Below are 72,089 nucleotides of genomic sequence, written 5' to 3'. Positions count from 1 at the left end.
CTCTTACAAAATTCTTTCTAACTCTAAAATCTTTTCATCCTAAATTTCTGTCTACAAAATTTATTATTCTCTCACTAAAATTTTTATATTTTAAATATTTATTATTATTTCTCTTTCTCCAAAATTTTCATCTTTTTGTATCTTTATTTTTTCTAATAAATCACTCTCATTTCTCTCTCTAAAAAGTTAATATTTTCTCGACCTTTTTCTCTCTCTACCATTTCGTTTTTTAAAACTTGATTTTTTCTTCTTAATCTATTTTCCCTCTGAAAATTATATGTTATTTTCTCGTTCAATTATCTTTCACTATAACTTTTATTTATCTTTTTATTTATTTATTTTCTTTAAAAAGTATATTTCGAGTCTTGTTTTTATCTTTAAATTTTTTCTCACTATAATTTTTCTTTTTCTTTCTAATTTCTTTTTTCTTTAACGTCTCTCAATTCTAATTTTTTTCTTCAAAATTTGTCTCTTTTTGTCTTTAAATTTTATTTCACTAATTTTCTTTTTCTCTCCAAAATTTCTCTTTAAAAAGTTTATTTTCATCTGTCTAAACTTGTATTTCGTATATCTATGTTAGGGGATAAAAATTTCCTAGGGTCGAGTCCTGTTGCCCCAAACCCGTCCCGATTCTTTTTTTAATAATTAATATTTTTTTTATTAACATATTTACTAGACTGTGAATAAAATATTAAATATTTTTTAAAACTAACTCTTTATAATAATAAATAATAATTCTAAAAATAATTCATATATATTTATACACTTTTGATAAAATTCTAAAAATAATTAAAATTAATTACAAAACCGGTAATTTTTCCTGCGAATATTCCTATTCCGAAATAATGATTCTTTAATATGGTTATGGATTCTCGAATCGAAGGACGAGGTGGAGATTGGACTAAAAATTACAAGAATGGGGGAGCACATCTTCAATTCGCCCCACACTATTGTGGGAAAATTGATAAAATAAGCTTCCTGTGAGGTTCTCTTAAGTTTTTTAATCGCTATTCTCAAAACACAAGTTTTCTAGTCATTGCTGACATCACCTATTTTGGCAAATGACCTCCCATGCCTCTCCTTTTTTAGTTTTTCCTCTCTTATTTCTCTTTTTCTTTATTTCTTCTCTCTACGTCCATCTTCCTCCTTTTACAGATTTTTTTCTTCTCTCTCTCTTTTCCCTGTCTTCCGCAAGCATGAGTTTTTCCTTGTTTACTCTACCATAAAAAAAAACCCTAAATCTCTCACCATTTTTTAAATAGCAGCCTCCATAATTCCCTTGACCTTCAACAATCGCCGGCGACGGATGCATCAAAGCCGACGAGGGAGGTCGTTCGTCAAAGAAAGAGGCTCAGGAGAGGAAGAAAGTTACGATGGGATGGAGAAGGAGATAGAGAGAGAGAGTTGAATAAGAGAAAGTTTAGAGAGAGAGAATTGAGCGAGAGAGACAATTGAGCGAGAGAGAGAAAACGAGAGATGAGTGAGCGAGATTGAGCGAGAAACGATTTTAAAAATTGGAATGGAGAGAAACGAAATCTCAAATTTAAAATACTAAGCATTGAAGATTTTTTTAACTAAAATTTAAAATTATAATTGATTAATTTTACTATATTCAAATTTGAAATTTAATTTAGATTTATTTTCTTAATTGTTTTTTTCCTCTTTAATTATTTGAACGAATCATTTGAAAAATTAACATAAATCCCTCCTTTTAATATCTCCCCTCATTTTGATTAGGATTAGGATTCAAATTTATAATTTAATTAGGTAGTCCTCCTTTAATCGTGGAAGTATTAAAAATAAAATCCTGTTTTTTCCTTAATCTCTCCTTCATAAATCTGCTCCTTTCATCCTAAATTTAAAATTTAATTTAACTCAATTTGGTGGAGTAAGAAAAAAAAAAGAAAAAGAAAACAATCCATTTTTTTCCTAACCATCCCATTTTTTTCGTTATTATCACCACTTCTTCACCTCTCTCTCAATCTCGCTCTCTCGATCTCGCTCTCTCCTTCTCGATCTCGTCTTTCTCGATCTCGCTCTGTCCTTCTTGATCTCACTCTATCGATGACGTCGCTCACGTTCTCTCGTTCTCGCTTTGTCCCTCTCTCTTCTCTCCCCTCCCTCCTCGACGCATTTGGTTTCATGGAGAAGAAGATACTACGTAGGGACGTGCAAGAGATATAGAAGGAAAGTTTTTGAAATCTTGAAAGTTTGATTTTAGAAGAGAGGGTGAAAGAGTTGGGAAAAATAATAAGGAAATTTTTATCTTATTTCATATGCAAATTATTCTCTCTCTCTTTCTCGCCGCCGGCAATGTTGTCATCGTTCAACAATGTCGCCGGAGAGGCCACCAGGGAGGTGCAAGAGCTCGGGATGGAAGCAACGGACGACAACCGAACGGGACCTCCACTCGTTGAATTCCTAGCGGAGACGCCAAAAACTGGTGTGTAGTGTAGAAATCATAGAGAAGATCAAGCAAATCTAAGAAATGGAGGAGAGAGGAGGAGAGAGAGAAGAGAGATGGAGTCTCGAAGAGAAGAAAAAGTAAGGAGGGGCATGAAATGTCATTTGACAAAGTATGTGATGTAGCAGTGACTAGAAAACTTGGCTTTTTTTTATTAATATTATTGTAAATGAAACTTATTTTAAAAAAATTGTAGTTTAATTAAAAATATTAAAAGTATTGTAGGTTTTGAATTTTTTTTTAAAAATATTGTTATTTTAAAAAACTGAAAACAGAGACGACCATGCCACATGACGCCAACGTAAATTTTTTTAAAATTTTGAACGTGATCGTCTCTTCAAGAGACGACCACCTCTTCTTTTTTTTTTAATCCGTCAGTTGAGATACCACAAAACTCAAACCATTACTAACTTCATCTCCTTCTTCCTTTTCTTCTTCTTCACTGACCAAACCACTCAATTCCCCATAATTCACAACCATGCCAGGCCCGAAGCAGCTCTCAACCATCCCAAATACCTCCTCAAATTTCAACTTCATCTTCTCCCTGCTCCCATTCCCCGTTACAAATTTAGAAATCTCCTTCTCGATGCAGATTACACGCAACCCAGTAATCTCCGTCGGAAGCACGTCCGATTTGCATCCCTACATGCAATCGGTAAAGCTCCGGAGCGCATCGGCCGCGTAGACGCTGATTAGCAAAGAGTTTCTCGCAGTTTTCTTGGTTAAAACCTCGACGATTCGCCTGGAATTGGCGTCGTCGTTGTCGCCGCTGGAGAAGGGGAAAGTGAAATTGCGGTGAGAGGGGTCAGAATCGGCGAGGTTGTAGAGGAAAATCGGGGGGCAGCGGGAGCGAGAGAATCGTGAGGGCTGGTGGGAGAGAGGAGGGTGCATTATGGCCAATTTGATATGGCAGCTCCCAAATCCGGCCTCGACGAAAACCCTGCTGACAATCAGATCATCGAGAATGGAGATGATGAAATACTTGAGCTCGACTTTGAGAATGGAAGGGGTTTGGTGGTGGGTGTGAATATGGTGGAGGTGGAAGCTGTCGAGGTGGCGGCGCTAGTTGGCCTGGGAGCATTTGATGGATGTTTAAAATTAAAAAAAAAAAGAAGAGGTGGTCGTCTCTTGAAGAGACGATCATGTTCAAAATTAAAAAAAAATTTAGGGAGCCATGTGGCATGGTCGTCTCTCAAGACGACCATGTTTTCAGTTTTTTAAAACAATATTTTTAAAAAAAGTTTCAACACCTACAATAATTTTAATATTTTTAATTAAACTACAATATTTATAAAATAAGTTTCATTTACAATAATATTAATAAAAAGAGGGCGATTAGAAAACTTAAGAGGCACCTACAGAACGCTTATTTTGTCAATTTTCCCCACTATTGTTATCTCTACCTTAGATAAAATTTTCTCTCTAATATATATATTCAATTTTCTAACTTTTTTAAAAACGGAAAACCAAAATTGTTTAAACAAATTTGGTTTTCTGTTTTTTTAAAACAAAAAAAAAATCAGTTATCAAACATATATGGTTTTTTTTTTTTTTAAAAACGGAAAATTAAAAACCAAAAATAAGAAAACAAAAATCCAAAAACTAAATACAGAAATGATTATCAAACGGGGAAATTTTTTTTATTAATCTCAAGATTACCCTCAATTATTAGTGTTTTATTTAATTATATTTGTGTTTTTTATTTAAATGATTGGTTTTTATTTTTATCCATTTTCGACCAACAGAAAGGAAGGGGTCCATGTAGCTGCTGCGCCCCTCTTCTTAGTCAATGAGGCAGTAGGTTCGACATCCACTAGAAAAGAGAGAATCCACTTCAGATAACCACGCCTCTGCGTGGCAGCGTGTGGAATGGCCGAGAGCAGACCTTTTTGGATATATAATCCAAGTCGAGAGTGGAGTTACGGAAACAGCCGTTTGATGGAAAACGACTTTCACGTTCAGTAAAGAGAGCACTATCTATTCCATCTCTCAAGCCCCAAAGAAAACCACCCTCCCCTTCGGACTCCATATCTCTTTTGACTCTATATATGTGGGCACCTAATATCTATGAGGGTTCACCCACCCCGGTTACAGCATTCCTTTCTATTGCGCCTAAAATCTCTATTTTTGCTAATATTTCACGTGTTTCTATTTATGGTTCCTATGGAGCTACATTGCAACAAATCTTCTTTTTCTGCACCATTGCTTCTATGACCTAAAAAATCTCATATTTTTCTCCTATACCATAAATACTAAATGTTCACCCGCCTAGGCCAAGTGTTTGCCACTTCGGGAGTCTTTGCCTCTTAGTTAACAAAAAAAAGGTATCAGATCCTTAGGTCACCAAACTGCGAGAGAATTTCGCCTTTCAGCGTTGCCAGTCGCATAGGGTGACCAAACCTTTTTTTTTTTTCCGATCTTTTCTTTTTTGGGGTCTGTTTTTTTTTTCATTTTTTTTTGAAATAGTATGATAAACATATACCATTCCAAATATATAATATATACTTTTTATTGAAAATATACTATTAGGTTATATAATATATTCTAACTATTATAAGTATGATAAACATATACTACTCATAATATATTATTTTTAGTGGTATATATTCAAATATTAGGTTATATAATATATACCTTGGAGTATATGACATATATCTAAAATTTAATCCATATTAACTTCCTACCTTAATATATACTCCCAACACATAGGTATCCAACATATACTCCATAAATTTGGAATTTTTTTCATACTAAAACATTAGATTATATAATATATAATATATAATCTTGGTGACAAGATTTCTATTTCTTTTCTTTTTTTTTCTTCTTTTTTTTTTTGAAAAACAATGAGAACAGAAAAGAAAAAAATCGTAAAAACCTAGACTTTTCCTTCCTCTTTCTCCTCCAATCCGCCCAACTTGGACAGGCAAGATTTTAGGAATTTGTATCAAAACTGTCCACTATTTAATATTTTATTCCCATTTTTTTGATTTTGTGTTTATATTTTTACTAATTCTATATTTCATAGTAGAGATTTGTAATTTTCTAATAAATTCCATCTTCAAATCTTTAGACAATAGTGTAAATTTTTAATAGTTAACCATTTTTATAATTTGAAACTCCGAATAGGTTAGTTGTGTAGTTATCCTACAAACAATTAAAAGAAACTTTTTTGGGCTCTTATAAGAAAAGGCAATTATAAACAATATTTCTCCACATAGTGCTTGGTTTCTAAAAAGGATAACAATGATCCCCATATTTTAGTGACAATTATAAGTAAGTGGCTAAATCTGGTAACCCATATAAAAAAAATATCCATTTATTTATAATTTTATAAAAATGACTAAATGATATATTTGAAATTTTACATTTTTTAGTTTTCTCCCCGCAATACTTTTTTTGGAATTTCTTAACTATTTAACCACCCCAACAAACTTTCTTTTCAATTCAAATTTTGTTTCCATTTTAACTTAATCATTTTAATTCTTTTATTAGGAATTTCAGTTAATTTAAACGTATTATTAGTGTTCATTGTTCCCTTCTCATCCTTCTGCCATTCTACTGTATCTTATTCTTTTAAGCTCCTTCTAATTTCTTTGCAACAATGATGAATGTAGAAATCACAATTTTATATGGTGGTACATGGAATGAAGAAAATAGGTACACCGATTTCAACATCTCTCAGATATTAGAAGAATTATCAAAATTATATGGTCAGTAAATGTATATACTAGTTGATGAAAAACCAACATTAGAATACAATACACGTATAAATCACGATGCAACTCAATCATCAAAATTAAAATGTCTATATATGTACTAATTATAATTCAACAATTAACAAAACGTGAATGTACGTATCAATTCAGTAAACAACCAAATACAAAAGTGAATACATCTATGAGCAGTTGTACAACTAAAATATCATGAATATAAAGCTAGTACATGTATATCCTAATAATTATAACGTCTACATATGTATGTACCAATAATTCAACAATTAACAAAACATGAAAGTCAATAGATGTATATATCAAGTCAAGAAACAACCAAAACAAAAGTCAATACATATATGTACTACTCCACAACTAAAATATCATAAATGGAAAGCTAGTACATGTATATCCCAATAATTACCTCACTAACAACGCGCTCTTCCTCAATTATCCTTTTCTCTGAAACATAAAAGTAGGATTAACTTACTGAATCTAATTTGTAAATATTACTATACAACACAAATATCCTTGAGTTTTTACGTTTTTGGTAGATTCCTTATATGAACTCAAATTCCTTTTAGGGTCAACTTTAGTTTGTTTTGTCTTACCTCCGACTAAGTCTCCCCCAACCCTCTTTTTGCTGGTCTCCTTCAATTTCTTACTTTTCTTTCCCTAGACATCATCACATTCTCTAGTATTTATTGGCGTCTCTCCCTGGGTCCTTGATGATTCGATCTGTATATATAAAGATAAATCAACTATGTGAGGATTTTTTTAAAAACAAACAAGCCATATATAAACTATTGCATCTATACCTCTTCTTCACTCTCTAAGGTGATTGTGCATGTTTCTCTTCAACACCCTATTATTCCAACAGTCTTTAATCGTTCACTCGATCGTCAAGATATTCCTCCTCTAAGTTTTAGAGTAAGTTTGTTGAAGTTAAACATATATACTCCTCAAATTTGGTTATTAACAACACGCTCATGTGGTACATTTATATATTTTTTAAAATACACCTGAAATTTAGGAAGACAAAAAATATCTTTTTAAACTAAGTTTTCTACGCAAAATCAGAACAAAGATTTTACCTTCCTCGAACAGTCGGAGTGGTGGGCAATGGTGATCGGTTCTGGTCTATGGCATGATGATTGAATTTGGTTTAGACGATGCAGTGCGGCAGCGGGACGCCCAGATCTTGGCCAGTACAGATGGTGTAGTGGCAGGGAGGGTCGGATTTCTGTCAAAAAGAAAGACGCGGTGGCGAAACAGCCGGATCTAGATTGGGATGGAATGGTGCGGCGGTAGGAGGACTGGATTGTGTGACAGCGGGTTGGCGACGCGACGACGAGTTGGGCGACGCAACGGCAGAGCGGGAAACAGAGAGGGCGGTGGAGATGGATGGGGGCAGCCGCGTGAAGGGCGTGTGAAAGAAAGGGATGATTGGGGCGGCAAGGCGCGTGAAACAAAAGGATAATTGCGGCCAAACCCTAATTTATTTAAAATCCTAAGTTGATTCCCTAATTATATTCTCTCGACACAGTCTTATCAATTTTTTTAAAATCTAATTTCAAATTCTAATTACCGATTTTAAATTAGGTTTAAGATAATTATTTTAATTTCATTTATTAATAGATCAAGTTGATTTCCGATTGTTTTTGCTAATCGTAAAAATCTTAAATCGAGAACTATGTATATATATCTAATTGGTTACAACCGTATATTTGTCAAAACATTTTCTCAATATTTTTTAAGAAAAAGTCATTTAGCCATTATTGAATGAAGATAAATAATGGGCAGAAAGGCTTTACACAAGACCCTTACACAACAGGGCGAGAGAGAGAGCCTTCGCTTACCTGCTTAACCATGCCCTCCTATCGTATCTATATCCCCTTTCCTTCAGTCTCAGTTCTGCTTCCAACTACCGATGGGAGAAGGCTTGGACGTATAGCAAGAAACAATAAGAGTTATCATAGGTTTGACCCTTTTTTAAAACGTGTTATTAAATTTGGTCATTCCTGCCCATTTTTTGGTGGCCATAGAGAACCCAATTGATCCATATCTTATCAGGTCATTTCAACATCTAGCCCATCTTTAAATTATCAAATGGTTCGTTAATATAATAAAAATGGTTATTTGGTAAGATTCATATTCCTTGTTTCTCATTGTTTTAATAAATAAAAATTGAAATGCGTTGGATGACTGTTATTTGTTTCTTGTTTTTTCATTTTCTTATTGAAAAAAAAAAAACAGAAGTATGTTTGATTTTTGTTTCTCGGTATCTAAAATTTATTTATATAAAAACTAAATTAAATATTCAAATTTTATGTCAATAATAATAAAATAGTGCCTTTTATTTATGTTTTGGAAAAAATAAAATAAGAAATAAGAAATAAAAAACTTGATTGTTGTTGTTTTTAAAATTTCTACGTAATTTTATAAACATTTCTTAAAAATAAGAATTGAGAAACCATAACAGTTACCAAATGCTTAGATTCCTCAAATATTGGAAATGACAAATAAAAAACATTTAGTAGGAATGTCACCCAATAGACTCTAGACAATCACTTTTTATTATTTTTTTAGGTTGATATATGCCACTCTTGGAAAGGACAAAAAAGAAAAAAAAAACATCGAATATGAAAGTCAGTATATATTAATTTAATTTTTTAAATATATTTTCTTTATTTGACCTTTTTATGTGTTGATCACTTCGAGCAAATTTAGATTTTTAGATGGAAAATAATTCTTCCCCAATGGTTAATAAAAAAAATATTTAAAAAAGTGTTGATAAATAGTTCTTACTTTGGTCGAGGATTTCACAATTCATGGGCTGACACGTCATTGTTCTAACTACTACATCTCTAGGTCACACACACTTTTGTCCTAATCTATGTGCATGATTTTCTTTTAACTAGCCAGTAAACTCATCTCCTCCTTCACGCAAACCTTTAGTGGTTAGTTTTCCTTGAAGGATTTAGGACTAGTGCACTATTTTCTACGGATCCAAATATCTCGAACATCTGAAGGTCTTCTTCTCAATCAAGGAAAATATATATATGAATTACTGACCAGTTTGATATGTAGAACATTCAACCGAGTAATACTTTTGTCAATGTTAGCACATCTCTCTCCGCGTTTACTGGCGATCCACTATACTCTAGCCATATATAGGCACACCATTGGAGCCTTGCAGTATCTCATTCAAACCCGATCGGACATCTCCTTCATCGTTAATCGACCGAGTCAGTATCTTCAATGGCCCATCGATCAACATTGGCAGGCTATCAAGAAGGGTCCTGGCTTAAAAGACACTATCTTTCATAGTCTACACATAAAATTAAAGATGACCTTAGTATCACAACTTACTGTGATGCAGATTAGGCTTCAAATCTCGATGATCATTGATCGGTTTCATCCTACTGTGTCTTCCTCAATTCATCTCTAGTCTCTTGATGCTCAAAATGCCAATCCATTATTTCTTGCTTCAGCACTGGGGCGGAATATAGATCTTTGGCCTAGCTGAAGTATCTTGGCTTACATCGCTGCTCAAAGAACTTCAGCTCATGTCCCCCGCTTGGTTGCTTGGTGTGACAATCAAAGTGTATCTCTTTGGCCCATAATGTTATCTTCCACACCTGCTTCAAACATATTGAATTCGATGTTCACTTTATCAAAGACAAAATATCCAACAAATAGATGAAAGTTGCTATGTTCCCTCTCGAGATCAACTAATCGATCTTCTCACACAATTGGTCATTGCATCTCATTTCTACATGTCACGATCCAAACTCAGGGTGAAGCCCCTACATTTGAGGGGAGGTTAAAACATGAAGCTTGAAAACTAACATCATCCACCCATAGACACAGGTGACCAATTTCCATTTATGACATATAGTTTTTATCCTTATGTAGTGAGAATGTTTCCTCCTTTTATGACCTTGATTTTATATAATTTAAATTGATTGATTAGCAATATAGTGACCTTATTTGTCACAGATTCTGCCCCTTCCCTTGTTATAAAGATTTTGTAAATTGTATAAGTGATACCTTAAAAATCAATTTAGAGTGATTTTAAACTCCCTAAAATCAATTTTTTAATCTGCCAAACATGATTAATGGAAAGGAAAGTGATTTTGGCAATGCTAAAAGTGATTTTGGTCCAAGTCCTGTGCTCCTCAAGTATTATTAGGCCCGGCCTAATTACCAAGACCTGGACCATGGATAAAATCACTTTTGAAATATTGTCCATCAAATATTTGTTTTCATCGTTTTTCTAGGAATTCCTATTTCAATTCAATTATTTTGTTTTATTAATCAAATGCAGAAACGGGCTGCCCCCATACTTATGCTGCGGTAGAAGAAGCGCTCTGCGCTCTTGAGAGAGACCCAGAAAGGTCTTGCAGAAGGAGAAGCATAAGAAGAAGACAGAAGAATATTCAAATCTTGAGGGCTAATTTGGTGAATTTACTAGTTGGTCTCCACCACAAGCTTGAGCTTTCGCCCGAGATGTGTTCTACCTCACCATCAATATAATCAACCTTATTGGTGGAGCTCATTGCAAGGGAGATATTAAAATGGGTGGGTTTGTGTGTGATGCTCATTGCCTTCAAATACGAAGAAGTCTGTGTCCCACACATAAGACTCCCTCGAGATGTGACTAAAGTCGTCCTACCTTTGTTAGGAGTCAGTGTACTAATTTAGATCATTTCCTTTGCAGTAGATGAATTTGTTTACTTCTCAAATAGACAAGATAGAGCTTATCGTAAATAGTGATGGAGAAAAAGATTATTCGCAACCTGAAATGGGCCTTCATTGTACCTACACCATATGTATTCATCAATGCGTTGAAGGACTCCGATCATAATTTGCGTCCTACACCATATGTATTCATCAATGCGTTGAAGGACAACGATCATAATTTGCATCGAGGAAAGAAATTGTTACTACTTTTTAGGGTTAAAAAATAACAACTCATTTATTGTTTAGAATGCTAATTTTGCTTGCTAGATAGAAAATCGGGTGTATTTTTTGGCTGAACTTGGCATGATGCATTACATCACCAGAGTAATATATTGCCCGTAGATGGTTGCCGCCTCAGCAATCTGTGCCCGATGCACGATGAAAAAAACTCCAGCTTGGGATGAAACTCTCAAGTTGCACACTGGTTACTCAGAGCCTATATAATCTTTGTGAATCCAATAAATCAACCCTTGATTTGTTATTTTTTTTGACGTGCTCATTTTGCAACTTTGCAACTTAAAAACGAGGGATTATGCCAAGCTTTTGGTGGGCTACCATGAGGCTGTAGGCAAGAACACGGGTCAATTTATATATCTAAAGTACTCAAGTTCTGCGTGAGGAGCGATGACACTGCTTCAGCCGTCAAAAGCTTTATTGGCTCTTAATGGTTCTTCTTCCCAGGGAAACATTTTCTTGATGTGAACACTGCAATGACTTTCTTTCTTTTTATATTTTTTTATTTTTTTGAAGTAAACTGCAGTGACTTGTTGAGGATGTTTTAGGTGTTGGGTTTGCTTTTTGTCTCATAGTTTGGGTTTGTGTTTTGTTCATTGAAGATCTACAATGATGTGTTGTTATTTGTTAATATTTTGTGTTGTAATTAACAATTTTATGGCTGGACATTGCAATTACTTTTTTTTAAGTAAACTGCAGTGACTTGTTGATAATCTTTTAGGTGTTGGGTTTACTTTCTGTTCCCCAAAAAGTAGTTCAGGTTTGCATTTTTGTTCATTGAAAGATCTACAATGATTTGTTGCATTTTTATTTTTGTTGATATTTTGTGTTGTAATCAACAATTTGATGTCTCTCACTGTATTCTTTGTTAGGAGAAGAATGGCTAAATAGGTCACTCAGGAGAAAATAACTTAATTAATCAGAATACATTTCCAATGGGTTTTTCTCTATAATGTAAAATAAATTTTTAAAATTAATTCCCAAATAATTACCTAATTAAAAAAATATGTGGGATGAATTTTGTGGTCAGGATATATGTTCAAAATGAGTTGGAGGAATCTTTATGTAATTCAAATGTTCTGATGAATTGCTGGAAGCGGTCGTGGAAAGCAAATGTAGTGCCGAAAATAAAGATTGCATGCTGGAAGTTTGTGACCGATACTATTCCTACAAAAACTAATCTTTGCAAGAATGGACTTTCTACTAACTTGTGTTGTGTTTTTTGTAGGAAGGATGAAGAAACATTTGTTCTGGGATTGTAAGGTGTTGAACGAAAATGTGTTTCTCTTATGTGCAAGTATACACTCTCGTTGTAACAAGTAATAAAAAGTTCGAATCCATAAGGAATGTTTACTAAACACTTTAACAATTCCTCGACAAAGCTAAAACATACATGCAAAAAATAGTGGGCAACACAAGTGAAAAGAGTTTTGTAGAAACTAAAAAAAGACTATGATGCACAATGACTACTGTAACTCCACACCAAGATTGGGTTCAAATAGCCTTTAACAAAATGGTAAACAATAGATATGGTTAACTAACTTTTTTTTAACACGGTAAGGGGAAGGTTGATTGTGACTTTTTCTCGGTTGCTTAAACAATGTTATAGCATTAACAATGTGAGTACTGGCCAAACAGACATGGAGCCTTCTCGGGTTTCCCAGATTTTCTGCTGTTAGGGTTTATCGACAAACTTACACAGCATTTAAAAACAGTTTATAGCCATGCTAGGTGAGCCTTATTCCTATGTACACACTCTCTAACACAAGCAGAATCTAGCACAAGTTGAAGTTTATCACTCCTTATTACACTTTTCCAAGAGTTAACAAAGAGATATTCCAACAATGGTGATCAAGCATGCTGAAAATAAATTTAAGCACAACGACAACTCAATGTCGATTCACCATTAACACTAACAGCACAGTTAAAATCTTGCTTGTCCCCAAGCAAGAGCATGCATTGCAACCCTTAATCACTAATAAATACATTAGCAGCTTGGAAACCCAACATCTAGACTTATACCCAAACACTATTACTTTTATCAGAAAAACTAGAGCTTGCATAATCTAGCCATAAAAAGGAAAGCGGCTTTGACCTTGCTCTCATTCTAGAAGACACTTTTCCACCCAAATCTAACTTCTTTCTACTTCCCATTCACAAGCTTAACTTCCCCTAGCGATTCATTTCTCAAGCCATCTTTCGCTAGCTTAGACATTTAACCTTTGCACAACCAACTTAGGCTTCTTCAACTATGGGCTACTAGCCCTTCTTAATCCTACAGCCTCTTTATGCTCTGGATGCGGCCTACTAGCCCCTCCTTTTACGATTGGTTTTTTTTATGAGGGCTGAATTATAGGATTAGAAAGATTCATGGTTGTATACAAATTAGTTACCAAAAGCTTTAAGAAATAAATGCTCACCCCCCAAACTTAGAAGATTGCATTGTCCTCAATACAGCTGAGGACAACTAGAACATAATGCTTCAGCACGCCCCCAAACTTTGAGCAAAACTATGATAAGAAGTATAAGAGTGCTCACTAAGAGGATGAGTACATATGTAGGGAAGGCGAATGCTAAAATCTAACGAGATCTATAAAAGGTCCAAGCTAGCTATACAAAGATAAAGCTGGCTTTGGATAGATGGCTATTGAAAATACTCCCTAAGGTCAGCGCTACTTGGGGAAAGTACTATTAGAGAGATGCTAAGGCATGTGTAGACAAACATAAACTACAGGTTGAACAAAGTAAAGCCTACAAACATTTAAATGCTTCAGCATTGGCATAAAAGACTATGATAAGCAGGCTACAGCATTCAGACTACCCATAAAGTGAAGGGCATAAGAAAGACAAAGGGGACACAAGATTTGTGAATCATTTCTTTTTCTCATTTCATTTTTCTCGGGGAGGGGGGGGTGCAAAGACTTGCTGCATTCCCACAACTATGATGAATGCAAGTGCAAGTGTTCACTATACTCGTCGATTGTAGTACGAACGAGGTCGAATCCACAGGGACTAAGGATGTTACTTTAATCATGCGTTCAAGGATACAAAAAATGCAAATAAAATATAATAAGTGGTTGTATAACTAAACTAAGGAAAATGCTATAAAAATGCATAAATGAAATCCAAGAGATAAATACTATAATAACAGACGCTGGGGCAAAAAAAAGCTCTAGCACAGAAAGCGATAATGAAGGTTAACAGATATCGAAAAGGTGGGGGAGATTCAGCATACTTTCACAAGTTATCAACCTACCCTCTAGCTTACTGACATCTATTAATGTCCAGCTCAACTCGATTCCCTTCCGAGACACCTCAACCGTGAGTAAGTACAACTTCCTTTGCTAAATACCCAAGCAATAAACGCAAGCTCTAGGCAAGATTAGGGGACCCCATTCCTGAGTATCCCTAAAGCTATAGAAAAACACTAATCACAAATAAAGCAAATCAACACCTATAAGCCCTCCTGGGTCAATACAGAAGCTAGCAACACGATAGAATGGCCAACAATGTCACGCAAGATTGAAGAAATACAAAACAACTTTATTTAAAAATAAATGCAGCAGCTAGAGGTTCAGTATCAAGTTAGATACAACATATAAATCTCCTCAAAATGGAGTTTAGTTCATGGGGAAAAGGGAAAACGAAATGGGTAAAGGAAAGATACAACCCATTCTAGTGAAAGAGAGAAAAACGCAGATGGAGACCACTAGCACGCAATGGCAGAAGCAGCTCTTCCCTATCGTCAGCTCTTCCTGGAAATGGGTCTGCTCTCCTCAACTTCAGCACCAATTTTGAAGTATTTTCTCTCTTGGGATCGATTCCCCCTTGGGGAATGATGGTGAGGCAACACTTATCTTGTTGCTTTTATAGAACCCTCGAAAATTAGGGCAAAACTCAGTAAGACGCGCGTTGTACAGACATAAGTGAAAATCCCGCGTGTTTTTTGCGTTGCCCAGGAATTTCTACAGTAAGCGAAGCTCCATCATTGACATGCTCTGGCACAACAACGCTCCAGCATTTCTCCTCTAATTCTGGCATTCTGCTGCTCCTCAACTTCTCTAAACTCTGCACAATTAAACCAAAAATAGGGAAAATTAGTTGGAACTTGTATAAATTCAGCAACTTGAGGATTTAGCATATGATAATTAACTTTTCTGCTCAATTCCTCACTTTAGCATGCTTCTTAGATAAAGATCCTCACATTAAAGCACGAATTAACTCAATTATTTACTAAAATAACTCTCTTTTGGAGAGTTATCAACATTATACAACCCAAGAAAAAGAGTTCACAACCGTTCCTCCTTACATATGGGATTAGCTACGCATAGTCATGGGGGAATCAAAAAGAAAACAATGAAGTGCTACAAGGAGAAAGTAGACGCAAGAGTGAAACAGAGGAGCTGAAGCTCCTCGTGGGTCTCTCTCTCTTCCTCTACTTCAGCAACAGTTTCGGAACTCCACCATCTTCTTGCCTTTCTCGAACTGACTTCTTAGGAGAATTTCTTGAAGTGAGGGATGATTGATGCAGAAAGTGTCTCTTGGAGGCTTCCTTTAATGTTGGTTTTATACCCCCATTTGTTTTTAGGGCAATAAACAACATTTGTGGGCCTCAACTTTCACTTCTAGGTGATTTCTTCATTTACTGTGGTAATTTCCCTTTTACAGCACTGTCACTGTCACTGTCACTGTCACTGTCAGTCTGCTGTTTTCCTGTACTTTTCTGGTTGCAATGTTGTAGCATAGTTGATGTTACAACAAAGAACCCAAAATTAGAACTTGTAACAAAAATCGCAAGGCTAAGAAGAATGAAAATTATTCAATCATTTCAGGCAACACTTTGTTTATAATGGATGTTCGTGTGGCAATCCTTAGCTAATTTATATTGAATTTCTCGTTCAAATAACTCTCTTTTGGAGAGTTATCATAAGGTAACAAAACCATTGAGGAAAATATTGTTAAATCTTGAGTTGGGTCTTTTTGTAATTGATAGGAGGATCTGGAAAATCTCGGGGATTGGATGCTAGATAATGCGACCATGGAAGAGCTTGAGATGTTTATGATATGCTCGTGGGCCTTCATGCCTTATTCTGATGCTTGCTCGTCAAGAAAAATTTTGGTACTATGCATACTAACATATTTTTGTCATTTATATTCCATTTGATTGATTGGTTTATGTATTAGATTGGTTTATGTTTATCAGAGGCTTGGGTTAGATCGTGTGCGACTGCAATGGAGAAATAGTTCAAGCTGGAAATTGTAACATCAGGGAGAAGAGGAAGATTAAAATTCTAGAATTAATGGCCACTCCAATGGGCTTCGTTCAATCACCATGCAAAACCAAACTCCAATCTATCTGGAATTAAATTCGATTAAAGCAACCCGTTTGACGAATTCAGAAGATATTAACCTGATGGAAGTTATGTCGTAGAAAAAGTTAACCAGCTTGCTATGGAGGAAAAGGTAGTTTTAATTACCAACATTAATCGGGAAAAGAATTACAAGGCCGCCCATGAATTGGCGAAGGAGGCAATAAATAGTTACATAAGCATGGGGTGGAACGACAATTTCCCTATTTGACTTAAAGATGTAGTTCTTTCAAAATTTTCCCTTTTGTTAGTTCTGTTTTGTATTCCTAAAAAAAAAATGCTACTGCCATTATTAAAAAAAATTCAAAATAGATAAAGGACCTGTGGGCCTGAAATCAATAGCCAACCCAACCCAACTCAAAATTTTCGGGTTGGATCGGGTTGGGTTGTCAGGTTGACTAGATATAGGTGGAGCTGCTTCACCAGAGATGACTCACGGATCTACAGACCTTCACTGGCGATGGTGGTGCTACGGGCTCACGTCGCATAGCGAGGGTCATGGGCTGCTACAGGCTCACGAGCGACTGCGGCAGCAACAATGTCCGACGAGATTTACGGGCTGCTACGGCGGTGATGACACTAGACGATGCTCAATAGGCTGCTACGGCGGTGATTGAAGAGGGAGAGGGAGATGAAAATGGAAGATTGAGATTTGAGAGGGAAGAAAATGGAGAAGAGAAGAAGAGGCTTGAGTGAGATCCAAACTGGAAAAAAATGAAACGTTGAAAAGTTGAAAATCCTAACTTGATTTCATTAAAACAAAATGGAAAGTTGAGATTGAACATGCATATTTTATTATATATTTTTAACTAAATAATATATACACATAAGTAGGCATATTCGGCGGTTGGGCTGGGTTGACCCGACTTTTTAAATGGCAAATCCGCAACCCGAACCGACCCGGTCGGGTTGGAAATATTGCAACCTAATCCGAACTAAGACTTCATCTAATCCAAACTAACCCTTGCAATTTGGGTTGGATTCGTCAATTGTCGGATTTTTTGAACAACTCAATTCTTAAAAGTGAGCATTGAAAAACAATAACGATTACCAAAAGCTTATATTCCTCTAAAATTAGAAACGAGAAATAAGAAACAATTAATAGGAATGTTACCCAATGACTCTAGACAACAACTTTTTATAATTTTTTTATGTTCGTATATGCCAATTTTGAAAAGGAAAAAAAACATCAAATATGCAAGTTAGTATATATTAATTTATTTTTTCTATATATACTTTCTTTATTTGACCTTTTTAATGTGATGATCACTCCAAGCAAAATTAGAGTTTCAAATGGAAAATAATTATTCCCCAATGGTTATTAATAAGAAAAACATTTTTAAAAATTGTTGACAAATATTATTTCTTACTTGGTCGGGATTTCACATGGGTGACATGTCATTGTTCTACATCTCAGGGTCACACACACTTTTTGTCACACCATGAAACTCATCTTCTCCTTCAGGCAAGCCCTTCGTTGTCAGTTCTCCTTAAAGGATTTAGTGACCATTGCACTATTTTCTAGGGATCCAAATATCTCAAACATCGGAAGGTTTTTACCTCGATCAAGGAAAATATATATGACCCAATTTGATATGCAAGACATTAAATCGAGTAATACTTTTGCCAATGTTAGCACATCTCTCCCTGCGTTTATTGGCGAGCCACTAGAAAACCCAACCATATATAGGCGCGCCGTTGGAGCCTTCCAGTATCTCACTCAAATCCGATCGGACATCTCCTTCATCGGTTAATTGGTTGAGTCAGTATCTTCAACGACCCATTAATCAACATTGGCAGGCTGTCAAGTATTGGTACGGTTTAGAACCCTATGTGCAAGTGTACACAACCGTTGTAGCAAGTGATAAAAAGATCATATGCACAGGGATTGATAACTAAACACTCCAACAATTACTTAAGAAAATAAACAAATTAATAAAATATGTTTTGAACCAAAAAAAAAAAACTAAAGGAACTCAGACAAAATAGTGCATAGATGATTTGCTGAGTAAAAACAAGTAAGATCCAAGCAAAACCAAACCGATTAAAGGAAAGTGTGCAAATAAGAGATTAAATATTGATGTTTAAAAGGGTCAGGGAAAGAGTTTATGTGACTTTTTCTGGGCAATATGCAAACTATTCTACAACATCGACCATGTAATATACTGGCCAAACAAACACGAAATCTTCCCAGACCTTTTCGATCAACTTCATGGGGCAAAATACTTCTCTAAACTAGATCTGCAATCTAGGTACTATCAGGTGCGCATCGCAGAAGGAGACGAACCGAAGACGACCTGCGTCACTCGGTATGGGTCCTTTGAATTTCTTGTCATGCCCTTCAGCTTTACGAACGCTCCCGCCACCTTCTGCACCTTAATGAACCAAGTGTTTCACGAATATCTCGACAAATTTGTGGTGATATACCTGGATGACATAGTCGTCTACAGTCAAACCATGGAAGAACACCAGGTACACTTACAGCTTGTTTTCGATAAGCAGAACCAGTTGTATGTCAAGCGGGAAAAGTGTTCTTTTGCTCAAGAACGCATCAGTTTCTTGGGTCATGTCATAGAATGTGGTCGAATAGGCATGAAGACGGAAAGGTCAAAGCCATTCAAGAATGGAAAATTTCGACTCCATCACAGAACTACGTTCATTCCTCGAATTAGCCAATTACTATAGGCGATTTGTGGAAGGATTCTCGAAACGGACAGGGCCCTTAACGGAATTACTAAAGAAGAATCAGAAGTGGAATTGGACCCCAGAATGTCAAGCCGCATTTGAGAGTTTGAAAAAGGCGATGATGGAGGGGCCGGTGTTGGGGATTGCAGACGTCACACGACCGTTCGAAGTCGAGACTGATGCGTCAGACTTCGCCCTGGAAGGAGTGCTTCTCCAAGACGGCCACCCCATTGCGTATGAGAGTCAGAAGTTGAATGATGCTTAAAGGAGGTATGCTGCCTCCGAGAAAGAGATGTTAGCAGTAGTCTACTGCTTGAGGGCCTGGAGGCAATATTTCCTAGGGGCCAAATTCGTTGTCAAGGCCGACAACAGCTCAGTCTGTCACTTCTTCAACCAACTGAAGTTATCGTCAAAGCAAGCTAGGTGGCAAGAATACCTTGCCGACTTTTAGTTCGAACATAAGCCAGGTCGAGCAACTTAGGCAGTAGATGCCCTTAGTAGGAAGAGCGAACATCCGGCCCTGTGCATGTTAGCTCACTTAAAAGCGAGCAAGCTAACTGGATCCATTCGTGAAGCCATCAAAGAGAACTTACAGAATGACCCAGCTACCCAAGCGATAATTTAGTTGGCCAACGAAGGGAAGACTAGACAGTTTTGGGTGGAGAATGACCTCTTCTTCACCAAAGGTAACCGTTTGTACGTTCCCCGTTCTGGGAACCTGAGAAAGCTCCTACTTGGAGAATGTCATGACACGATGTGGGCAGGCCATGCCGGATGGCAAAGAACTTACGTCCTGCTAAAGAAAGGCTACTACTGGCCGAATTTGAGAGACGATGTGATGCAATATACCAAAACGTGTCTCATCTGCCAACAAGACAAGGTTGAGCGAAACAAATTACGGGTTTACTGGAACCCCTGCCAATCCCATCACGACCGTGGGAGAGTGTGTCTCTCGATTTCATCACCCACCTACCAAAAGTCGGGGAGACAAAAGCGATCCTCGTGATAGTTGACCGGTTCTCTAAATATGCTACCTTTATCCCAACTTTGAAGATGTGTTCGGCCGAAATGACTGCACAGTTATTTTTCAGAAATGTTGTGAAACTATGGGGTGTCCCTGAGAGCATCGTGAGCGACAGAGACGGATGTTTCACAGGGACATTCTGGACAGAACTTTTCCGCCTATTGGGATCCAATTTGAACATCTCTTCGAGTTATCACCCACAAACAGACGGAAAGCTTCAACAGTATGCTAGAAGAGTACCTCCGCCACTTTATTGATGCTCGGCAAAAGAACTGGATCCAAATGCTCAATGTAGCTCAATTCTGTTTCAATTGCCAAAAGAGCACTACCACAGGAAGAACCCCTTTCAAAATTGTGTGTGGGCGACAACCTGTGTTACCTCATGTTGTCGACTATCCATATGTGGGAAAGAGCCCTCAAGCCTACAATTTCACTAAGGAATGGCGTCAATCCACCGAAGTGGCCAGAGCATACCTGGAGAAGGCGTCTAAACACATGAAAAAGTGGGCAGACAAAAAGTGAAGACCATTAGAATTCCAGGCAGGAGATCAAGTCCTTGTGAAGCTGAGACCTGAACAACTTCGTTTTCGAGGTAACAAAGATCAGCGCCTTGTGCGAAAATACGAAGGACCCGTCAACGTCCTTCAGAAGGTGGGCAAGACATCCTATAGGGTTCAACTATCCTCGTGGATGAAAATCCATCCAGTAATCCACGTGAGCAACTTGAAGTCTTACCACGCGACACCGTCGACCCTACACGAAACGAGGTAACTCGTCCAAAAGTCACGTTGACAAATAAGGTTGACAAAGAAGTTGAGTCAATCCTCGCTGAAAGAACATGCCGAGTAGGAAGACCACGAAGGGACGTACAGGAATTCCTAGTCAAGTGGAAAGGGCTCCCAGATGAAAGATAAGTTAGGAGCGTACTAAAGACCTGAAGACAGCTGCAGCAACGATTGAAGAGTTCGAGCAGCGACAGTTGACGGGGACGTCAACCATTTAAGTGGGGGAGAATGTCATGGTCATGCTTGTCTAGGGCCTGTTGCCTGTGGCCGCATACCCATAACAACCTCTTTCCACATACTTTTATGCCATGTATTTAGTTTTGCTTGTTATTTTCTTTTCCTTTGTACTTTTGGTGGCGAGTGACTCCTCGCCACTTTGCATGTTCATGCCTGCCATAGCAATTATGCCTTAGAATGTACTATAGGGGTACACCTAATCATCCTCCCTACATTGCGTTGTATTCTTGTCTTGCCGCTAATCTATTCTCTTACATTCAAGCTTACAACAACTTTCTAAAATGCTTTCAAACGTTTTCCAAAACCTTTTTTTCTAACTCCATTCTCCAATACCGTTTTCTCGAGAACGGGGGTGGAGGTTGCGACATATAGCCTTTGTGCCGCCGGCTATTCGTTTTCGCATTGGCTGACTTGCTAGAGGGTGAAAGCAAGTGCCGCACAATCGCTTTCTGAGTCCTGTTAAAGTGCGATTGTGACACCCAGCTCACACTGACACGGTGGTTTAAAATTAATTTAATTATTAAATTAAACTAAATATTTCATTAATTAACTAATTAATTCATTAAAATTTAATTTAATTTAAATAATTATTTAATCAATTAAACAAATTTAATTAAATAATAATTATATTTAATTTAACTACTTTAATCAAATATCCCATATTTAATTAAACTTTGAATTTCTCTTTGAATCATATTCGCATTAACCATAACCTATAGTTTCAACTAATTGCAATTTAAAATGTATTTGTATACATTATGTTTCAATTGCATCTTATACAATTAAAGTATAATTCCTTGGTTCAAATATATATATATATATATATATATATATATATATATATAATCCCTTAATCAATTTGAGCACTTCCAAAAATTCGTTCCTTGTTTTGTCCATTGTGAGCTAGCACAGAGACGTAATGAACCTACCTACGATAAGCTCAAATGATCATAGATTAATTAATTAAACTCATTAATTAATTAACCAACATTCATTAACTATAGGGCATACTACTAAAGACATATAGTTGCATCTTATGCATTGTAGAACAAGTTGCGTCCATGGATATAATCATTAACAGTAAGTCGACCTTCACTAGTGCTCGTAACCTCATCTGAGTCAAATTACCATTTTACCCCTAAGTTACTTCTTGTACCTTAAGTACCACTGATCCTTTAATGAACAACTCAGTTATGGTCCGATCAATAACTAGAAGTCTATCTCGGGCCAGTGAGAGAGTGTGGCCCCTTGTTCAAGTCCCGGAGTCAATCCTTAAGGGAATACTCATCTACTTCCCTAAAGTCGGGAATAAATGAATTCTATCTCGTGTAGTTACGTTCCCAGCTCCCAACTCGGTTTCGTCCCCAAAATGGTATGAATGTTGAGTCGGCAACCCGGACTACTCTCACACATACAAATCAAAGGACAAACCCTCGTAGACAGGAGTTCATAACTCACTTAGGACTAAAATCGAGTGACATGATCATCTTGTGAAATATTAATCTAAATAGTTAACGGTGTTACAACTATAGATTAATAATTTCGCGGTCCGGTCTTATACAAACTCATTATATAGGATACCCCGCTCGCATGTTCCTACATGAACAACCTGGATAGAATCATTTATAATTGTTACAAAGTGGGTCATATCCATAGTGTTACCACATAAGGTATCCGACCTTATTCATGTACTAGACCATTTAGTTTATTACTAGAACATTATCTACTTATATATCGATAATATATATAGTTTATATACCGGGTATATTAACTGTATATCAAACATATACATGTTCCAGTTATATTAAATAACCTTGGATCTTAGTTTATTGGAATAATAAAAAATAACTTTGATTAATAATAAATAAAATGTTTACATATTACAAACTCACGAGCTCAGGGCACTAAACCCAACACGTTAACTGTCGCCCGCCACCAGTCGCGCCGATCCACTGACCCCGATCAAGATCCACCGTGTGCTACCTAGATCTATAAGTCCTCCAATCTTAACCCGATTTGTCGCCCAACACCCCATTTTGCCACTCGCTACCCTGATCCATCGTTGTCAACCGTCCTTCGGCAGTTTTCGCCCGCCGTTCTAGTCGCCTCTTCAACAGATGTTCGAGGAAGGTAAGTCTAGCAGTCTTTTTGTTCTGACTTTGTGAACTTTGAATGATGAAAAACAAACAAAAGCAAAGTTTAAAAACTTGTTTTTTGCCTTATCATAATTTAGAGATATTTGAAAAATAAAAAATAGTTGTAGGATCGACCATATGAATGTGTCAAAATCTGAAGACTATATTTTTGGATCGGTATGACAACCCTAGAGGGGGTGAAAAGGGTTTAATTAAATGTTATAAACTTTTTACTACGGTGGGCCCAAATTTAAACAAATAAGTAAACTTTTTAGGAACAATTAATTTTATCACAATTTAAACAATAAATTAGAAATACAAACACCCTAATTAATTTCACCACCCACATAATTCAAATATAAACATTGAGCATAAATATGAATAACAAATTCAAACAATTAATTTTATGCAATTTATAATAAAGAAAACTAATTGCAAAAATTAAATAGAGTAGGGTTAGAGAAAATGACACCGGAGATTTTATAGTGGTTCGGCAACAACTGACCTACCCCACTCCTCAAGTGCCTCTCGGGTATTCGATTAAGAAACTTTAACTCTTTCCACGGTAGAAGTCAAACCGGTATAAAACCTTCTTTTTCCGGGAGCAAGAAGAAACCCGATCCTTTCCACGGTTCAGGATCAAACCGTTACAAATGCTCTTTTTAGGGCTTAAGAGCAACCCTTACAAAGGATATGAAATTTGAGAACGAACTTACAAACTCTCTCAAAGAGTGGGTATATAAATATTTGCTCACAAATTTGTAAGAAAAAATTCTTACAAATAAAAGTTTTCAAATTGGCTAAAAGAAATAAAATTGGAAGCTCAAATATCTCTCAAATAAAAAATCTCCCTCAAGAATATAGAACAAAAATTGAAGCTTTGAAGAGAGTTTAACAATGTAGAAATTGGAGAAAAAATTGGGAGAGAATTAGTTGTATAAAATGTTGAAGGAAGTTGGGTTTAAATAGGCGAGGAAAAGTTGAAAATAAATTTGAAATCGAAATTGAATTTGAACCATTAGATCGTTAATGATTGAAAATCAAAGGTTGAGATTTAATTGAATAAAATAATAATAATAATAAAATATTATATATGGATGTGTCAAACGGCTATATATATATAATATAATATAATATAATATATATATATATATTTTTTTTTAAAACAAATATGTATTTAATGTGATGTGACATATATATATATTTTTACTTTTTTTTTCTTTCTTTTAAGTTACCAGCGGTAACTTTGTTTTTTTTTCTTTTCTTTTTTTAACACCATGCCACATGTCAACATTTTGTTGGACCACTTAGTTGATTCAGCCGCCACGTCATCCATCTCGGGCAATTTTTCTTCCAACTTCTTTCGATCATAATTTCTTCGTTTGAACTCTGATTTGGGTAATTCAAAATTCGTTGGAATTATCGTATCGAGCTCTACACTGTAGATACTTTAAAACGCTAAAATTATCGATAAACAAAATATGTATTATCAGTAAATCAAATAATATTATTGAAGCTCATAATAAATTTATGTTTTATAACAATAATTCTTACACACCAAAAACAATTAATACTAAGTGTCTTTGTTATCATCAAAACATTAATTAATTTAATTAATTAACCGAGATTAAGGGCCAAAAAACCAACATATATCTACTTAAGTCCAAGTACTTTCCATATTTAAATTGAATGACACCGGCAAAAAGAGAGGCGAGGAGACTTAGTGGGAAGTAAGGTAAAACAGGCTAAGTTGACCCCAAAAGAAATTTGTGTTCAGGTGAGGAGAAAGAAGTAAGCTGTGAATCTAAAAAAAAAAAAAAGTAATAACTTAAGGGGTCTTCGTGTTGAACACTAAAATTTACAAATTAGAACCAGTAAACTAATTGTACTCAGTATGTTTCAAGGAAAAGGAATGGGTCTTAAGGTAGTGGAGTTTCAAACCTTCTAATTATGTTAATTGAGTTGTACAGTGATATATACATATATTGACCTTCTAATTTTGATAATTGAGTTGCGGTGTGATATATTCATTTATTTACCTTCTAATTTTGTTAATTTTTGTATTGGTATATACATGTATTTACCTTATAATTTTAGTAATTGAGTTTGAAAAAAAGATGCAGTGCTTAGAGGAAGGAGAGAGACGATAAAATCACCCTATTTTTTAAAACTCCTCAAATTTGATTCGGTGATTTGTATAAAATGTATAACTATTGATGATTTTTTTAAATGGGTGCCACCTAAATTATCCTTTTTATTTTTTCATTTTTATCTTAATGAAAATAGGAAAAAAATCTACTTTTCGAATTGACAACTTGTATAGTTGTATATATATATTTGAAGGAATGGTTTTTACCCGTATTAATGGGCTAGCTTTTACTTTGTATCTTCGATCTGTAATTTTTATTGGTTGTATTAAATTGTCAACAACAAAAATTAAGATGAATTTAAGAACAGTTTATAAAGATCGGTCGGTGAATCAGTCTTAATATCCTAAAACACTGAAATGAATTTGTTCGTCTAGTACCATTCTTTTAACAGTAGAAAGACCATGTTGGCAAAGGGAAAATTTGATTTTCCATATTGACAAGCTTGACAAAATGAAAATTTTTCGTTGGATTTGATATTCTTCGTACGAGATCGACTTGAGAATCAAACTAAGAACACTTGGGGATGGGTGACCAAAATGCCTATGTAACGCGTCAAAAGAACGATATCGTACAGGCTTCTACGGTCCCAGTAGAATTCAACGATAATCAACAAACATTAAACAACAAGAATTGTGTAATCACACTTAGAAAAACAAAGAGCAAGAAAACTAAACAATTTTCCTCAGCTTCATCTTTTGGGCTCTTGTTTTCTTTATATAAACAATTAATAATATTGTATACAATTATTACATCAAGGTGAAAAAATCTCTACCACCTTCACACGTGCACGTGCCTATTTCTAGACTATTCTATTATGCAGAAGCCGTTGGAAGGAAAAATGCTCGACCGTAGTAAGCCTTTAATTGATAAATAGAACGGTATCGTTCAACTGGATATCTTGATCTTCGCATTATTAACTCTACATACCTTTTGTTTTTGATAATTAACTATATAAAACTATCTTCTCGATTTTGGAACCTCATAATCAAATAAAACTTAGATCTAAATTTTAGAGATGAAAAGTGTAACTTGTCATTACTGTGTTATGATTGTAAAGTCACTCATAAACCTCATCACAAAATCCATTGTGCTTGACAAAAAAAAATATTGTTCTCGTTAAGTCACTTACTCTTTTTTAGACGAAAAATATTTGACTCCTCAACGGTGCGGACCAACTTATCCTCACCTCCCTTGGAAATTTAAAAATTCATTATTTTTTTAAAAAATCTTGTTTTTAAATTTCTCACTTTTAGTTGTTACATTTAATGGTGGCGAGGACAATATTGCTTCAGACCAAGTCTAAGTATTTTCTTTTTTAAACCCTTGCATTGCATATAAATTCAAAATTGAAGGCCTTCCTTCTCTTTAAAAACTTGGCTCCTCACATCCAATGTTTGACAATTAAGATAAAATGCAAATTTCATTAAAAAATAATGAGTAGTCAAAATAATAAATTGGGATAAAAGGACAATTTTTTCCCTCCTTTTATGGAATAAAATTTAATCCTTTGGCTGAATTTATTTATTTTTGCTAAGTGCTTGCATGTACTTCCATACCTCGTGAACTGCAGGATCTTTAAAAATATTGGGGTAATGATTGCATCAGTGCACAAATTATCGACATCGAATCTTTTCTTCTGATTTTCTTTTCGAATTTTCAGTTTCTTATTTGTGCTTTCTCAAATTTTAAATTTCTCCGTTCTATTTCCGTCTTTTTAGTAAAAAATAAATAGAATTACATTATTCAAAAATGATAAAACCATATTTTTGTTAAATCGAAAGTCGAAAATAGAAACAATAAACAAGAAATATGTTTATATTGTTTTCAAAATTTTTATACAATTTTGAGAGTATTTCTAGAAAAATAAGAAACAAGAAACATAAATAGTAGCAAAATACTTTAGGTTTAATAATCAAATTGAAAAAGAGAAACAAAAAACGAAAACGTTACCGAACAGGTCCTCGGTGTACTCACTGTTCACTAGCAGAGATGGGTAAGAAACAATAGAACCTCGCTCTAATATCAAAGATGAAAAAACCACCACTCAACCTATCGAGGTTGGGTAAATTTAATTCATAGATCCTCGACATATATTACCTTTCTTTTCAAAATTGTTTTAGCGTAGTCATATTTTTCTTCCATTGTAATTCATAGCAGATAACAATTGTTCAATCCGGCACAGGAAAGTTTAAACACTTGAAACAAGTAAAGCCCCCATCAACCACCAAATTGTGGCCACTTACATACTTGGCATCATCGGATGCAAGATAAAGGGCAGCATTTGCTATATCATTAGTTTCACAAACTGTTCCTTCTAAAGCACCTGTGTCGAATATCATCTTCTCAAGTTTCTGCTCTTCAGTGCGAGGAAAAAGGCGACTCATTTCCTCCATAACAAATGGTGTCGGGATTGGAAATGGCGATATGCAATTGACTCGGATACCATATTTGCACAATTCTGATGCCATGGATTTAACCATGCCTATAATAGCAACCTTTGACACTGAGTATGTGTGTTGGGCCAGGCCACCCATCAGTCCTGTGACACTAGCTGTGCAGAGAATAGAGCCTGATTGTCGAGGGATCATGACACGGGAGGCATGTTTGATACCAACTAGGACTCCTCGAACATTGACGTTCATGACTTTATCGAACACCGCAAGGTCGAGGTCGACAATGCTTGGAGGAGTGTTGCAAGCAACCCCAGCATTGTTGTACATGATGTCGAGCTTTTTGTGTAGAGAGATGGTATAATCTACAGCATCAGATACATCAGACTCTTTAGTAACATCGCAGGGGACGTACGTTGCGTTGGGTCCTAGCTGCTCGGCCGTCTCTAGGCCGAGTTTTTCTTTGACATCGGCAATCACAACTTTGGCTCCGTTGTTTATAAATTTGGACGCAGTTGCCTTCCCAATACCACTTGCTGCTCCCGTGATCAGTGCTATCTTTCCTTCAAGCCTACATATCCAAACCAGATTCTCAAAAATAGGGCCTTTAGATGTGACATTTTTATTTTGAAAAGGAGAGTACAAATAGAAATTGGGAATCAGACTATAGTTCACCTTCCAGCATGGGAAGACAATTCCCTATTGAAGAAGCTCTGAGTAAGCGAATTCGTTAAATTGGTAACACTTTTTCTAGTTGAACCACTAGCAATACTGCAAGATGAAGATGTATCAACACAAAGGCCAAAAGAGACACTGCAAGAAATCCTTAGTTGAAGGATAAAGCTGCTCCGGGTGCAATTGGCACTAAGGAAAGAGAGATATATACCTTAGTCTGATCCGGAACATGCTTTTCAAAAGGTCTTGACAGATATATGGCAAGTTTGTCAGAGACGGGGTGGAGCGTCAAGCGGTCTAGGTAATGTAACTTGATGGAAGTCTAGACGCCAAAGACGAATAAAATGGCACTTTAGTCTCTAAAATCAGAAAAATAGTTCTAAACAATGTGCTTGTAAATTTTAGGAAAAAGAAAATTAGAGAGAAAAAAATATAGAAGAGCAGGCATAGAAGGATCAGGGTTTCATTGATGAGACAACTTCTTTTTCAAGGAAACTCATAAATGTTTATATTAATAAAACATATTAAAATATTGATCTACCTGATTCTAAAACCATAATCTATCTGATTAAGGCATCTTGCATCTGTCGTAGAGGTAGAAAGTTTAATCCCCTTATCCAAATATTTAACACACCCCTATTCCCACCAAAACAACCAAAACAAAAAGAAGAAAGCAAATATTTGAGTCAATTCTCAACCAAATTCCACCAAGGCTACAATAACGGTACAATATGCATCCAAACTTAACAAAGTACAAATAACTCTAAAAACCCTCATTAAACCCCCACCTCCCCTCCCAAGTCCTAGAGTCAATTCTCAACCAGAATATACCAAACCTACAACATGCAAATAACATCACAAAATACAAATAACTCAAAATCTCCTAAGCTTATTAACACACCTTCTCCCACAAAAACATAATGCAAGTCCTTAAGTCAATTCTCAACCAAATTCCACCAAGGCTAAAATATGTGGGGAAATATCACAAACTACAAATAACTCTAAACATCCTAAACTTTTTAATCCCCAGTTCTTGAGTCAATTCACAACCAAATGGTACCAGACATACAACATGAAATTAACATCCCAAAACACAAATATCTCAAAATCTCCTAAACCATTTAACACACCCATCCGACCAAGACAAAAACAAGAATGCAAGCCCTTGAGTCAATTCTCAACTAAATGGTACCAAACATACAACATGCAATAACAGAAGTGTGAAGTCCAAAACTCAAATCAAAGAGAAAATTTCAGCTGCGCATGAAGCATAGAATCGTGAGGTCTCTGTTTGTTGAAATGCCTTCCTAATGAGCCATTTCAACTTCGAAGTAAGGGAATGGCAACACAACAAAATTTGGCAACTCATCCAACCAAAGAAACTACGAGTTCAAGATTGAAGCTCAAAGCAATTAACGTAACAGCTTACAAGATCCTGAAGCAATCATTCAATTGCAAGCTATGTTATCATTTAAGATACTCCATACTAACATAAATACAGAAAGAAAAGTAGACAGCTCAAGCAATGTTTTTAAAAAGCCTCTGAGGCGCACGCCTAGATGCAATTCCAGAGGAGAAGAAAAAATGAAACCATACTATTTCTCTTTCTTTTTCTGCACGATTCTTGTTCTCCTTGCGTGTTTCATCTCATTCGATAAATTTCTCTCTCTCTCTCCCTCACTTGGTCAAAGAGGAAGAAAAAATGGTCGGATAAAAGGCAGAAGAAAGTGAAGAAGAAAAGTGGGGAGAGAGGAATAATAGTCAAGGAAAGATAGAAGGAGAAAAGTCAGAACAAAAGTTGGGAGAGAGGAAGAATAGTCAAGTACCCAGGGGTCTATCTGGTCCCGGGAGCCCCATTTCTGAAGATTTCATTCATAAAACACCCCAGAGTAGACTATATATATATATATATATATATAATATCCAGTAAAAAATTTATTTGTTCTAAAGAGTTTGAAATCAGTATTTTTAAGTCACAGAAAAAAAAAATGATTCAAACAGGAATTTCAGTGATCATTATCTTTTATTAATGATCACTGAAATTCTGCCCCAAAACAAATAAATTTTTTACTACATATTATATTATATATAAATTTTTAGTCTACTCACGGGTGTTTTATGAGTTAAACCTTCAGAAATTGGGCTACCGATACCAGATACACCCGAGTACATTTTTAAGGAAAGATAGAAGGAAGAGAAGTTAAGTCTGAAGATAGATAAGTTTAAAAGCATTAAAGAAGCTTACATTTTCTAGGCTCACAAAAGAGGTTGCATGCTAGTCAAATTGCCATGATTGCCACATGGCAGTTTTCTCTCCCCAATTCTGTTTACAACATTAATTTTTCCTATTTATTAAAAAAAAAGGAAACTCTCTATTAGCTTAAATTCGATTCTCTTATTTTTTCTACTTAAATAATTATTTAAGTGAAACAAGATAGCAAAGTTGTAACTTACACTACCATGCGTATTAGAACAGATAAAATGATTCATTAGTCTCAAGTAGTATTAACCTATTTCCAAGTAAAAACATAGTAACTACCAGTAGAAGGAAACTTTTCTACATTAGCTTCCAACCCTTTGACATCAAGACAAAGTGAGGTATTTAGAAATTTAGCAAAGTCGAACTAGAAGTCTACTAAATTGTTTCTTTAGTATTTTATAACGATTTCCACGTCCATCACTTTTTAGTCTAATTACTAATTACTAGTATGGTTAAATTTTATTTTACAAGGCATACAAACTTTTCATGGAAGAACATACCTTCATTTTTCTCCAAGTTTTTTAACCTTATTCGTTAGACAGTTGTTGGTTTAACCTAAGATTAGAAATTAGCTCAGAAATATTAGTAGTCAAGAGAAATGATAACAGAGAGTTATCTACTTTTATTGTCAAACATTAGCTTCACAAATTTGATTCAATACTTGTAATAGAATAACTTGCTACGGGTACAAATAATTCAAAATCCATATAATATTCCAAATAGATCAGGATTCACTTTCTGCACATAACTTCTTTGAGATGACCATCCAAGAAAATAGTTTGAATCAAGAAAATCAACCCAGTAAAGGCTTCAAGTAAAGAAAATCAAATATTTCGTAACATGAACATTACTAAATAAATTATAACATCACTAGGGAGCAGCATAGGAGACTGGAATTTTACCAATGTGAGATACAAAGGATGAATTGACTTCGGAAGACTGCAAAGTTCCACATATTCCTCCTGCAAAATCTTTGAAACCTCAAAATTGCATTCAGAGAATAGCTTCAGAACCCATCAGAGTATAATAACTCCATAAACATGTGATGGATATGAAAGAAGAAAAGCCAAAAATAGCACATGAAGTAACAAGATATCAAATTGCTAACTGAGGCATTTTAACGAACAGATGGTGCGCATCTTAGAAAAACAAATGCCAAGCTAAACTGCCACTACAAATTCGGAATTCGAGTTAAACAGAGACATTATAACGAAATATTACTTGAAGAAAATCCAGTTTCGACGAATTCTCGTTGGGTTTATGGAATCTGCAAATAAGAAGACTAGATAATAAGAATTTAGCTCATGCGGGAATTAATAGAAATTAATTAACATGCTAGAAATTAAATTCAAACTCATCTTTATAACTTGGGAGTTTAGATAGAAAACTAATATTGGCAAAGATGAATTAGAACTTGACCGAACTTTACCATTGTTCTATCAAATTTAGGAGAGTTGATAACCCGTTAAATTTCTAAAAAATGAGTTGTTCACAGAGCCCTTATTCAAAAATAAATGAGAATACGGGAAAAAGAAGCAATGGAATAGAAAATAATCTTATTAATGAAATGAGTGCTTATAAAAGGAACTTGATTTGCAACTAAAGAAGCACTTAAAAAAAGTTTGTGAATAAAATTACCACAAAGAAATTAACTAGCGCAACTAAGCTAAGATAAAAATCGATCATTTCACACCGAACGAGTTGCTATATTTATAGTGTATTTGGGTTTTCTATCCAAACTTTTCCTGGTGCCTCACGATAAGTCTCGAAACGTTAGGAAGAGTTCAAATGTGCATTTTAATCAATCGACTTCTCTCAACGCACGCAATAAAATCGAAAAAACTATCTTCTCTGAACGCTGTACGAATAGCAATCGGGAGAAATTCTGCATTTTTTCTCTCACACTAGGTTTTTTTACCAACGCAAGGAAAAGATTGGGCCGGGACAAAGCACATCTCTCGACACATTATTAAAAGCAAATTCTCCCTTTTTAAAGTTACTTTCTTTCTCTAAAAAAACGTGGGGATAGTAAAAAGTTCTTGCGCAAGTAACTAAATTTTATTAACCAAAAGTGTGGACTATTTTTTCACTTGAAAAAAAAAAGGAAAAGAAATTTTTTAAAATCCAACATGAGATTACAAATATGAGGTATCAAGTAGTTGGGAGATATTAGATGCTTCAACTCAAAACAAAGAAAACATATCATAAAGTTGAGCCCTCCCCTTCCACATAGTCCACCTCCCAATTATTCCCAACTCTTTGGGGCCCAAATACAAACATTAGCTTTTCTCTCTCTCTAACAATCATTGTATGGTTTGTGTGAAGCTGTCAATATATATGACACTATAGATATTTTAATAATTAAAAATTTTAAAAGTTAAAGTGACAGTGATAACTTAGTTATCTTCATCCACACAGTGCACCTCTCAATTATTCCCACCCTGCATGTGGTACTAAAAAAAATTTTAAATGTAACAAGAAAATAATATCATATTGTTGTAATTTGATAGTTGAGAGGGAGAGAGATTTCTTTCCCTTTTTTGACACAAGAGGAGAGAGTTGGGTTTTCTCTTTCTTCCTTTTCAATTTTTTTAGATCAAAGAAATGCTCCATTAATAAGAAATGTGATCGCTAAGGATTATGTCATAATAGTGGTGTTCACGCACCATGTTTAGAATCCATGAAGGAAAATAGATATTCCAGAACATAGATAAACGATCAGAAATGACACAGTTGGCAATTACAATAGCTTGCCTGTTCAACAAATCAGCAGATTTAGAAATTCATTTTCCGATCGCCTGGAAGGGACAAAAGAAACATCTCGTTCTTTCTTCAACAATTTCTGATCTCTAATGGACCACTCAATAGGATTCAAACCCATATGAAGTTCTGACCATTTGTCAGAGAAAAAAGAACGAATTGATCTGTTTCACGAGTTAGCTGGATCCCTGATCCGCGTAGACCAAGGGCGAACACTCATCGTTTACGGCATGGAGTGCCTATCAATTAGTTCCAAAAAAGCATGTGTTCATGTCGACGAATCTAGATTTTTGATGTAGTTGCAATAAGTTTGCTTTTTTTCGTCAAGATTGGGTTGGCGTTCCGTGTACCGTCAGTGTTGGTTCCAAGTTGCTTAGGACTATGAGGTTGCTAGTCTTTTGATGGTTCCCAGCCCCTTTTCTCAAAAATCTCATTTCCGCTAGTAATTCTTTAGACTCATGTATTCATAATGATTTTATTTACCACTATTTTTTAAGGTAAGTTTCATCATATATTGATTTATTTATATTTCTACATTTTAGTACAATATATTTCAACCTCATTATCAAATAAGCTTTAAGAATTTTAATTTTAATCTTGATTTCATCAACTATTCAAATCCCTGATATTTAGAGATGTAAAAATATGTGGGGATTTTCATTAATATTAAGAAAATTTGTCTCATGTTGCTTGAAGATGTAATAGAATATAGTTTATTAATCTATCTTATTTTCTAATGTGCTACAAAAAGAAGAAAAGTGACATTTGAACCATTATTACTATTGAAAGAAACATATCTCCTTTTGGAGTGACATAGTTAACTTTAAATTTAGTATATATTTGGAAACTAAAAAATATATCATAATTAATTGTTTTTATTTTTTTAATACATGTTGGAGAGGGGATTTGAACTCACCAACCTTTTAGTTTGAAGTATATGTCAATTATTGCAGAGTTATACTCACTTTGACATCGTAATTAAACTTGAGTTAGAAAATTGTGTCTAATAGATATTTGAACTTTTAATTAACTATCAATTTTGTATCTAATAAATCCTTTAACTTTAAAAGTGTCAAATAAACATATCAATTTTTTGTTTTGTGTTTAATAGGTCCCTAATTTGTAAGATATTTTTTAAAATTCACACTTATAATTAATAGATCAGGTCTTATTTGACAAGAAAACTTAATATTGTGTCCAACAAATCTAAAAATCTTTAAAGATGCCAAATAGATCAAGTATATATTAAAACAAAATTCAAACCTCAGGCATATTTTAGAGTGATGTACCTATTACTTTTTAAAGTTCAAGGATTTGTTGGACATAGTTTTGAAAGTTTATGATTAAACTTATAATTTAATTTTTAAATTTTTAAGAAAAATCTCAATAATTTATAAAAATAAAGGGTTAAGTAAAATTCAATAAATATTATTTTTTATTTTTATTTTTATTTTTTCGTATTGGCTGTCACGCTGGCAGTTCACATGTCACTCCAGCTTATCTCATGTGCCATGCTGTAAGAAAGAGAAAAAAAAAAGAAGCTTCTAAAAGACAGCTCCACGCGCCTTCTAAAATCTATACCTGAATCAACCATTTAAAACTTGCCACGTGGATACTACAACCAATGGTAACCAGCGTGTTGTTCACGCGCTAAAGTGTCAGTGATACGTTTAATATAACTTAATCGACGGAAACGAGATTTAAAAAATTGGGATTTGACAGTTAATTAGTTGCCGTCATTAATTATCTGACGAATTTACCCCCCGTTTCTGGTTCTTGAAGCGCCATAACCAAGTGAAATTACTTATTTGCCCCCGATCCCGCTCATGAAATTCTGACAAATCTTTGTTTTTTGTTTTGGAGTGTTTTAGTCAAAATATTTATGATAATTAATTGGAGGGAATCCATATCTTGATTTTGGATTTAAATTCAAATATTTAAGTTCTTCTTGTTCAAATATGTAGACTTCAACCTTCCAACTTATGATATATGTTTTATTTGAGTTTAGGTTCACGATTTTAATCTTATTCTATTTTATTTGATAATACATATATCGCTCGTATAATATTGTTTTATGAAATTTAAAGGTGTGTTTCTATTGGTGGTTGTTGATTTTCTTTATAGTATTACAATTCAAATATGGGTGAGAATTCAAATTTATATTAATCTATTAATTAGCTGAATTCAGTTTAGATTAGCAAAGTTGTTGGATAAATTATTCAATTTTGGTTCACAAACTCTCATAAATATTTATCTTAGGTTTGTAGTTTATTTTTCGTATAATTTTTAACATTAATATTAGATAATTTATTTTAAAGATCACATCATGTCATGCAAAGTTTTTGTTAAATGTAATTACAATAATTTAGGAACAAGGACCACGATATATTTTTATATGAAATTTAGGGATCAAAATACCTTGAAGACCAAAGTTTTATTTTAAATCTAAAACTTGTAAAGAAAATAACATCGGGGATTTTATACTTGATAATTGAGTTGTAATAGTCTATTTATTGGTCAAATATGCAAATTAAACCAATTAATGAAAATCAATTGAATGGATCTATTTGTTTATGTTTCATTGATTTCTATTTGTTTTGGACTTAGTAGTCAAGTGTTCGATTTAAAACAAATTAGAACTCTTTTTTTTTAAATGATTAATAAAAAATTAACGATTAGAATAATTTTTATGCAAAGTTTTATTAATTAAAAAATAATTCTCAAAAGTTTAGGATCAATAATACAAGCATATTGTTATTTGAAAGACCATTCATAAATGTTAGGTTATGTTTTTGTTTAGCAAAGGCTTTCAGTCACTAACTCAAATATAATTACTAGGGTTTAGTTCGATAATTATTTTATTTTGATTTTCTACTCTTAAAAAGGTAAACTTGTAAATATTATTTCTATTTATATATTTCGCTATCTACTTTCATTTATTAATAAAAGTTGAAATACCAACAAAAAAAGTAGTTTATATTTTTGAAATTATGCTAAGAATTAAATTAAAATTTGTTTTAAAGAAAAGTAATAACATATTAAAAATTTGTGAAGAAGCAAATATAATTTTAAAAAATATAAAACTAAAATTAAAATGGCTATGAAATAGTCGGGCTAATTAATCTTTGACCTTGCTTTAAAAATTATTCTCACACAATAGTTTATGTTTGTCAACATTTTTCCCCTTTTTTTTCTTTTCTTTGTCTCCCATTTTTAGTACAATAAATATATTAAGGAACCCAAAATGGAACTTCCAATCTTTAAGAAAGAGGGTAAGAGTAAGGTTTTAAATATGATAAAAATATTGAGGTCTCAATTTCATAAAAATATCGATAAAAATGTCGATGTCGATATTGATGGATATTTTTGTAAAAGTTAAAATAAATTTAAAAATCATAAAAAATATTGAAATTAATGAATAAAAATTTTACTATTTCTAAATAAATTTAAAATAATTAATATTAATATTATGTATATATTAGTGGAATTTTTTTGATATTTTTCATATTTTGATGACTTTTTGTAATATGATGAAAATATTGATGTTGAATCCACTGATGCATGAAAATATCGATGGGTCTTTAATACGATGAGTAAGAGGCTTCTCTTTAAAGGTTTAAAAAACAACTCTTTTTTTTGTAATTATTTCTTAAAATAACAAACAAAAAGAAACAATGTAATTTAAATAAAAAAAACTAAAATAATAGCAAAATCTGGACGACAGATCGACTCGACCGACAGATCATGTCGTTTTCTATCGAACAGTGAAGGCATATTCCGACACAAGTCAAAGGACATTAATGGCATTAGGGGCAAGGGTATATTTGTCCTAAGACCCAAAATATTTGAAAACTAATTAAAATTAAACGATCTTAATCTCAGCCGTCCATCTCCATAATCCAACGGCATCAAAGGTGGTTGATCAAATTGGAGGGAATCATTAACCACCGTCCGATCTCTCTCTGCCCATCTCACTCGCATATATAAACCACTCACCAGAGTTCTTCTTCATTGCTCAGTTTAATTACTTTTCTCTGATCACTCGAAGCTTCTTCTGCTGCTTCAGGTGAAATTCTGCTTCTCATCCTCCATTATCGATTGCAATTTCCTAAAGCTCTGTGATTTGATGTAATTCTAATGTTCTTCAATTCCGTTTTATCGTTTTGCAATCCGGAAATGAGGCCTCTTGTTCGATTTCTGTGTCTTTTGCCTTTAATTCGATCTCGTGATTACCTTATGATTCGACTCCGTGTTGTGTTCCGTTTGATGCTAATTTTTGAAGCTGGAGATCATTCTATTTAGTTCTAGTTATCAATTTCGATCGGAATGTTTCGTTCTTATTTCTGGTGATTTGATGTCGTTGTAATGGAGCTGTTTGTACTCTCACTTGATGCGTTGAATTCGATTTCATACTGGTATTTGTGTGTTTATTGTGTTTTGAATCTAAATTGGGTTTAATTTTAGGGAAAATGAGGGAGATCCTTCATGTTCAGGGTGGACAATGTGGTAACCAGATTGGTTCCAAGTTCTGGGAGGTTGTTTGCGACGAGCATGGAATAGATCCAACTGGGAAGTATGTAGGAACTTCAGATCTACAGTTGGAGCGTGTCAATGTTTACTACAATGAAGCTTCTTGTGGGAGATTTGTTCCTCGTGCAGTGCTCATGGATTTGGAGCCTGGTACTATGGACAGCGTTCGCACCGGTCCCTATGGCCAGATCTTCCGCCCCGATAATTTCGTCTTCGGACAATCAGGCGCGGGAAACAACTGGGCTAAGGGCCATTACACTGAAGGTGCTGAGCTCATAGATTCAGTTCTTGATGTCGTAAGGAAGGAAGCCGAGAATTGCGACTGTCTTCAAGGTATAATCAGCTTATATGCTTGTTGTTCTGAAGTTGAGTTAAGTTCTCACAATTCAATCGTTCTTTAATTTCTGTGCAGGTTTTCAAGTTTGCCATTCTTTGGGGGGAGGAACTGGTTCTGGAATGGGTACTCTGCTCATTTCCAAGATCAGAGAGGAGTACCCTGACAGGATGATGCTTACATTCTCCGTTTTCCCATCACCAAAGGTTTCGGATACAGTGGTTGAACCATACAATGCCACCCTTTCTGTTCATCAGCTTGTTGAGAACGCAGATGAATGCATGGTGTTGGATAATGAGGCCCTTTACGATATCTGCTTCAGAACTCTTAAGCTCACCACTCCTAGCTGTAAGATTCTTGAAAAATATCCGCCTTTCACTGCCCACCTTTTGCTTTTTAATTCATGCATTAAGTTGAATTTGTTCTCTGGTTATGTTTTGAAATTGATTAGAGTATTCCATGGATCTAGTCTCTCTCGGCATGCCATTGGTCCCAAATAGAACACTACAAACATAAAATGATATTTACTTCGAAAGGAAAATTCCTTTTCCGGACGTTCCCAAATTGATCTAGATTTGAGATTTCAGTTGCCACTACTTTCTATTTTTGTCCATCCGTGTATGTTAGAGCTGCATTATGAATCTTTATCTTAGAATGTTTATCGAACATGTGGAAATGTGATCGAGGATATTCGATATCTTGTTCGTCGCTTTCTTCTCTTGGTTGTCCTATCCCACGAATGGGAATTGGGATGCAACCATAGCATGTGGGCTGTGGTCCTAGTTCTTGACATCATCTGAGTTTTTTGTGAAAGATACTATTTCAAACCAGGACCACATTGTTGTCCAAACGCTGCAGTCCTGAAATCAACTGCATGCTGCAGTAACCATAAAATTTTGTGCTCTTCTTAGACTGATGTGATATTAAATCTTGGTCATATCATATGTTGTTTCTTTCCATGATGCTGATGTTGCCTACAATTAACAAGATTGGTGTAAAAATTTTCCTAATTCACATGTACTAAACTTTTAGTAATTTTGTTGCAGTTGGTGATCTGAACCATCTGATATCTGCAACTATGAGTGGAGTTACCTGCTGCCTCAGGTTCCCTGGCCAGCTTAACTCCGATCTTAGAAAGCTGGCTGTAAACTTGATTCCCTTCCCTCGGCTACACTTCTTCATGGTCGGATTTGCGCCTTTGACATCTCGTGGCTCGCAGCAGTACCGTGCGTTGACGGTCCCGGAATTGACTCAACAAATGTGGGATGCGAAGAACATGATGTGTGCTGCTGACCCTAGACATGGGCGGTACCTGACTGCCTCGGCCATGTTCAGGGGCAAAATGAGCACCAAGGAAGTGGATGAGCAAATGATCAATGTCCAGAACAAGAACTCTTCCTACTTTGTAGAGTGGATTCCAAACAATGTGAAGTCAAGTGTGTGTGACATTCCCCCCAAAGGGCTTTCCATGGCGTCCACATTCGTCGGGAACTCGACGTCGATCCAGGAAATGTTCCGGAGAGTGAGTGAGCAATTCACTGCCATGTTTAGGAGAAAGGCTTTCTTGCATTGGTACACAGGTGAGGGAATGGACGAAATGGAGTTTACCGAAGCCGAGAGCAACATGAACGATCTCGTCTCCGAGTACCAGCAATACCAGGACGCCACCGCCGATGACGAAGGCGAATACGCCGAAGAGGACGAACCAGAGGACCACATGTAAACTCACTCATATTAAAAGACTGCAATAATGAGGCCATGATCAGTAGGAAGTTGGAGTGTTCATACAAGTTTGCATTTATGCATTGGTTTCCACTGTCTGCTTGTGTCTAGTGTATTTTTTTCTTTTTTTTAATTTTTTTTTCAATCTTTGCTGTCATGGGTTGATATTATTGGTTTTGTATAATATTGAAGTTTTTGTATTTTTTTTTTCTAATTTCTAGCAGATTCTTTACTATGACGGAATCAAAGAGTAGCATTAATTTATCCATTCCATACACCAAAAGAGGATGGGAGATGTAGATTTTCCGAAGTCTCCAAAGAAATACTCTCTTTGGGAAATGGTAGAAATTGAACACTCTCTTATTAAGAATGAAAATGTATCTTTGAGAGTGATATGAATCTCCGAGAGCTATCCACTAAGACGCTCTTTTATATAGAAAGGCTACTTCGAGGGGAAAAAAAGTCCAAACATGACTTTTTTATTTGGAAAGTCACAAGAAAAATAAAGTTACAACTTTCAAAAGTGATAATTTAGAAGAGTCATCTGTTCAGAGCAATATATTAGTTCAAGATCGAATGATTCAAATTTGAACATGGATCAAAAAGTGGTTCAAACTAGCAAAGAGAAATTCAGAGACAACGCCATGTTTATCAACATGGCCTACATCTTAACCATCAATGCCACACACTTGGAATAGAACTCTTTCTAACCTTCAAGGAATCAACCTATCGACGTCAATGATCAAACATACCATAAATTGAACCAACCCAAGCATTACACATGGATCATTACTATGTATTTTCTAACCGAAAAATAATTTTAAAAAATATAACGTGTTCCACCCTTTTCAAATACCTTCCTATTACTTTATCCAAAAAAAAAAAAAAGGTCTTGTACCTCTTGGATATTAATTATTTCACTTGTTCAAAAGAAGGGAAAAAAAAGTATTGAGACAAACCACCAAACCTCCTACCTCTTTATTGTGGCATCTCATCCCCCTTCAAGTTGCTGTTTAGTATAGGTGAAAATGGAAACAAATGAAATAATAAAATAAAGAATAGAAAGATCATACCAATGGCCAACAGCTGGAGCCAACTTGATCCATTGGCATTGATTCTTTGATTCAATTTAATGAGCTCTAATTAAATATATTTCATTTCAAATGATTCAATTTGGATTTTTCCAATCCATTCAACCAATTTTCCAAACTAACCCACCAGCCACAGCCTAGTTTATTAATCTTTGGTGGGGAACTACGGGAAGATAATAGAATAGGAATCACATTATGGAAATGCCAAAAATACCCATCTGGCTCTAGAGAAGTTGAGTGAGAGATGTTCAAAATTCATACTAGAATTTGTCTGGTAACATCAAATAGATGATTTAAAAGTCTCGCTCAAAAACACAAACATAAACTGCCTCTCTATATCAGAAACATGTAACTAAGTGTTGGAATAACAGTCCAACTTTCACATGATCCACTTATTCATGCAGCGTTCCTAATAGATCTTCGTCACGGAATAGATATAACCTGAAATTCAATGGTTAAATTATTCATCGGGGACTAAATACAAAAGAAATGAGGCAAATGCAGTTATGGGAGAGCATCAAAATGAATACAACAATTGAACGAAATTGAGACTAAATTACTAATACAAAGATTGAAGAATTGATGCTTGCTAGAACTAGCAACTTCATTTTGTAATTTTTCATTCTTTGGTTATTTGAGAACAAAGTATAAGACAACCCATATTGAAAATATAAAGAAAACTCTAATTTACTCAGAAATTCACCTTTACAAAGGATCTGAGATGATTATATTCAAAATCTCCAAGTAATAATATTTATCCGTGAGTGTCCAGACCAGCTTACGTGCACCTCGACTAATCTCACGGGACAACCGCCTGACCCTTAGTACCGAAAACCCATAGGAATTACTAATTCCTAAAGTAGGTGACCGTCATGGGATTTGAACCTATTCCCTTTTAATTAACCCTGGTCCCTTTGGACCAATGAGCCATGCATGATGATTGAATTTGTTTTAAAATTAGGACAAACAAGAAATCATTCCCATGTTTTTTTGCTCTTTGTTCATGTCCTAGTAAATTGATACAATTTTTCAAGTTACTGAAAGGAGACAATCCCTGTATAGATGACTACTCTATCTCATAAAATTGTCTAACCCGACCGTCAAAAACCATCATAAACTAACTAGAAACCGCCCAATTATGCAGTAATAAAGACAGGAGTCAGGACGTATTACCACCATTAGACATTTCTTCTTGACTAATCCAAGACAAATCTAAATTAACTATAACACAGTACAATGACCAACAATATAAACTCATCACACTACAAGATCTCCCTATTAAACACAAATGTCAAGAACATTGAAATATTCAGCATGAATTTTTAAGAGCAACAGAAATTAAAATAAAAATCATAGTAACTATTAGACCACATGGTGCAATGTGCGGTGGCTCTACCAGAACTAAAGATTATTTCCAATTACCTGGTTTAAATTCTAAACTAAATTCTTAAGCAAACAGGCCTAAAATTCCATAAACAACAGAAGTAAAAAAGAATAAGTATACTAATACTATACATACTGCTTATCTCCAAGTTTGACTTCAGTTCCTCCATATTCTGGCAGGAGGACGGTGTCACCTTCCTTTACAGTAACTGGAATAAGGTTTCCCTCTCTGTCACGAGTTCCAGGACCAACAGAGAGAACTTTTCCAGAGTTCAACTAGACAAGGAAAAAAATCAGTACAAATGGCACTCAATATGTGAACAACCAATTTCATAATGCAAAGCTGAATGTCACAGACTCACAACAACTTTATACATACTAATTAATGAAGACAACTTTTTCAAATTTCGTCCTTCCAGAGCAGGGAGTGTAAGATTAAACTTTACAAGCTATAATCCAAGTAATATTTATCATGAACGAAACAACCACAAAAAAGACCAATGGAAGGAGGAATCCTCAATCAAAACTACTCCGCAAGGTTTTCCCACTCAAAAAACTTCTTAACTAACAAAGATTTCTGTTGATAATGAATATTGCACCAGTCAAACACAATACCCTTTTCGGAGAAAATCATGGAATGAAATAGTCACCAATATTGAAATTAGTAAAGGAAATGAAACGAAATGAATTGGATACTCACATTTCAAGACATTATGCAATACTTCTTAAATAGGCGATTACAACAACTAATAACTAAACTAGATAGATGACAGGAAACGAAAGTATACACCAAATAACTACAACAAAATGGCATCCACAAGCACCAAATTTGAAGTCACAAGTCACAACATTTGAAAAAACCATATATCAGAATCTGGGTCATAAATAACGAAAACAAAAAAGGCGAAATTTCCGGCAAACTCGATTCCCACAAATTTCCACAGCAAACAAAACAATTAACAAATTTTTTTCAGAACAAGAACGAGCATTTACCTTACTGGACTTCTCAGGGAGCAAAATGCCAGTGTTGGTTTTGGCAGGGGGCACGATCTTCTCGATCAAAACGCGATTCAGCAACGGGACCAAACGTTTCGCCATCTCAGGCAATCGGAGAAATTGAAACTCGGCCTGAACCCTAAAATCAGCGCTGCGTCTGCGATTTTTGCAGAGTTTTCTCCACGGCCTAGGGTTTAAGGAGGGGTTTGTTGGCTTCAATGTCAAATTACGTAAATAGACATCATGGGGCCCTCAGTTTTTTCCAGATTGAGGGTAGTTTCGTAAATTAGTCGATCCCCCTTGTTCTAGAAAGATCTCTCTCTCTACTAGAACATGGGGATTTTTTGTTCACATGATTGGATTAATTTTTTGATTCTTTTAGGCTAAATATATATTTTTAGTCCCTTTATGTTTTTTTTAATTTAATTTTTATGGTTTAAAAAGTTTTAATTTCATCTTTTATATTTTAATATTTTAAATTAATTTCTTATCCACTGATAAATATTAAAATTGACTTGTGATAAATTTACATGACATAAATATGAATAAATAGAAATTTAGTAGAGAGAAAATTTGGACAAGAGAATAAAACTCGAAATTTTTTAATAATTTGGAGGAGCAATTAGAAAATTTTCTTTGAAGATGAGATTTTTCCTCTTGCATGTCAATAGAATGTTAGGTACGTCATAGTTAGTCAATTTTAACCTTTGCCAATATCTAGAGATTAAATTGAAAAATGTTAAAATAAAAAGAACTAAATGGGAAAAACAGACTCAAACATTAGTGACTAAAACATATATATATTTAACCTATAATGTAATCCTCATTAAAAAAAATCTTATCTCTAATATTTCAAAGGATATATTCCATCTTTATATTTTTTTTTAATTAGAAAATTAATCTAACAATTTAATCCCCTATAACTTAAATTTTTATCGACTTAATCCATAAGTTTTAGTATAATTCCTATTATGAAAAATCTTGTCAAAATTTAATATAGTATGATTTTTAGTAAGTACAAAATCTCTCATCACACCTTTCCTTTTTTTTTTTTTATAAAGCCCTCATTACATCTTAAATTCTTTTAGTTTTAAAAATGCATTTGATCCTTGTAATCTAGGGGATACACACTTTATACTATTTTAAGTACGATTTAATCAAATTTTAAAATATATGAACTAATAAAGGAAGATGAACCAAATGTGATTTTATCTTGCTGTCAGATTTTCTTTTTAATACAATTAGAAATAGATGTCTTAACCATTTAAACTATGCTCAAGTTGTCTTGCTATAAATTTACATAAAATAAATAAATAATATGATGTTAAATACCATTTATTAATAAAGTTATAATTAAATACCTTATATTTTAATTTGATGAAAAAGAGATGGTTACTCAAGAAAAAAAATTGAAAATTTACTCACTTCATGTGATCTAATATTGATTAATTCGGCTTAAAAACCACTCATTTATTAATTTATCTTGTCTCAATATGACTTCTTGTTATAAAAATTAATTCTACTAAGAATATTGTTGTACAAAAAAATTGATATATTATGGTGGACAACGGGTGGGATGGAGATGCATTCCTTATTATCGGGCCCAATTTTCATCTTTACCCTCATCCCCATACTTTGGAAGCAAGGACGACGACATGAATCTATCCATAATATAACGAGGAATTCCCGCTAGATTCTCTATAGTCACTCTATATCTTTTAAAAATAAGAATAAGTAATCTCAGTATTAATAAATAGTTAGAATTATGTTCGAACTATGGTAGTCACCTATCTAGGATTTAATATCCAACGAGTTACCTTGGCAATCAAATGTAGTACAATCTGATTGTCCCATGAGATTAGTCGATTGTCCCATGAGATTAGTCGATGTGCGCGCAAGCTAATCCGAACACTCACGGATATAAAAACAAAAAGTTGGAATTATTAAACAATATTTAAAAATAATTAAAATGTTTAAATGTAAGGTGTTTTTAATTCCAATAGTTTTCTTAAATGCAACAGATACCATCAATTTAAAAAAAAAAATTAAAACATATTTCTCTAATCACCTAAAACAAATATAGCTTTTATTTTTTTAAGAAAAAAGTTCTAATATATTGGGGTGGGCCTATTGGATTAATAGCCTTATTAAAAGAGGGAGGGAGAAAGAAAAACCATTTTTAAAATTTAAACATCATTATTCTTTAGCATTTAGTGACGAATTTGATTGGAAAAAAAAATAATAAAAGGTTGGAATTGAAATTTGGACAAAATTGAAAAAGTGCATCGGTGGTAAATATATAATTTTACACCCACAAAAAATGTAATAATAAAAAATGAATGAATGATATATGAGGTTTGATATCATAAAATTTCTAATGAATCCATTTTCTATAATATAAGTGTGAATATAGGGATGACAAAAATATTCGCGGGACTTGATCCACGCGGGTATCCAACCCGATCGGGTCGATGATTTCCTGATTTGATCGGGAACGGGGTCAAATCAGGGATCCCAATCGGATTCCTCGGCAGGAACGAAATTGGTCCCCCGCCCCGTCCCCGTCCTCAGCCCTGCCCCGTTTAATTTTTTATTACTTTTTCTATTTTTATATAATAATATTAATATATATTAATTTTATAAATTTTTTTAATTTTTTTTTAAAAACTCAAACTATACCCCATTTAGCCACTTTTATATTAATAATAACAAAAATTAATTAAAAATTTTTAAAATTAAATTTAAAAATTAAAAAAAATTTATAACGGGGACAGATTCGCGCCCCAAAATTTCGAAGATGGGGGCGGGGATGGAGATGGCCCCCCAATCCTGCCCGGTCCGTTGCCATCCCTAAGTAAATAAATTAGGTATAAATTAAGAAGGTATCAATTCAATTAATTATCATTGTTATTAGAAATTAGGTTTTTAAGTGAAAATATCTTCTATAGTGAAGAGGGACAAAACTTCTTGTCATTATTTTTCTTTTGACAAATAAAACTTATATTTGAAGTGGGAAGCTTGTGAGGTTATATTTGTAATCATGATAAATAACTATTTATAGTTATATTAATATATCATAATCTAATTTTGAAATATATTAATTAAAGATGTGAAATAAAAGCTCAAAATTGTTTCATTCTTTCTTTTTATCACATAAATAATTCCATATTCAAAAGGTAACAAATAAGTTGGCCAGTCAATCTCATAAATCTTATCAAATCAGAAATAAATGACCACATGCACAGTTTACTGCATTAATCGAGAGTGTTCAAAATAGATTAATAACAGTGATAATAAATATATTCAATAAAACATTAAATATTATATATAAAAGATATGTTAATTGAAAGAAAGAAAAAATAATGAATTAAAGAAACCTAAAAATTAAGAGTTAGTAGTCAAAATTTTCAAGCTAGTATAAAAAGAATCCCTAGGAATCAATGAAAAATTTTGTAATCAAAATATAGATGGTGAAAATTTTATTCATTTGTAGATAGTTTCAAGAGCTTCTCAAAATTCACAAACAATGAAAAAAATAATATAATAAAATTAAACTTACATTAATCATCATTTCAATCCACATATTTTCTACTAAATTTTAATTTAATTCCTATAATTTTTCAAACTTTTTTATATGACATATTTTATTTAGACATGATAAATAAAGAAAACTCTCATGTATGTATGTATATTATTGAAATGTTAAATTATATAAATCAAGCTATTGTAAATTTCAAATAAATTAAAGTTATGTATATATAAAGCACTTATTGATTTGAAACATGCAAATAACAATTTAGAAATGGTAAGAATGTGGGGAAAAAAACAAAAGAACAATGATAGATGTATCAAGTACTTTGACCAACAAAAGAAAAAGTTAGCAATAGAATTCATAAGCTTCATGATGTTGTTGTGTGTACTCATCAAGACAATGCCTCATCTAAGATTTGATCTTTTTTTTCTTTCTTCTTTCAGGAAAGAAATTTCTTTAAACGATTCAAAAGTCATCAAGGTAACTGAATCTTGACGATTAGTATTAACAAGTCTGAAGAAGAAAGTTTGATAACCTCATGAACTCAATTCCCAAATTGACGCCTCCCTAGCAAGGGAGTGAACAACACCATTAGCTTCTCTGAAAATGTGGGAGAAAAAATCGCTTCAAATGATCGAGTCAAACTTTGAATGTCATCAACACAATTTACTGCTTCCCCTTGCCAACCATAATTCCCACGAATCAACCTGATAGCTTTCGACGATAAATGTAACTTTTTTATACACGATAAAAATAGCTAGTAAAGTTTCATATCGAGATACAAATATAAGATATGTCTCTCTACTTCAAAGAGGAGATTTCGGACCAATAATTATGGTACTTCTAAGAAAAATGTAAAAAATGATGTCTCTTTTGAAAATTATGAATTTAACTAAATTAGTCAAACATGTTATAAAAGGTACCATGCATTAACTTGAGTAAAATATAAAACCTTGAGAGATATTTTTTTTTATTTTTATGACAAATTAAATTATTAAATATTAAATTTATCTATGATATAATTATTACAATTATGCCAACATGAATATATAGCACAGCAAGTAATTGGTATATACTACTTGAGGTTGGAGGTTTAAATCTTCATAATTTCAACGTGTTGTACTAAAAAATAAAATAAAATAATTGTTGGATTGTAATTCTATCAAAATATATAATATCATTATCCCATTTTATATTTGATATAAAATGAAAATCAAATGGATTGAAAATAATTGATCAGTAACAAAATTATTTCACGGACTTAGGAAATCATAGGGTTAATATATATATATATATATATATATATATAATTTTTTATTAAAAAAGAATAATACTATAAATATGAGATGGATTTTTGAACTTTAAGATTTAGGGAACTTTAAAATTTAGGACGGTTTGTTTTTGGAAATGTAGATGTCTGGAATCTCATATTCCCGAAATTTTAGATGTTTGGAATTTCAGATAGTTTTGTAGGAAAATTTATAAGAATATCTGAGAATATTTTGATAGCCAAGTTTGTTTTACACGATTTATTTATGAGAATATTTTAAATTTATATAATGTTCCAAAAATACCCTTACCGATCATCATATAATTTTTATGTTAAATTTAATATTATTTGAATTCATATAAAAATTTTACTTTTATTAATTTAATATTATATTTTATGTCAATTTTAGTTTATGTTTGGTGATATTGGAAGGGTAAAATAAGCAAAAGATTGTGAAAGATTGCACGCAAGATTTTAATTAAAAATAAATTAAGATATTATACCATTGATTAATGTTTGTTTTATATATGAATGTAGTATATAAATACGATGGTATTTAGACATTTATCAATAAATTAGTGCATACATTTATTTTTTAAATAAAATAAAATAAATGAGAAATAAATATTATTGGTAAAAAAATATTATAGAACAAAAATGATGAGGGACAAAATTGTCAAAAGAAGATGTCCAGACATCCTAGGATGTTCGAGCATTTAAGAATGTCCGGGTATCCAACATTCCTATCAAAGAAACACGAGAATTTGGATGTCTATGTCATGGGAATCTCATATTTCCACGAAACAAACATCCTCTTAGGAAATTTACCGATGACCAATCTACATAATTTAAAGTCTCTTCCTATATTTGTGATAAAATATACTACAAATAATACACATATTGATATATTTGCAGTGTGTGATTTAAACATAAATGTAATGAATTTAAGAGGAAAAAATGAAATATATTTTCATTTGTGCAATAGTTTTAAAAATTTTCATATTTGTCTGTTACGTTTATAAATTAATGAACAATATTGTTACAAAAATTCTAATAAGGAAAAACGTTTTAAATTTTTAGAACAAAATCATTATTGGTAGGGGCATAAATAAGACACTATATGTGGACAAATCTTGTTGGGACACGTGGATCGAGGGCATGAGTTCATAGAAACTATGCTGAGATTCATATAAAATTATTGACTCTAGAGATATAGTAACATGGAGAAGACTAAATTGTTTCAAGCACCGACAGAACCAGAAGCGAAGTATAGTCTTAGCGTGAAGACGGTCGAAGTATGATTTTGCTAGCCAAAACATTTCGGTCACTAGCCTTATTTCTATATCTGACGGTACGATCCAGATCTTCCACGACACATTCTCTCAAAACGCGCCCTACAAAGGAAAAGTCAAATCTTTCTAAAAAGTATGCAATTTCTTGTACCAATCCATTATATTAGCTCTCCTTCTAGCTTTCTCGAAACTTAAATTGCTTAAACTTCGTAGTGCATTAAGGAGAGCACTGCCCTAAAGTTGAAGTTCGTTTTGTAGTTTACAAGCAACCGTCATTCCTACAGACGCCATTGTTCCTCATCCACATAAGTCATTGGATTTCAAAATTAATAATTATTATTGTAGTTATTATTGTAGTTAATTTGTTAACAATTTTTGAAAGCCCTATTTACTCGCAACTATAAAATAATAATAAAAAAGTTAGTCCATCCATCATGACATTCAAAACGGTACCTCTAGATATATCTATATATAGTTTTCTATCTAATACTCTTTTCAATACGAACACATCATAACTAAAAGGTAAAATGTTCCAAATAATATAACTTTTTAATTTTATTACGTCACAAACACGATTCATAGAAAAAACTTTAAGTTATACCACTTAAATTATATTCAAGTTGGCATCTATATAACATAATTAGTTGTCTTACGATAAATATGTTGTAATATTTGTTAAGTTATTTTGATCTGTTACAAATCTTATAGTAATTCTTTTTATATCTTGGTGTACCTATTTGTTCACATCATGACTATGACTCTAATACCAACTGTCAAGGACAACAGTATCTCTCGTATTCCAAATATGTGGACAATAGTATGATATTGTCCATTTTAGACATAACTCTCACAGTCTTGCTTTCACCCAAAAAGAGACTTGAGATAATTGTCCTCTTTTATATATCTATGACATTCTCCTTATTTAGTTAATGTGGGACTTTGGTTGCATTCCCATTATCTCGATGCACCTAGATTCGTCCCGAACAACTTTTAAGAATTAAAGTATGTGAGAAAAAATAGATGTTTTATCTATTTTTTTTTTGTTGTTGAAATACCTTTTATGACCCTTTGGTACCTTGTTCTTTCTTTCTCCTCTCTTTATAAAAGTGCTGCTAAAGACATCATCATTTCTCTCAAGAAACTCAAAATCTGACTTTGATCACCTCTTTCTTCTTTGGTGGTCCATCCTCACTCTCAAATTTAATTTTCTCACCCCCAAGAAAACTCCACTGGAATTTTCTCACCAAATTTTCTCTCCTCCCAAACACCATAATAAGCTTCAGAAAACTCCAACTTAATAATGACAAGAGCCATTAATCATCAGTTGCCCACTCTCGAGTGGCTGTTCATCATCAGACAGCACAGATTTGCAGTGAACAGACCCTACAGTGATAAATATTTTTAATTTGTTTGCTTTTGAAATTAAGTACAAAAATTTCATTTTCATAAAATCAGACAATTTTCATTTTAATGATATTGTGCATTAATTGAGTTTTGTTTCTTTTGGTTTTTTTTTTGGCTAATTAAGACTATTTTTATACTGTTGATTTGAGGGGTCTTTTATTGTGTTGGATTTAATTGTGTCAAGATTTGTAATTTTGTTTTTATCTAAAAAAATTATACGTATATTTGAGTCTCTACTCATTTAAACTACCAATTATAAGAGAAAAGAAATTCATTAATTTTGATTAAGTTGAAATATTTTTTCAAGTACTTAATTTGGTTGAAAGTTGTTTGTTTTATTAAAGCTGATGATGACTAAACTTAAACCAAAGAAAAATGCTTTTGGTTTCTTACTTTTAAGTTAATTTAATCCCTACGCTATTACAATATTGCATTATCGTTCTTTAGTAAAATTATTTTTTAAAAAATTTTAGTTCCTCTAAACTTGAGATTATACTTCTACTTAATTTATTTTATTAATAATTATTAACTATTATTGTTGACGAACATAGCTCGATTACTTCTTAAAAAAATTTGAACTTAAAATAACCACCCTTAAAAAAAGGAAAAATAACATTAACAAAATACATATAATAGATATAGTATGTTAGTTTATTTAGTTAGTTTGCGACATCTCTATCCTAACATGAACACAATGTTACTTACATTTACATTTTAAATTCTTGGAGATTCAAATTTTCTCACTCACGTGTTGAATTAAAAAAATAATAATAATAACACAGTACTCAAAATTTATGCACTAAATTTATATTTTTACTAGAAAATATATTGTATTATTTTTCCACATCATCTTCTCAGTATTTGAGGCTAAAGACAGTGAGCTCCAAATTAGAGAGAATAATGAGGAATATTGTTTTCTGATGTAAAAGATTATCAAATTTCCAACAAATTAAAAAAGATTACAAGCAAATTCGTAATTATTTAGGATAAACACGAAGAAATTACCCAACAAAAACCAAACATAATTTCAAAACTCCCTGTTATAAACAGGGAAAACCGTTAGGTTAATGCACGGTATTAAATTTTCAACGACATTTTGACATTATGCTCGTTCGAAATCGACATAAGAGATAAATGGATATGAAAAAATTTGACAAAATACAATAGATATCAATAAATTAATTTTTTTAAGTATGCAACAACAAAATATTATTAATAATTTTTAATTTATTTAAAAATAATAAAATCCTTATTTGTTTTTAAGAAGAAATCCTTGTTTGTTAGTTTAAATATTTATGACGTATTTTTTATTTTATAATCTTTATGAAAATATCAATCCAACATTACATTTATCAATATTTTCATTAACCCTCCTATAAAATTGAGACAAATCTTTATCCTGTCAAAATGTAAGGAAAATACCTCTATAGACAAATAAAAACAATAATAATAATGTTAAACTGAACATAGCTCAAGTAGATAAAGTATGAAAGATTTCAAAATAAAACATTATGAAAATGTCAATTTATCCTCTATGTTAATTTTAAACCCATAAATATATAAAAATAGCGATGAAAATGTCGACATGTGGTATTAAATACATAGTTGTAACGTTTTTTTTTTTTTTTGCCCTTTTCGTTTCAAAGTTGGGCTCTGAAATCGGTAGCCGAAGAAGTTTCCAACGGCACCCAGTAAGCAATTTTGTTTGGGAAAAAAGAAATAAGGGCATCAAATCCTATGCATTTTGGACTCACTCTCCATCAATTCTAGAGAGAGAGAGAAAAAAACCTTGAAATCTCTTAAACTAGAGAGAGAAAATGGATGGTTTTGATTTCAACTGAAAAGATAAAGACCCATTAACCCAAAGGCATCAACTTTAGAGAGAGGGAGAGAGAGAGATGAGGCTGAAGAACTTAACAGAGCTTGCAACTTTGTTTTTTTTCCTTATTCTTTTTCTTCTTCTTCTTCCCTCCAAGGAAAGAGAAAGACCCACCTCCGCCGCCGCCGTGGTCCGCCCCAAGCGCCACGCCGCTGCAAAATCCGACCGCGGCGCCGCCGTGTTTGCTGCTCAGAAGAGACGAGTCTACACTGGCCCAAATCCTCTCCACAACAGATAAGTAAATTAATAGAAGAAGAAGATAATTATTATTGGAAAATAATTCCATCAAATTTCTTCTTCTTTTTCTTCATATATTCTTTTTTTTTTTGGGTGATTTTTGTTCTTGATTGCACTGTTGGAAATGGAGGGTTATTATACGTTTCAAATGATCTTCCAGATGTAAATATATTGAGATTTTGTTCAAGAAATTATAACTAATGAATATTTCACTTATATGTATATTTTTTTTCCAAAATTCCTAATGAGGGTTTTGATTGATTGGATTACATTAGTGTTTTAATTTCAAGAGAGAACTTTCCAGGAAATTTTCTTGAATTTTCTTTTCCATCTGAGAAAATTTGGTTACCATTGCTCATATACATGCATACATGATTTTACATCACATGGACTTTGGATTAATTTAGATGGTTTCATTTCAAGTTGGAAATATATAAATTTTCTTTTTTTCTTTTTTTTTTTGTAAATGAGAATTTGTAAAGAAATTCTGAATGTAAAGAAAAATATTTATCTCCACATCTGAGTAAAAATTCTGAATGTTCTAATACAATATATGTAGTGGTTCATTTATAAAAGAATAATACTTAAATGCTTACCATTATCGACCACAATTTTGCCGCTTAAACATTACTATAAAGAAAATTAACGATAATGTGAAAATTAAAAATGATCGCGAAATGGAAAAGTAATGTTTACTTTCATGAAATGTGAATCATTCTTGACGGTGTTTAACTTGTAGGAATGGAATCAAATTGTTGGATCGAGTCATCTATTAAAAATGGACAATCTCATTCCTCCCATGCACCCTAATCAATGTCATTCCTTATTTCGTGACTTCACATATTTATCGGAGTTACTTTACTACTTTTATATTTTCTCTTTCTTTATCTCCGTAACTTTTTTAATTATTCTTTTCATTTCTACTATTAATGTTTTTCCTTTTAATAAAAATCTATACAATTTTGATTGATTATACATCTTTCCGATTCCTGATGATTTTAATAAACAACATCAAAGAAATTCTGATTCAGATTCCAGAAAATTTTGCTAAACATCATAAAAAAACAGTATTATCGTTCGGATTGATTTCATTTCAATTATGATTTCTGGATGTAAAGATGGCCTTAAATATTATTCTTAATTAGTATTTTGTTTTGAAGGGTTTTTTTTTTGTTCTAAAGGAAAGAGTATTTTAATTTGCAGAATTCCCCAAAAGCCACCCCATACTTTTTAATTTCTTTGTCTAGAATGATTGCTAAAGGACCCACTTCTTGTATCTTTTAATTTTCCCTCTCATCCACTCCACCTCCATCCTATATCATGTCCATTCTATGGAAAAAAAAATGAAAACGGTTCAATTATATAATTGATTTTCCAAAATCACCGCACTATATTAAAAATCAATTTTTTTATTTGTCGTGATCCATAAAAATGAGTGATTTTAGCAATAGTAAAAATGATTTTGCCATGTCAAAATCACACCAAATACATCTTTATTCTATATATAAGTACTATTCGTCGGGTTAAGAGTTCAATTACAATCGAACTATAATTAAACCATGATATAATTAGTCGTACTTCTCTGTTATAAAGGATTGGTCTAAACCCCTTTTCTTTCCTTCGAAGTGCTGATTGGTCACTACCTATATTCATACTTATTTGCCGTTTAAAATTTGACCAAAAAAAAAAAAAGTAGTAGAGTAGGAATAATATTTCTATATTTCATTGCATTTGTTGCTGTTTCATAACTTTTCTTTTGGCGAAATATACAAAATAATAATAAAAAATATTGGAAATGGATATATTATTATTTGAATAAAGTGTTCCATTGAAATGATTGTTGTGTACACACAACACAATGAAATAAGAAGGATATGGTGATCAAGGCATTGTTTGAGGGCAGTGATTGGAATTTGAATGGATTTTATTTGATGTGAAAGAAATTAAATGGGCAGAAAAAATAATGATGGGATTTGGAAAGTTAAGGCAAAGAGTGAGAATGGGAATTTCTTAATTTCTTTTTGTTACATTTTTTCATCTTTTCAATTTGCTTTTGCTGTCTTTACCATTTGATGGCTTTTGTCTCTTTCCTTACATGTCCCCATGGCTTCATCTTCACAACATTTTTACTATCCAATTCTAAACTTATTAGCTACAAATCAATTAAATGACTAAATTTAGGCTTAAATATATGGATTTAGTATACCTTCATAGAATGCATCGCTTCGAGTTGATTTTTTAGTCTTTGAATTTTCGTTAAGTTTTACATTTAATTTAGTCTTTATCATATCGGTGATAGTTTGAATATAATAGGTATGTAATGAAAATGATTACATCGAGGTCACGTCATGTTTTCAATGGATTAGGCTACAACCTCTGTTCTTTTTTTTCCTTTAGAAATTAAATGTGGAATTTAATGAAAGTTTTAAATTGAAATTTGGGATTTTAAAAGTTCAAGGGCCAAAATAGTGAATAAAGGTTTATGGTTTCTTGTAAAAACGTTATTAAAATTTATTAACATATTTAGACACGTGAACAAAATAATACTATGATGCATAAAATCCAACCTGCCTATCAGCAAACTTTGACAAGTCTGTCAACAAAATCTATCTTTTCCAAGTTGCATGTCAAAGTAGCATGACGTACGTGTCTAAATATATTAATAAACAATAATTTAATCTAATCACACATAACCTCTTTATTAACAAAATTTTAATAGATTTTCTTATGGAAGGGATATAAATTGAGAATTTCTAGTACATGAAAGGTAAAATTGAAAATTTTTAAAATATTAAGGATCAATTTGAGAATGAGATGCTTCATTCTTCAATTTATTTAGCCTAAGACTTTCAAAGTTTAAACACCTAAATAAAAAATTGACAGAATTATATTTGTGTGATTACTATTTGGTGTTTAAAATTTCATTTTTTTTTCTTCTGTTACTGAACTTTCAGAAATTATATGGTGAGTCTCTAACCCTTACATTAAAAGGAAAAATTGTTTTTATCCTTAATGTTAAACTTTTTTTTAATAAAAACTAGACATTTTTTCTTGATAGTTTTTTTTTAATAGAAAAAACCAGCAACAATTTTAATGTATATATATTATCAAAAATATTTTTAAACTCTTGGGTAAGTTTAAAAAAATAACTTTATTTAAGCCTTTAAAAATGTTTTGGAATGAAATTTAGGCAAAGAAATCTGCATATTAGAGTTCATTTTACAAAAAAGAAAAAAAAAAGAAAAGAAAACTAAAACTAAAAACATTATCAAACAAAACCCTTAATTTTTCATTTTTTAACAATAATTTTCCAAGTTAATAACAAAGGCAAGTTAGATCCAAATTCCATCTAGAAAATAACAAAAAAGGCATTAGAAAATGCCAAAATTTTGGAAAAGAGAGAGATCACAAAATGAGGACAAAATTGACAACGATATAACATGGGAGCTTCTTCAAAGTGTGAAGTTAATAAATTATGTGTTGTGGCTATCATAGATTGAGATCGATGTTAAAAATATATATACATATTCTTACCCGCGTATTAAATTTTCATCAACGCATCGATATATTGATACTTCTATATGTCTATAGACTTGATATCAATATGAAAGGTGAATCGATATTTCTAGTATATCGTAAAAAAAATCGATGAAGCATTAGAAAAATATCAACAAAATATCATTAATACACACAAATATTAATAATACGAATTTTAAACATAAAAAGGTAAAATGCTTATTTGTTAATTGAAGTATTTTTTATAATTTTTCTAAAATATTCATCTACAATATCTCATTGATATTTCTATCAACATTTCCATAAAATTGAAATCTCGACATTTCCATTAACACCAACATTTAAAACCTTGATTCTTACCCACAAAATTGAGTAAACTAACTACACTTTATACCCAAAAAAAAAAAAAAGTTACTAACCATGTCCTAGTGATTATTTATATACTCACATGGTCATATAGTTAGTTTATCATGAAACACAACTTTTTAAAAATTAATGTGACATTTAACTAAATGTGCAATAGTTATTGTAAATAATGTGACATGAGTGTCTTCACTGGAGGAGATCGAACTCACAATTTCTTGGCCAGAGATATATACCAGTTACTGCTGAACTATATTTGTTTTGACTTCTGTTCATTAAATTTGTTGAGATGTAGCTATAAATTTATATTAAAAAATTTCTATACGTATAAAATTCGTGTTAAAATTTGACAAATAGGGGTGACAAAATTGATAACTTTATAAAAGTACATGGGCCAAAACATATATTTTGGATTAAAATAAACAAAATCTGAACGTGGAGAGACTCAAATGAAGGTTGCCAAAGTTCAGAAACTGGATTGAACCAAAGTCAAAATGATGTAGGAAAAAATAGTATTTAAACCTAATAATAATAACAATATTAATAATAATTAAAAGTAGCCTAACTATTACTCTATTTTTCTTTTTCTCATCTCTTTTCCAAACTATACCGATATATTTTGTCTAGCTATTCTCTTCTTTCCACTATTTATTTACTATATTACACCAAATCAGTTGTAATTTGATGTTGATATGAGAATCTTGAATCTACGTAGAATTCATAATCCAAGATTTTTGAGACATAATTAAAACATTTTAATATTCAAAATCCTACATGACTTCTTTTTTAACTTATATAGTAAATAATAAAATTTTGACGGAATAATTACTCTATATTAATTTCAAAAAAAGAAAAAAAAAAAGAAAAAGAATGTTGTACCTTTATGTGCACGACATTTGCATATATTACTTTTTCCTTTTTTTTCCTCTCTCTCATATTTCCTTTTCACGTAATTGTGATTGGTGCCCACACCATTCTACTCTAATCTTCTAACTTTAAAGACAAAAAGAGTTAAATTATAAATTTGATCGGAGCTTAATTTCAATTTAGTTTCTACAATCGTAATTTATAAATGTTTCGATTAGTCTAATTTGAGGTTTTAGTCTCATCAATTTGTCTCTTCTAGTTTTTAAAGTTTCGATTTAATTCTTATGATTTGGTTAAACCTCATTGATCATTTATAAATTTATCCTTTACCTTCTCGAAAATCTACAAATTTTTCCTATCTTCTATTCAACATTGAACCTTAATACACTCAAGTAAAAAAAAAAAAAATCAGCTTCATTGCCATGTAAATAAATAAGAAAAACATGTCAAGTATTAAAATTATAATTAAAAAAACGATAAATTAATACACTTTCTCAATCAACAACAACTTTCCATCACAATTTAAAACTAAAATAATAATAATAAAATTTTTAAATGAACAAAAATATTGTATAATTTTTTTAGTACAAAAATATCGTATAATTAAAGCAGGTAAAAGATTTATAAATTGAAGATTCACATCATAGTTAATAATTGACTTAATTTTATGTAGTACAATAAATGATTTAATTAATACCATATTTGAAGCAATTAATATCTAATATCATAAATGATACGAGGAAGAGCAAAACAGGCACGATAAAAACAAAAAAAAAAAATAAATAAAAAGTATATCAATTCACTATTTGTATAGCCTTGAGTTAGCTCAAGTGGTTAAGACACCTATCTTTGACCAAAAGATCATGAGTTCAAACCCCCATCCCCACAAAGTTGTACTAAAAAAAAAAAAATAAATAAAAAAAAAGAGGCAGCCAAACAGGTAAAAGTGCGTACTCTGGAAAAAAAATTTGGACCATTTCTCTGTATCGTTCCAATTTTATCGGATGTCCCCGAAGGGACAAACACATGCTTTCTCTATGGTGTATGTAAAGGCTATCTTGTTGTTGTTCCTCAGCGATGTGGGATCTCTCTTCAAAACCGGACATGCGAGTAGAGTACTAAATAAAGGCAGTCCCAAGCCCACATGGAAATTTAGCAATAAATATGATTAGAAAACTGCTCAATTATACCCTCCTCCATGGACTCTTCCCCCAAATCAAAGCATCCACCAAATCCAATATATGTATCCTTCCGATCCTACGATTCAAAAACAGAGCAAACAGGGTTTGAAGCTTTCTTACAGCTAACTTGATTTTGGTACAACTTAACTGTGCAAGCAATGAACTTAATGAATTCAGTGAAGGATGGAATCTGTTCGAACCAGTAAACTGAGTCGACTTTCCAATCATTAAGAACAGAATGTACCATTCACTTGTGTACCATTGCCAAGAACATGCCCCAAATTCTAATTACTCAGCAGCCCACCTAAGCCTAATTTCATTTCAAATCAAGTACAGCTTTAGAAGGAAATAAGGAAACCTCATTGTTGGGGACTTATAATGAATAGTTTATCATGCTGTAAGCTCCTTCGATTAGGAGCTTCTGCTTTTCTCCATTTTGGTAATTTTTCTTTTAATAGTTCAAATGAAAAGCTTTTCCTTTCCAAATATATGAATATAAACACACAATTTATAGTAGGTTCTCCAAAACAAAACTTTTAATTTTATAGCAGTGAGTGCCTCATGTGAACAAGAATAATGTTACAGGACAGCCCATAACATTTGACTTGAGAAGGTCATTATACATTTTACTTTTTAGATAAGTGGCCACCGTAATTTGTACTTGTGACTTCAAAGACGTCTAAATTTATAATTTACCCGGTTTTTATCTCAAATGGGGAAGAGACAGTTTTGTGAAAACAGTAAACAAGACTCCACCTGCTCTAATAACTTGTAGAAAAACAAGAAAGGAACCAAACAAACTAAGAAACTGAAGGATCTAAAAGATTTATCTGGAACTCACTTTTCCTTCAAAGCTCTGTTTCAGTCTCAAGTTATCCTTTTGATGAGAAACAGTCTCAGCAAGTATTCAGAGAAATCATAGCAACGGTGAACAATTTGAATTCAAATTAAGTTAGAGGGGAAAAAGAATGTCAAAAGATCTCTAGCTGAACAATTTTGTATGAGAAAATAGGATTTGACTCACAGGGGTATGTTGGGATTATGTTATTGGACAAAGGGCAAAAAGAGGGGAAAAAATTTGGACCATTTCTCGATTTGTGCGTGTCATCCTTGCGCAGGGGCCATGCTAATCTTCTCTGTATCGTTCCAATTTTATCAGATGTCCCCGAAGGGACAAACATATGGTTTCACTATGGTGCACATAAAGGCTATCTCGTTGGTGTTCCTAAGCGATGTGGGATTTCTCTTCAAAACCCCACATGGGAATAGATTATTTAATATAAAGGCAGCCAGAACCTCACATGAAATTTGGGAATAAATAAAGTTAGAAAACTGCTCAAAATTAAACCCCAAACAAACGCATCAACAAATTCCAATAAATTCCCCCAATCACAAACAAACCAAACTAGGTTTCAGAAATTTCGGTAGAATCTAACATGAAATCGATTTGAACCGATGAACTCGGAGCTCGAATCGCGTTTCCCAATCATAACTGAGAACGGATTTAAGAACTAGCTACCTTTAAATGATTCAACAAATGAAGTTCAAAGTCTACCAAATTGCAAAAGGAAACAAAACAAACCCAGAAAGATTCAAGAAAACACAAAGCAGGGAAATCTGATTGCACAGAAACTTGAAAAAATAAAGTCAGAAAACCAAATGCGAAAGAGAAATTTGAAACAACTCACTAACCTTTGGCTCCTGCCTTGTCTAACGAAATCCCATTTGCGAGAGACAGACTTGAGAAAGAGAGAGTAAAATGCAGAGACTGAGTGGGGGAAGGGTATAAGAAATTGCTTTGATTAATTTTGATCTTTTTTTGGTTTTAACGTATTTTCAAAAGGTTGATTTTTAGTGTCTAAATTTTAAAAAACAGATCAATTTGATTTCTATTTATTTACAAACGATATCTAATATGACTACATTTTTAAAAAATTTAGTGGATGGAGATTCGAATTTTATCTTGTCTAAAATCTTCGTCTGTGGATCATTTATTGAACATGGTCTAGAACCATGACATTCAGCCCTTCCAATTAAAAATTAAATGACCCATTAAAAAAATTAAGATATAGAGACAAAAAAGAAGCAAAATACAACAAAGCCACATTAATTCTCCCAAGAGATGAAATACAAAAATAATGTAACTCACCTTTTTTTTTTAAAGTAAGAAATGATATATATATATATATATATATATAGTATTTTTTTCTTTTTTATTTAAAGAGCGTTTTTCATTAAAATGATTATGTACACATATGGACAGAATACATTGAAATAAGAAGGATGCTACAGGTATCGTTTGAGGGTAGAAATTGGAATTTGGAGTGGTTTTGTTTGACATGAAATAAATGGGGCAGAAGAAATAATTACGAGTGGATGTTGACTTGAACTTAATTTAATAGTAATTGACACATCTTTTTAATCAAGAAGTTAGGAACTCGAATCCGCACCTCATTTATTGTTCTTAGAAATGATGAAATTTGGAAAGCTAACAGATCAATTGAATCTTAATTTAAAAATGATCCATTTGCTTTGCTTGTTCGATCATATAATGGCTTTTGTCTCTTCCCTTTCATATTCCCCATCACTTCATCTTCACAATATTTTGGTATCCAATGCAACTTATTAGCTAGAAATCAATTAAATGAGTAAATTTAGACTTAAATATATGGATTGAGTATCTTCATAGGGTGTCAAAATGAATAGTTTAGTTGTAATTGACCTCTATCTAAGAAATTATGAGTTCAATCCTCCAATCTCATGTACTAAAAAACAATATCTCGATGTTTTTTCCGACTAATTCTTTGATTAACTAAGAAATCGAAACCAACCACAAAATTGATCGAAAATTACACAATTAATCACCAAACTGATTAAAATTGAATTGCATTGATCAAAATCGATAAAATAAATTTAGACATATCATCGACACCAAAGATCACTAACTTTTTGAGTTTTGGTTTGTACCTTAATCAATGTTTTAAATATCGATGTCGATGGAAATGTCGAGTTATCAATTTCATGAAAATATCAAATAAAATATAGATGTCAATGGATATTTCTATAAAAGTTAGAAAAATTAAAAAACTCGTAAAAAATATTTAAATTAACAAATAAATATTTTACTATTTCTAAACAAGTTACTATTTAAATAAAAAAAAATCGAACTAAACTTTAATTCGCACCTGTTCCTTCCACGGGAGGTTTAGATCCCCACATCTCCCATTTGTTGTAAATAAAATAAAAATTGAAAGAGAAAAAAAAAAGAACTTTTTACCAAGTACAAGGAGTTTAAGAAAAGTGCGAAAAAAGAACATAAGATATAACAATTTCAAACCTCTATTCACGTTCTTATGAAATTTTACATATCTCTCCTTTTGTGGCCGTTTCTTCTCCATTCTTCTCTCTAAAAAGAAAGCCCCAACTTTCTGCAACCAAATCCCATCAAATTTATTGGTTTATTTTCATCTTGAAATGCAACACTTATCTCAAGATTTCACTCTGAATTTTTCTCAGTTTAAGAGAAAAGAAGAATGATTGAAAGAAACCCAATTAGCCTGCATCACTCATCTGCCATCTCCATTTTAGTTTCCCCAAGAACAACCAGAGATCACAAAAGAAAAGCGAAACCCACTTGAAAATGAAGCTTCCAAACACAGATTTGGAAGAAAATTACAATACCCAGAAAGCTAAAATGGAGGAAAGTGGATAGAAATAATCTGGGCCACTGCTGCGGATTCTACACAATTCTGTTTTGAATCTGCTCTCTGATGTGCATCTGAAGGAAAACTGGAGAGAGAAAAAAGAAAGAGCTTGAAGAGAGAGGTTCAGTAAACATCTGAATTCATGGTTATAAACTTTTAACTTATAGCAGAGCATCATAAAAAAAAAAAAAAAAAAAAAAAAAAAACAGACAAATAGGTTTAAAAGGGGTACTCAGAAAAGAGCAAAAAAATTTGAACCACTTCTCGATTTGTGCGTGTCATCCTTGTGCAGGGGCATGCTAATCTTCTTTGTTCCAATTTTATCATGTCCCCGAAGGAAGTACGGGCTTCCAATAAGGTAAATAAAAAGGCTATCTTGCTGATGTTCCCAAGCCATGTGGGATTTCTCTTTAAAACCCCACATGGGAATAGAGTACTAACTAAAGGCAGCCAAAACCCCACATGAAGTTTAGCAATAAATAAGGTTAGAAAACTGCTCAAATTATACCCTCCTCCATGGACTATTCCGCCAAAAAAAAGCATCCACCAAATCCGATATATGTATGTGAGATTCCTATTACCGGTATAGAGAATATTAGTTTGTTAGTATGAAGGGATAGTATGGTAATTAGTTAGGGTGAGTTGTTATAAATAAGGGTAGTAGGGAGAGGAGAAGGATATCTTGAAGAATAGTTTTGTGTAGGGAACTTGAGAGAGTTCTTTGGGAGAGAGATAGCCCTCTCGAAAGGCTATCGGTATTGTAATTACTCTTTTGAATTGCAATATAGTGTTCTAGTTAGGTTCTTGTATTTGGGATCCTAACAATGTAGCCTTCCAATCTTAAGATTAAAAAACAGACCAAACAGGGTTTGGAGGCCCACTTGATTTTGGTACAACTCAACTGTGCAAGCAATGAAGCTTAATGAATTCAATGAAGGATGGAATCCTTTCGAACCAGTAAACCGAATTGATTTTCCAATCAATAAGAACAGAATGTATCACTCACTTATGTACCATTGCCAGAACATGTCCCAAATTCTAATTACTCAGCAGCTCACCTAAGCCTAATTTCATTTCATTCAAATAAAGCTACACCACTACTTTCATACCTTATAAGGCAACAAAATTTTTACCTTATAGCCGTGAGTGCCTCATGTGAACAAGCATAATGTTATGGAACAACCTATGACATTTGAGTTAAAGAACATCATTATACATTTTACTTTTTAGGTAGATGGCCACTGTAATTTGTACTTGTGACTTTGAAGACGTCTAAATTTATAATATGCCCTTTTTTCCTCTCAAATGGGGAAGAGACGGTTTTGTAAGAACAGTATACAACAGATTCCACCTGCTCTAATAACTTGGAGAAAAACAAGAAAGGAACAAGACAACGAAGAAATTGAATGATCTAAAAGATTCATCTGGAGCTCAATTTTCTTTCAAAGTTCTGTTTCAGTCTAAGTAAGTACTTGAGAAAACTCATCTTGATGGATTTATCTTTCGATGAGAAAACAGTCTCAGCAAAAGAAATCATAGCAACAGTGAGCAATTTGAATACAAATGAAGTTAGTAGGGGAAAAAGAATGCCAAAAAATCTCTCATCCAAAACTTATGCTAGCTGAACAATTTTCTGTGGAAAGAAATCATAGCAACAGTGAGCAATTTGAATACAAATGAAGTTAGTAGGGGAAAAAGAATGCCAAAAAATCTCTCATCCAAAACTTATGCTAGCTGAACAATTTTCTGTGGAACAAGTAGGATTTGACTCACAGGGGTATGTTGGGAATATGATATTGGACGAAGGGCAAGAAGAGAAAAAAAAAATTTGGACCATTTCTCGATTTGTGCGTGTCATCCTTGCGCAGGGGCCATGCTAATCTTCTCTGTATCGTTCCAATTTTATCAGATGTCCCCGAAGGGACAGACACGTGCTTCCACTTTGGTGGATATAAAGGCTATCTCGCTGTTGTTCCTAAGCGATGTGGGATTTCCTTCAAAACCCCACATGGGAATAGAGTATTTAATATAAAGGCAGCCAGAACCCCACATGAAATTTGGCAATAAATAAAGTTAGAAAACTGCTCAAAATTAAACCCCAAACAAACGCATCAACAAATTCCAATAAATTCCCCCAGTCACAAACAAACCAAACTAGGTTTCAGAAATTTCGGTAGAATCTAACATGAAATCGATTTGAACCGATGAACTCGGAGCTCGAATCGAGTTTCCCAATCATAACCGAGAGCGGATTAAGAACTAGCTAGTCCCTAATATGATTCAACAAATGAACTTCAAAGTCTACCAAATTGCAAAAGAAAACAAAAGAAAACCCAGAAAGATTCAAAGAACACATCATAGATTATTGAAACAAAACAAAATCAGATTTCAAAATGCGAGAGAGAAACTTGAAAGAGCTCACTAACCTCTGCCTCGTCTACTGAAATCCCATTTGCGAGGGAGAGACGAGAAGCTAGAGTAAATGCAGAGAGTGAGTGGGGAAAAGGCTTTTCAGAGTAAAGAAGAAAAATGAAAAAATTACTATTTATTTCATTTTTTCTTACAATGAAAGATTTTGAAAAATTTATAGAAACATAACTTCTTGTTTCTCCTTTTCAACTTTCGAAAAAATAAATTTTTGGTGGTGATTCTTATTTTTTATTTATTTTTTATTCTTAGATAATTTTTAGAAATTTTGAAAATAATAAAACAAGGTTATAAATATCAAAAATAAATATAACATACAAAATTTTAAATATTTAGTTTCAAAAATAAAATTCCATATAAAACTTTTAAGTTTTTTTTTTTTATCTAAAGAGAGAGAAAAAAACAATACTTTAAGAGATAACAAGCCAAATATATTCACACGACTTTTATTTATGGCAAGTTATTGGGCGCGCCTTGCTTCAAATACAAAATTAGCGTTAAGTAGAACGAACCTAGTTTGGTCTATTTCTTCTTCTTGTAATATTGAAATTTCAGAAATGATTTTAAATTTTTGTTTTATCTTTTTGGAATTAGAATGACCTTGCTTCATTTTGGTCCCTGTATTTTGAAAGTGTTATTTTGGTCCCTGTACTTTAAATTTGGTTCAGTTTAGTCTCTGTATTTTGAAAATATTCATTTTAGTCCCTCCTTATAAAAATTTAACACATATTTTACGCATAACGACAACTCTTTAGTATAAAGTAATGTTTACATTTGAATAAATATATTGATTTTAGTGCCGTGTTGAAATTGTGATATAAACAATGAGATTAAGAATAAAATTAAGGGACTAAAATGGTCACTTTTTAGAAGTAGAGGGGCCAAAATGTACATTTTGAAAGTACGGGAACTAAAATTAATAAAAGTTTAAAGTACAGGGATCAACACGAACATTTTCAAAGTACGGGCACAAAATGAACGAAGGCTAAAAGTACATGACCATTGGACGTTTGTGGAAATGAAAAAGAATATAAAAAGTTTATCAATATAGATTTTTAATCTTAATTTATTAATTAAAATTAAAAATATCACAAAATTAAACAAGTAATTTACCTTAAAATAAAATAGACGAAAAATTAAAGAATTAATAAGAGGTTTAATTTCTACTCAATTCTGTGGGGTCACTCTGCCCTTATTTATTCTTACATTTGAATCCCACATCGCTCAGGACTCCCACAAGATAGCTTTTATATTGCACCTAGTGTTATCAGATTATTGTCCTTTCAGGGACATGGAGAAAATTGGAATGATATAAGAAAGATTAATACGAATGAATTAGTTCAAATAACTTTTAAAAGTTTTTATTTAATAATCAAGTAAATGAATCAAAGATGTATCTATATAATTTTTTTTAAGTATTCTATTAATAAAATATTTATAAATTAAAGAGCCAGAATAAAATAGGAATGAAAATTTAGAGTCAATAAAATTCAACCAAATAAAGGCTTGAACCTTCTTCATTTTTTTTAAAATAAAAAATATTAAGAAAGCTATTTATTAAATATTAATAAATTTAGATCATGTTTATTACACTTCTAAACTTTAAAGTTTTTAATTAGATCTGATCTTAAAATTTTCTTATACACAAATTTGATCAGTTTTCATAATTTTGAGATATATGGACATAATATATCAGTTCCAAAATATTCTATTTTACGTACAGTTATTATTAGTTTAACATAAACTTAATTGTTTAAAAAGATGTCAGGTTCTATTTTTATTTAAATTTTCTATTGTCTTTTTTTTTTCTAAGGAGTGTTCGGGTCAGTATATACACACTTCGAATAATCCATTGAGGCAACCTATCTGACCATACAACATTTATTAGTAGCAAAAAACATATAGGAATTATTAATTCTTAAGGTACATGGTCATCATTGAATTTGAACTTATTCCCTCTTAATTGTCTTTTTTTTTTTAATTTTTATTATTTTAATTTTTATAAAGTTGATTGTTGATATAATATTTTAAACAATGATTTAAATCTTATTGTACTGTCTTTCTTGAGAAGTAGGTCCTTCCAATGTGAGCATATTTTAATGAATAATTACATCAAATATCTTTTCTTTTAAATTGAATGTTAAATTATTTCACTTCAAACCTTGTTGTACTAAAAAATACTCCATGTCTTAATAATTAAAACTTTTCAATTTTAAATGAACTTTTATTAGTATTTGTGTGAGAAAATGGAAAGGAAAAAAGAAGGAAAGAAAAGAAAAAGCTTGTTAATGTTGGTTGGCTTTGGTTTCCTTATTCGACATTTGATTGGGAAAGGCATCTAGCCTACCCTATAGTCTATATATTACAGGTCACCCAATATATTAATCATAATTAATAGTTGAGATTTAAATTATGATTTTTTCTTCTAAGTTTGTGATCTACAGTGGAGTTTTAGACGAAGCGAGTATAGCTCAGCTGTAATTGACATATATCTCCAACTAAGAAGTTATGAGTTCGATCCCTCACTCTTACATGTTGTACTAAAAAAATTATTTGTAGACTGCAGTAGTTAAGCCATGATTTGCGAAGGTGATTCGACTTATTTGTAGACTGCAATAGTTAAACAACATTCAATCGAGGTCTTCTGTTGTCACCTGGGGTTGTGCCAACTCCCTTCTTAGCAGGGTACTTGAGGACTTGGTGCATAATGGAAGGAATTGCTTGTAAGACATGAACTATAGATCGGCAATATTGCATTGTAGGCCGACCTTTAACAATTATCACGAACTCAACGACCTTGGTGATTTGAGTGTTACTTCGGCGGAGGGTGATGGGTAGCTTAATGTAGCCTTTGGAGGTGATAGACTTTCCCATAAAGTCGACAAATGCTTCGGATTGAGCTTTTCTTCAATAAGTCACAATTACACAACACAAATAAGAAATTAAAGGGAAAAGCAGAAGAAACGACACAAGAATTTATACTGGTTCACCCAACAGTTTATGAGCTAGGTCAGTTTTTCACTTAGATGCGGGTTCCACTATAATATGAGATTGGATACAATGAATAAAATATCTCACTTCGATATTCACTCTCTACAGGTCTCAACAAAGGTCTCCTAGCTTCTAAATATTATCACACACAATACTTAGGTACAAAAATGAAAACACTCACAAAATAATCGAGAACAAATTACCCCAGAACAACGATCTCGATCTGACCCTTTCTATGCTGCCATTACCCGAGCCGCTGCCACAAAGCTGCTACCAAAAACTCCCCAAAGACGACTGCACAATTAATCTCACGACTCCCCTAATGAAAAACAAAGCAGTAAGAATACCCTCGCCGTAGCGTTGAGACGCTACCCTTGAAGTCTCAACGCTACGAAGAAGTCTCAACGCTACGAATAATGTAGCATCCTAAAACACGCCCGCACGCCTCCTTGTTTTTCCACCTCCATGTTCGGAGCGTTGAGACGCTTTCAGTAGCATCTCAACACTACTTTTTTTTTTTTTGAATTTCTATTGTAGTGCCCCAGCACTGTGCTCGCGACCTTTCCTGCAGCTCTCAATTTCACCTATTTTCATTGACGTGTCCTGGCTTGATCCCGACTCATCTCTAGCTCATTTCTGTTGGGTGTGTTGCCCTAAACTCGTAGTTTGTATTTTGTAAAAATAAATGTCTATTTAATAAAGTTTTACTCAATAAATTTGTTGTTGAATCATAGCTTTGCATTGTCCAAAATCCAATAAACTAAACATCCAAGGTTATTTTTGATGTAATCGGGACAATATATATACTGGTATATAGTTGATATACGGGGTATATATATTTGATATACCCCTGATATATGAATGAATAATATCCCGTGAATAACCTAAAGGGTCTATAGTATATGGATAAGGCTGAGTACTTTATCCTAGCAACACTATGGATACGGCCCACTCTGTAAAGGTTACAGACGACTCGATCCAGGTCGTTTGTGTGGAGACATGCGAGTAGGGGTATCCTGTACAATGAGTTAGTATAAGACCGGACCACGAAATAGGCAATCTTTAGGTGTAACACCGTTAACTAATAGATTGCTATTTCTTAGGATGACCAGACAACTCATTCTCAATCCTGAGTGAGTGATGGACTCCTGCCCGTGAGGGCTCGTCCTTTGATCTATATAGGTGAGAGTGGCCCGAGTAGATTGCTATGCTCGTCAAAGCGAGCATAGCTCAAGGATAGTTTAGTTAAATATATCAGTATGCTGTTATGAGTTTAGTAATTCTGTTTTGAATAGTTTAGGAGTCTCTGTATTTATCAAACTATATTTTGGCAGGGGGATATAAATACTTCTGCTTTTGATCACTTTTGAAAAATAAGATGAAATTTATTTTGTGATCATCCATATGAGAGTATTTTTTGTCTTTGGTATTAGAGCCACAGTCTAACGACGGGTTCTTGAAAAGATACTCGAATGGCTTCTCTATCTTCAATAAGAAATTCAGATGCTGCTAGAATAATTCAAGCAAGCAAGACAATTAATCCAGGGAGTAAAGTCTCAATTGTTAGATTGAATGATGATAATCATCTACTGTGGAAATTTCAAATTCGCACCGCACTTCAAGGAAATGGATTAGAAAGTTACATTGATTCGAATGAAGATACTCCTGCTCAATTTGTTCAAACCACAGAAGATGAAAGTTCATCCTCTTCTCTGCAACAAAATCCGGCGTATTTGAATGGATTAAGCAGGACAAACTCATCTCTGCTTGGCTTCTTGGTTCGATGAATGAAGACATTTTATCACAAATGCTTGATTGCAAATCGGCGAGAGAAATCTGGACAGTTTTGGAATGCATGTTTGCTTCTCGCACCCTGGCTAGGGTAATGCAATTGAAATTGAAACTGGAAAATTTCAAGAAAGGTAATCTGAGCCTCAAGGATTATTTTCTTAAAATCAAGAATTTGGTTGACTCCTTAGCAATTGCGGGTAAGAAGCTGTCCACAGAGGATCACATTATGCACATTTTAGCTGGCCTCGGACCTGAATTTGATGCGATTATCTCTGTTATTACTGCTCGAATATGCCACAAACACTTCAGGAAGTCTGCTCACTTCTTCTTCAACAAGAAGGTCGAAATGAAAGGAATCTCATCAACTCTGATGGATCGCTTCCTTCGGTTAATCTTACTCTCAATGATTCGAGCAAGAAAAACAATTTGCATCAGTCAAAATGCTTCAATCCCCATCAGTCAAATTATTCTCAGCGGGGACGTGGTACTAACAACAGATCATCGAATCGTCGGAATTGGACCGGAAATAACAAGCCACAATGTCAGATTTGCGGACGATTTGGTCACACAGCTCTGCGGTGCTATATGCGATTTGAGCGTAATTTTCTTGGTCCAAATATGAACCCTAATACTTTTTCTCCTGCGGGCTTTTCATCTGGATTTCCTCTCAATACTCCAAGTCACAATGCTTTCTCATCGCCTGCTACTCAGAATGGAAATTTTTCCATGAATAGTGCTTCTCCTTCACAGATGCAAGCATTGATGGTCGCTCAAGACTTCAACAGAGACTCTAATTGGTACCGTGACTCTGGGCCGACTAATCATGTTACAAATGAATTTGGAAACTTCTCACTTGGATCTGAGTATCATGGTGATGGTAAAATTCAAGTTGGAAAATGGACAGGTTTGGACATCTCTCACACTGGCTCTACCTATCTTCAACCAAAAACCTCTTTACATCCTGTCAAACCTGTCTTTCATTTGCGAAATCTCTTACATGTTCCTCAAATTGCCAAAAACTTAATTAGCGTCAGTCAATTCTCTCAAGATAATAAGGTGTTTTTTGAATTTCATCCTTTTCATTGTTTTGTGAAGGATATCAAAACTGGCCAGCTGCTTCTTCAAGGGAAAGTTCATGAAGGGTTATATCAATTCGAGTTGCAAAAGGCTTCATCTCCACCTTTATCCAATGTCAGTTTGAATCATCCCTCTCCCTGTAATGATTCTTCCACTGTTCTTACTACAACCTTAAATTTTTTGATTCTCCTATGTTGCATTCTCCTATTGTTTGTAATTCTTCTGCTTTAGATATCTGGCATAGACGATTAGGTCATCCGGCTTTCTCTACTGTTCAACATGTATTGCGTCTATGTAATATTTCTGTTTCTTCAATAAAATACATTCTTTGTGTCATGCGTGTGCTATAGCTAAATCTCATAATCTCCCTTTTCAATCCTCTCAAACCCAATATCATGCTCCACTCCAATTGGTTGTTGCAGATTTATGGGGTCCGGCTTTGTGTCTTCACGCAATGGTTTTCGCTATTTCATTAGCTTTGTTGATGCTTATTCTCGTTATACATGGATTTATTTTCTGCATAATAAATCTGAAGCCTTTCAAGCCTTCTTATTGTTTAAAAATCTTGCTGAAAAATCCTTGAACTGTTCCATTCTCCGTCTTCAAACGGATGGTGGTGGTGAATTTCGTTCCTTTGCTCCTTTTCTTCAAAACAATGGTATTGAACATCGCATGTCATGTCCATATACTTCACAACACAATGGCCTTGTCGAAAGAAAACATCGTCAAGTTGTTGATATGGGTCTTACGCTCTTATCTCAAGCTTCCATTCCGTTGTCCTTCGGGATAATGCTTTTTCCACCGATGCTTATCTCATTAACAAACTTCCCACTACGGCTCTTCATGGACTTACCACTACTGAAAAGTTGTTTGGC

At 33.2% G+C, this 72,089-nt stretch overlaps 3 protein-coding genes, 1 long non-coding RNA gene and 3 other non-coding genes across 17 annotated transcripts; 1 reads left to right on the top strand and 6 right to left on the bottom strand.

The window, feature by feature from the left end:
* Window positions 1–27,571: 27,571 nt before the first annotated feature.
* Window positions 27,572–32,986, bottom strand: LOC111021770 (NAD(P)-binding Rossmann-fold superfamily protein). 10 transcript variants are annotated; one of them, XM_022298818.2, is made up of 7 exons: window positions 32,506–32,986; window positions 32,089–32,134; window positions 31,770–31,829; window positions 29,149–29,243; window positions 28,819–28,929; window positions 28,608–28,703; window positions 27,572–28,503 (listed from the first exon to the last, which is right to left on the bottom strand). In XM_022298818.2, the coding sequence occupies exons 5-7, from the start codon at window positions 28,836–28,838 to the stop codon at window positions 27,711–27,713; spliced, it is 909 nt and encodes a 302-aa protein (XP_022154510.1). In that variant the 5' UTR covers window positions 28,839–28,929; window positions 29,149–29,243; window positions 31,770–31,829; window positions 32,089–32,134; window positions 32,506–32,986; the 3' UTR covers window positions 27,572–27,710. The 10 variants fall into 10 exon arrangements, with proteins under 10 accessions (XP_022154510.1, XP_022154507.1, XP_087982669.1 ...); XM_022298815.2 differs by lacking the exon at window positions 32,506–32,986 and adding an exon at window positions 32,297–32,461; XM_088126543.1 differs by lacking the exon at window positions 29,149–29,243.
* Window positions 32,987–37,547: 4,561 nt separating this feature from the next.
* Window positions 37,548–40,413, top strand: LOC111021762 (tubulin beta-4 chain). Its single transcript, XM_022298805.2, has 4 exons — window positions 37,548–37,693; window positions 38,092–38,490; window positions 38,570–38,839; window positions 39,538–40,413. Exons 2-4 carry the CDS (start codon window positions 38,097–38,099, stop codon window positions 40,212–40,214), a joined length of 1,341 nt encoding a protein of 446 aa, XP_022154497.1. The 5' UTR covers window positions 37,548–37,693; window positions 38,092–38,096; the 3' UTR covers window positions 40,215–40,413.
* Window positions 40,414–41,478: 1,065 nt separating this feature from the next.
* On the bottom strand, window positions 41,479–43,871 carry LOC111021728 (10 kDa chaperonin, mitochondrial). Its single transcript, XM_022298763.2, has 3 exons — window positions 43,681–43,871; window positions 42,824–42,963; window positions 41,479–41,745 (listed from the first exon to the last, which is right to left on the bottom strand). The coding sequence occupies exons 1-3, from the start codon at window positions 43,783–43,785 to the stop codon at window positions 41,697–41,699; spliced, it is 294 nt and encodes a 97-aa protein (XP_022154455.1). The 5' UTR covers window positions 43,786–43,871; the 3' UTR covers window positions 41,479–41,696.
* Window positions 43,872–60,296: 16,425 nt separating this feature from the next.
* On the bottom strand, window positions 60,297–60,399 carry LOC148213283 (U6 spliceosomal RNA). The gene has a single exon (XR_015793109.1). It is a non-coding gene; the product is annotated as a U6 spliceosomal RNA (small nuclear RNA).
* Window positions 60,400–62,376: 1,977 nt separating this feature from the next.
* Window positions 62,377–65,394, bottom strand: LOC148213280 (uncharacterized). Of its 2 annotated transcripts, none has more exons than XR_015791509.1 (2): window positions 65,355–65,394; window positions 62,377–63,013 (listed from the first exon to the last, which is right to left on the bottom strand). It is a non-coding gene; the product is annotated as an uncharacterized LOC148213280 (long non-coding RNA). The 2 variants fall into 2 exon arrangements; XR_015791510.1 differs by lacking the exon at window positions 65,355–65,394 and adding an exon at window positions 63,187–64,011.
* Window positions 63,175–63,276, bottom strand: LOC148213282 (U6 spliceosomal RNA). Its single transcript, XR_015793117.1, has one exon. It is a non-coding gene; the product is annotated as a U6 spliceosomal RNA (small nuclear RNA).
* On the bottom strand, window positions 64,751–64,853 carry LOC148213281 (U6 spliceosomal RNA). The gene has a single exon (XR_015793096.1). It is a non-coding gene; the product is annotated as a U6 spliceosomal RNA (small nuclear RNA).
* Window positions 65,395–72,089: the final 6,695 nt, after the last annotated feature.

The sequence above is a fragment of the Momordica charantia genome (genome assembly GCF_013281855.1).
Source record: "Momordica charantia cultivar OHB3-1 chromosome 1 unlocalized genomic scaffold, Mcharantia_2.0 BLBB01000001.1, whole genome shotgun sequence".
In the NCBI taxonomy this organism is placed as follows: Eukaryota; Viridiplantae; Streptophyta; class Magnoliopsida; order Cucurbitales; family Cucurbitaceae; genus Momordica; species Momordica charantia.
Note: the sequence above shows the minus strand (reverse complement) of the source record. Positions and strands in the feature narration are given on the sequence as shown.

Excerpts from the sequence above, each read along its gene's own strand:
- LOC111021728 (XM_022298763.2), bottom strand. The coding sequence starts at position 43,785 with ATGGCGAAACGTTTGGTCCCGTTGCTGAATCGCGTTTTGATCGAGAAG. Across the intron at positions 42,964-43,680 it reads TCCCTGAGAAGTCCAGTAAG|TTGAACTCTGGAAAAGTTCT; the intron begins GTAAATGCTCGT and ends TTCCTTGTCTAG. Across the intron at positions 41,746-42,823 it reads GTCAAACTTGGAGATAAGCA|GTTATATCTATTCCGTGACG; the intron begins GTATGTATAGTA and ends ATTGAATTTCAG.
- LOC111021770 (XM_022298818.2), bottom strand. The coding sequence starts at position 28,838 with ATGTTCCGGATCAGACTAAG. Across the intron at positions 28,704-28,818 it reads ATGTTCCGGATCAGACTAAG|TATTGCTAGTGGTTCAACTA; the intron begins GTATATATCTCT and ends TTCATCTTGCAG. Across the intron at positions 28,504-28,607 it reads TTGTCTTCCCATGCTGGAAG|GCTTGAAGGAAAGATAGCAC; the intron begins GTGAACTATAGT and ends TTGGATATGTAG.
- LOC111021762 (XM_022298805.2), top strand. The coding sequence starts at position 38,097 with ATGAGGGAGATCCTTCATGTTCAGGGTGGACAATGTGGTAACCAGATT. Across the intron at positions 38,491-38,569 it reads GAATTGCGACTGTCTTCAAG|GTTTTCAAGTTTGCCATTCT; the intron begins GTATAATCAGCT and ends ATTTCTGTGCAG. Across the intron at positions 38,840-39,537 it reads TAAGCTCACCACTCCTAGCT|TTGGTGATCTGAACCATCTG; the intron begins GTAAGATTCTTG and ends ATTTTGTTGCAG.